Source organism: Apus apus, chromosome 3, assembly GCF_020740795.1.
Source record: "Apus apus isolate bApuApu2 chromosome 3, bApuApu2.pri.cur, whole genome shotgun sequence".
NCBI lineage: Eukaryota > Metazoa > Chordata > Aves > Apodiformes > Apodidae > Apus > Apus apus.
In genome coordinates this window covers 13,419,514-13,491,602 of record NC_067284.1, presented here as the reverse complement: position 1 = coordinate 13,491,602, position 72,089 = coordinate 13,419,514, and the positions used below count along the sequence as shown (strand labels likewise).

At 40.0% G+C, this 72,089-nt stretch overlaps 2 protein-coding genes across 4 annotated transcripts; both read left to right on the top strand.

The window, feature by feature from the left end:
• Positions 1 to 35,985: 35,985 nt before the first annotated feature.
• RIPPLY2 (ripply transcriptional repressor 2) lies at positions 35,986 to 38,416 on the top strand (the record flags this gene model as incomplete). The annotated part of the gene is given in 3 exon segments (XM_051614562.1): positions 35,986 to 36,270; positions 36,419 to 36,483; positions 38,251 to 38,416. Coding segments are annotated over 3 exon segments (516 nt in total), but the record flags the coding sequence as incomplete, so codon positions are not given.
• A 1,542-nt stretch (positions 38,417 to 39,958) lies between these two features.
• Positions 39,959 to 70,988, top strand: LOC127382784 (cytochrome b5 reductase 4). 3 transcript variants are annotated; one of them, XM_051614818.1, is made up of 16 exons: positions 39,961 to 40,117; positions 41,262 to 41,415; positions 44,175 to 44,275; positions 46,290 to 46,374; positions 49,168 to 49,209; positions 52,874 to 52,928; positions 55,061 to 55,118; positions 55,221 to 55,314; positions 55,882 to 55,914; positions 56,764 to 56,886; positions 60,758 to 60,898; positions 61,976 to 62,128; positions 62,998 to 63,148; positions 68,102 to 68,188; positions 69,478 to 69,642; positions 70,540 to 70,988. In XM_051614818.1, the coding sequence occupies exons 1-16, from the start codon at positions 39,983 to 39,985 to the stop codon at positions 70,592 to 70,594; spliced, it is 1,632 nt and encodes a 543-aa protein (XP_051470778.1). In that variant the 5' UTR covers positions 39,961 to 39,982; the 3' UTR covers positions 70,595 to 70,988. The 3 variants fall into 3 exon arrangements, with proteins under 3 accessions (XP_051470780.1, XP_051470779.1, XP_051470778.1); XM_051614820.1 differs by lacking the exon at positions 56,764 to 56,886 and having other exon boundaries at positions 39,959 to 40,117; XM_051614819.1 differs by lacking the exon at positions 49,168 to 49,209 and having other exon boundaries at positions 39,960 to 40,117.
• The last annotated feature ends 1,101 nt before the right edge of the window (positions 70,989 to 72,089 follow it).

Genomic DNA, 72,089 nt, shown 5'->3' with positions numbered 1-72,089 from the left:
CTTCAGCAATAATAAAGGCTCCAGGATGTATCAAAGGTCACAAAACCTGAAACCTGCTGAGCTGCTGAAAATACTTCAGATCATCCTTGGTTGCAGTCCTCTTTTAAAAGGAAAAGACATTTTAAAGAGGGAGAAATCTGAGCTCTCCACAAATCTGAGTAAATGGGTTTTAATATTCTTCCTTGAAACTGAGTGGGAGAGGTGGGGGAAGAGAAAGGAAAGGAAATTCCCTCCGTTTTGCAGAAACAGATTGAGGAAGAACAGGACATCTGCTCCTCCAGCAGGCTGCAGCAGTGGCTAGTTCCCTGGAAGAGACTGTCAGGAGGTTTTCTGACCTACTTGTGCCATGTCCTTTCATCTCCTGCAACTTCCATGACCCAGTAATACTAGAGCAGAGAAAGTTACTGTGATTTAGTGAGGTGTCTACATAGTTGTTTCAGGGACTCCCCTCTTGCACTGCTCAAGCACCCCACAGGCTAATCTCCTGTCCTTGGGGCTGGGTAGGACAGGGAAAAAGTTTTTACCTTAATATTGCCATTACCCTCAGCAAGTCAACTTCAATATGACAGATTTTACCAGAAATACAGCCCTGAGATCTTCACCCAGTGTGAATCAGAGTTGATTTATATTAGGAGAAGAAACTGTGACATTTAGAAAAGATGCTCTATATTGTTGTACCCCATTTGGTGACATGTAGACCTGGTGGCACCTCTAATGCCTTTTAGCTAACAGGAGTGTCAGAAGAAAATTTAGTGAGAGAGACTGTGTGTGTGCCTGTGCACAAGTGTGCAAAGAAGCACACATAACGTGATGGAGATTTTAGAGATCACAGCCTAAACCAAGCAGGCATCACCACATGTGGGAAGCGTATGGAGATGTGCCCACATAGGAGACCTCAGTGCTTTTCCTGAGCTCATATAAACTTAGAAAAAAAATATTTCCTTGAAGGACAATAAAATTTAATTTGCTTATATGTAAGCACTAGGGAGGCAAGTAGTAGGAAGGATGCAGGTCCCTGTGTGTATCTACTGAGAAGTTCCTTGTTGTGGAAGGTGACTGCTGGCTGTGGAACTCGAAAGGGAATAAGCTGTTCTTTGATGTGAATAACAATTTCAGAATCTGAACCTAAGAGAGTACCCTGAATGTGTTTTGATTTCTTTTCCCCAATTTTTGAACTTGGATAGGAGTGGCAGACATAGACCATCACAACATACTCTGTCCCAAAACTCTTGCAACAAATAACTAATGTATAATCTTTGAGAACTTAAAATAGTATTTCTTTCAATAGTTGTCTCTACTATTCAGTACTTTCAAGATGCTTTCAATTGCTGGCTAGCTTTTATGTATTTCTTGTATTTAGTTCTTTTGGTTTAAAAAAACAATGCTTTCACTTCTGGGAAGTAAATTTTGATAAATACTATTTGGCAAATACTATTTTACCTTCTGACAAATAATTTGCTTTTTTTGTTTGTTTGTTTGGGTTTTTTTGTTTGTTTGCATACTGATGGATAATTAGTAAGGTAGATATTTCACTCCAGATTACCATGTCATGTTTATGTAATAAAAGTCACAATTAGACTTTATAATAGTTCTACTTTTAAAAAACATTCTGGAACTATTCATTGCTCTAAACCCTGAATTCAGCCCAGTCTGTGCACATTTGGGAGACCTTTTATTTTTATTTTTTTTTAAATTACAAATCTGTAAGACCAAAGAACAGAATTCAACATGACATCGATTTTTTGGGCTTGCTTTCTGGCTCACTTGTGATGGCAGTGCCAATCAATGCTTGTTTAACATGATTTACATAGTTATTCCTCCTGATCGTTTTCCTATAAAATCCAACTCATCCTGTCATTTCTAGGACCAAATATTGAAAATATATGTCATTGCAGTTATTATGATAAGGGTATATGTATTTAAAGAGTTATTAAAATAAACTATAATTTAATTCAGAGGGCTAGCAGTCAGTAAAGGCCAAGTCTTATTTGCTTTACTTATGCAAGTTATTACATTGCAATCAGATTAGTCACCTAAAATAAGTAGGAGTTGGTTCTGTAACAAAGCTGCAAACACAGACAAAAAATGGTGTTAATCCTGAAATACCATTTTTAGCTTGCTCTCATTGTGTCTCTTTAATATTATAGAGGTCTCCTAGTAGTGACAGTTTTAACCCTGGCTCTCCTGCTTTTTGAGAGATGAAGTCAGCCCTTCATCTGAATGGTTTTTTCATAGTTTAATATCCTCATCAGTTTTACTTGAAAGCTAGGCTTAAAAAATGAATAATAAATGTGATGAGATCTGGTTAAAGAAAGCATTGCATTGAATTTGGATTGCTCCCAGCTATCTGAATTGAACAAAGGGAAAGTTTCCAAATACACCTTCTATATTGGCTGACTGCCTTAAAAGTCATCTGAAGCTAAAAGAAAAAGTCCTTCCTCTCCAAATTAAAGCCCATAATCTAAAAAACCCAAACAACTATTCATATCTGTTGTATGAGGTTAAACCAGAAATAATATAAACCAGATTACTTCATTAATAAGTGACATCAGAATTAAGCTATATTATATATGTGCTTTGGTGGAATACATGAGAGGGGTCTAATTTCAGTCATTGTGTAATTTTATATATGGATTAAAAACCTGATCTTTAAAGGCAGAAAGTCCTGTTCTTGTTTGGGTAGATGTAAATCAGTAAAAGCACCAGCACTGTTTCCTAGTGGAGTGGAAGTCAGTCTGCAATGTCTGGCCCCAAACTGAAACAGGGGCTGCTGATACCTGGAAGCAATTGAAGAGAGCCGGCTGGTGGCGTCAAAGGAATCGACTGGAGCTTGGATTGTTTTACTGTCTACAGAGAAGACAAATCCAAAATGTGGTGTTTCAATGAGCTGCATCATCCCTGGGAAATATTACCCTGTAGCCTGTTGTAGCCACAGGTCTGCGTAGCCTGTTTTCAAGCTGCAGCTGAGACTATGTGGTAGGTAGGTAGGTTGATGACTATCAGTAAAAAAATTTCAGTCTTTTCATATTGGTCCTTTCTGACAGCTGGATGGGGTTTCTGCATCCCAAAACTGCCAGAGAAGTTCCTCTGGTGATGAGGACATCCCATGGCAGAGAAAAAATGAAGCTTGTGGAGGTCAAGCCTTAGGAGCACTTTTCCTGGGGCAGAGGAGCAGCAGCACAGTGGCTGTTAGCAGTAGCCAGCATCCTTCCACCTTACCCATTTTGAAACACAAGATCCATATATCAGTGAGCAAAAATCCCTTTAAAATAGATGTGTTCTGGTTTTGCCTCATACTGCCAAAACCCACTGGTGGGATGTCAAGGACCTTATGGTGATTGCTCTGGAATGCTGCCCGGGCAGCACTTCTGTAACAAGGCAGCGGTTTGTGTGTCGCATGCAAGAGCCTGTGTTCCCACAGGGAGACCAAAGATTTGTCCATATGGAAAGCATATACCAGCTTCTCAGGAGCAGCAGCAACATGTGATTTTCATAATCACTGAGAAGAGAATGGCAGCACAAAAAAAGTACTTATTTAAAACAAAGGTATGCTGTTGATTGTTATCTAGACATGATGTTTCAGTCTGCTCACAACAGCAGTCTGGCCTGTCTTCTATCTACATCATTCTCTGTACTCTTCACATGAATTGCAGGTTCATGGGAACTGGTGTTTATCATTGAGTGTGTGGAAAATACAATCAAATTATTCTGAAAAAAATAATATATGTAGAATTTAGTATGCAGAGCTATTTAAGAAAAGAATGTTAATGTTTTTATTCAGCCCCTTGAAAGTTAGGCAGTGCCAAAATAAAGAGAGTAACTTGAATTTTGCTCACTTGTGAGTACAGTTAATAATACTGTACCTAGTCACACAGTCACATCTATTCCCATGGCATTCCTGCCTCATTTTGTCTGGAGGATGGACAGATCTCACTGAGAGGCAAGCTAATAAAATATTCCCCTTTCAGTAGGCTCCAGACTTACTTACACATTAACACAATTGTTCAAATCCTCTCTTGAATTATTAATCTCCTCATGAGATTTGCTACAATGATCCCTTTGCAATATTATCACTGTTTACCAACATTAATTAATGTATTCCTACAGCTCTATTTGGGGTTACTCTTCCCACAATTTTATGCCCAAGGACCTGAGACAGAAAGACCTGAAGAGCAAATGTCAAACCTAGAATTATCAAGCATTGTCTAAATTTGGGTGCCCAATTTTAGAAGCTCAGCAGCTGATTTTTTCCACGTGTTCATGTTGCAGATAGCAATTTTAAGTGCAGCTGTGAATGTTCAGCCCTTTTCTAATTTAGACCCAGATGTCTCCCGTTGGGCCACAAGAAAATGAAAAATGACAGAGGCAGGGATAGCATCAACCTCTCCAGGGCAGCATTCAATTGCCTGCAGTCCCCTGCCTCATTCACTGCACATTTTATAACTTCTGGAGCTAGTGAAGCAGGAGCCACACTGACAGCAGCTAGACCAGCAACAGGACCCTGGAGCCCTCTTTAACTACATGATTGCCTGTGATTTCTTTCCAGTTATTTCTAATTATTTGGTGCACAGGAAGAACTACCTTCAGAAAAATATCATGGTTTGGTTGCACATAAACCTTCATTCTAACATTTCCCAACTATTGAAAGCCTGACTTTGCAAACCCTTCTTTCTTTTACTGCAAGCTACCTAAGCCTTCTCCAGTACATCAATGCACTAGCATCCTGGGGGCATCTCCATGCCCAATACTGAAATGATTTCTTAATAAAAGGTATAATATTTTTCCCCACATTGTTACACTCTAGAGAGGAATGATCTTGTGGTGAAAGCCTAAGGCAAGGAAATAGGAAATTTAGTCCCAGAATTGGTTCTGTCCTAGACTTTCTTAGTGACCTTGGGCGCTCCTTATCCCTGCTGTCATTCCCTTTCATCATCTCCAGGTCGGGAGTAGCACGAGGTCTGCTTCAGGGCAGTTTTGTGGAGCTCGACTTATTATTCTTGGTAGAGGTCAGATTCTCAGGTGCAACGTGCTATGGAAGTGTGAAGTATTATGCAGTAGTGTGCTGCAACAGAAGTGTGAAACACAAAGTGGTGGTATGAAACACCAATAATGGTATAATTGTATTAGGAGACACACCTTTATCAATTGTTTACCTGCTGTAAAAGATATCTTTATTAATATCACTATTTCTCCTTATCCTGACCATGATGATGAGGTACCAAGATTCTGATGGCTGGTATAAAATGTCCAGCATCACTGCCTGGCTTCAGAGCTGTATTTACCCAGAACACCAAGTAAATACATACAGGTTGCCATTAACTGGGTTGATTTGGAGTTCAAACAGAATTTCACTGTAGTTTCATATATTTAATACCCTGCTTCAGGCAAATTCTTTACCTTTTGTGTGTACTTCTACAGCCTTAGCTTTGTCAGCTTCAGAGGAGTCTTGGTTACGGAGCCTGGCCCCACATACTCCATTTTTCTGTGAGACTCCAACTTTGGTTGATAAATGTAGCTATGTGATTGCCACCTGAGAGACTTTTGTGAGGACACTCACCTGACTTTCCAAGTATGGTTAAGCAGTAGAAAATACCAGTAAAGAGTATTAAAACAGGATTGAGAAGAAGATAAATGAAGCATTTCAGAATTGATCTTGAGGATTGCTTTGGGGATTACTATCAAATGTGGGCCTTTCTAAGGGGGCTGTACACAAGATGTATGGCTGCAGCACAGGCAATGCTCTCTGTGATCTAGAGTGGATCTATAACACTCCTGGTCTGCAGAGGACAGGCCTAGCAGGATGGTGATGAGGAGCACTGGGCTATTATACACATCAATCTGAACTATTTGATTAACTGCAGAAAAAATTATTGTAATATAGCCCAAAACAGACTTATATATCTGGAACAATGGACTCAAACTATGTCTGTACGAGGAAGATGTGTCAGAGAAAGTTTGTAAGGACCACAGCAGACAAGCAGCCTGCTGTGAGAACCCAGCACCACACAGTGTGCTTGGATGGGGTTGCAACCAGCAGAAGTGTGGGAAGATGATAATGTAGGTGGAGCTGGTGAGATGGATATTGAAACACCACACAGGGTCCTCTGTACGTATCTTTAGAAGCTATGGAGGAATGGAAAAAAATGTGCAGGCAAAAGACAGAAATGAGAGAATTTCTGGCAAAGCGCTGGAAATTGTAGTCATTATTTGGGATAATTAAATATGTTAGAGTTTTAAAAAGATATTATATTATAGTAAATCAACATCTTTCTGAGGAAAATGTGATAGGTAGGATAAGTGTCTTCAATTTGGAAAGGAAACCTATAAACTGGGCAAGATTAATAGGATAAAAACTTGGATCTTCTTTTTATAATGGGATGGTAACTAATCATGGGACCATGTCATGACCAAGGATAAAGGTAGATTTTCTGTTCCTTTGGATTCACAGCTTGGATTCCATCTGGAGGATAGGCAGTAGTCCAACAGAACATCAATATCAGTGATATACCAGATGACCTAATGATCCCTTTTGGCCTGATACTCAAGGAACTGAAGTTCATGGGAGTTCTGCCATTGACTTTAACAAAGGCAGGATTTCATCTTCTGTTCCTAAGGCTTTAATAATGGAAAAGGTATTAATTACCTCTGCTCAAATGAACGGAGGCAGAGTGAAGTGCAGTACCATGGAGGAAAGCTGCCAACATAAAGCAGTAATGATGCAAGTTGAAACCATCTTCTTTTTATTTTAAATATATTATTTTTTTTCTAAGTTTAAACTGCGTAGTGTCTTGAAGCACATCTGTGTGATCAGTTCTAATTATAGAACACTTCTGGGATGTACAGTTCTAACTATAGAATACTTCTGGAATGTAATCCCATGTACAGTACAAACCCGGACTTCATCATAGGCTTTGGAAAGCAGAAGATGAGGTGGGAGATCCTGATGATTCAGATTTTGCCAAAAGAACGGATGCAAATTTGGTAATGGAAGGCAAGTGCAGTTGTCTGAAATGGGGCAAACTGAAGGTCATCTGTGTTCTCAGTGAAGGGAGGCAGGTTTAACAGCAGTGGATAATTCTGGGCTTTGGAGATGACTGCATCTCTGTCAATGAGCCAAGATAAAAGATAGATTCTTCTGCTTCAGTGAGGTTGACTATTGCTTCAACTCCAGAAACTGGCTTATTTGTATAGCTGCATTCAGATGCCTTGCCAGAAGTGAGGCTGCTGGCTATGTACTAGTTTCTTTTAATAAAGACATGTTGAAATGTTACAAATCTGCAAATGTTTCTTTCCTTTTTATCTCTGCAGAATATCTGCACATAAAAGGCTGATGAATTATTTAACCCCTTCCCTGATAAGAAGAGCTAGAACATTTGCTATAATAAAAAATATTCTGTGTTTTGATGTCAAGTACAGCAAAAATTCTGAAAAGGCTGCAGTTACTGAAAGCATACTTTTGATTTTCCTGTTTTCACTTAGATTTGCATTTTGAGGCACTGGATCATGAAAGGCAAGAGGTCCCCCTAGGGTATGAACATGATCCAGTAAAATATGGACATATATCCAAGATGAATGTACACCTACAGGCAAAACCACAAATGTACAATTGATCAGAGAGTCTGTGAAGTATCCTCCAAAAGGATTTGAACATCAAATATTTCAAATATTTTTGTTAGTATGTGCAGTGAAGCCATCAGAGTAGTCAAACAATAGTGATTGATTTTATGCTTTGGTTCTTTGAAAATACCAGTTCCTCATGAGAGCATGGAGAGATAAAAACGCATAAATGAGTGGGGTCCAGGTTATCAGTCCTCCCTGGTATCTGCCTTTCTCATTCAGAAAACCGTTAAATTCCAAATTCAACCTCATCCTGGAAAAAAGATAATGTGAATACCCCTCTGCCCTCCAAACACAGAACTTGGTCACCTTGGTCTGTCTTGGGAGGCAGAAGCCTTTAGGAGCTGGTCAACAGTGTCTAAGTTTGCCTTCTGACAGGGGTACACTGGTGTGTACACACTCAGGATGTACGTATACCGAGGGCTGTCTGGTGCAGCTGAGCAGAGACAGAACTCAGGAAGACAAGACAGACTGCTTAAATGACTGCATGACAGCTGTGTGAGAAACCCTCCTTCCTACTCTTATGGGTCTGTTGTGTGAAAAAGGTCAAAAGAAGGGTAGGTTGTGTTAAAAGCAACATTTTGAAAGAGCCAACAGATGTTATACCATCATACCATCTACTATGCATCCCTGCTGGGGCTACAGATCCCAGACGGGGTCACCCTGATGAAAAGAGACAAATTATAAGCTCCTTATAAATGGACAGGCTAAAAAGTTCATCATCTAATGACAGGGAGGTAAATGTCAATCCATAAATCCATAAAAGAAATTCTAGGACATGTTACAGCCTGTTTATAATGCAGTGATCAGCCTAATAAAAACCAGTGAGAAAATGCTGAGATCCAAACAGGAAGAGAACACAACATTCATTTACTTGAATTTACTTTCACATGTTTGATTTGCATAAAATAGCTGTGTTTCTTCATGGTAATTACACTCAGAGAGTATGAACTCTGCATTGTTCTTTCTGCCACCATCTATGATCTAAAGGATTCACTTAGTCTTAAGGTCTCTTAATCTCCTCACCCAAAACCAACAAAGGTTTTCCATCCTGTTGAAATAAATGCCATTTTAAGTGCCAAGCATTACAATCCTGTTGTCTGAAGAAAACAGAACCCATAATTTCAGGTGCATGTTGCTGGGGCTGGCCACAGTGTTTACTACACTTAAAGTAATTGCACTTGTAAAGCTTGAAACATTATTTCCCTGACTATTTGTTGATCAGCTTGATTTTCCAAAGCCAGACACCTCTTCAAGGCCTCTATACACCACACTTAAACTGCAAACAATGCCAGTTATGCCATACCAACATGGTCACTTCAGGGAAAATATCCGTATTTCCAAAGTTCCTTGTTCCTTTGTTTCTCCTCTTCTTTTTTTCCTTTTCTGTCAGGCAAGAGGAGAATGATAGCATATCACAGGGGTCTGCCTGGCCCAACCTTCTGCCTCCAGTCCAAATTAGGAAACAAGAGGATAGTTGAGTAAAAGACATCTTAAGAAATTACTAGAATTATTAGACTATTAAGGGCTAGTTTTAGTATTGCTGACCAAATTCAGACACTGTTGACAGTGCCACATCCAGTGTTATTTCCTGTACTTTACATATTACACAATATACCAAAGTTCTTTGTAAGTACTACTTTGGTGTTGCACCTACTCACCTTGCAAAGAAAAGATCCCAGTACTACACTCTTTTTGTCATTTGAGACCTTCATCATATTAAACTCTCTCTTTCAGTGATCCTGCACCCACTTTTGGTATATTCACAGTCAACTTATTTTTCTCTTTAATATTCATTCTTTTTGTTTTTATGTAAGCAATACTCATCTGTTTTCTTCTTTTCCCCCCCTCAGATTGGTTGATTGCATTTCATTCCTACAGGTGCTGGAACACTTGGAAGCAATACCTCAAGACCTCTTTCTAAGTATTATTATTTTCTATAATTTTGTGGCTCTGTGCTGGACTCTTTCAAGCAGTTCCCTGTCCTTGAACTGAGGGGCCCAGAACTGGACACAATATTCCAGATGTGGCCTCACCAGGGCAGAGTAGAGGGGGAGGAGTCGCTCTCCCAACCTACTAACTACACACCTTGTAATACACCCCAGGATCCCACTGGCCTTCTTGGCTACCAGGGCACATTGCTGGCTCATGGTCATCCTTCTGTCCATCAGGATCCCCAGGTCCCTTTCTCCTACACTGCTCTCCAACAGATATTACATCAAAAACTTCACTGATGATGTCGGGAGATGGGCTGCATGAGTAAACATCAGATGAATGAGACTACAGATATGGATTTGTAGATAATTTTTAAGTCATTTGGCTATTTAAATGATCAGTTAAAATACCCTTCTTTTAAATTCAGAAGTTCCCTCAGCCTAAATTGACTAACCAGCACTGCAGCTGTTACTGTTGTCACTGGAAATTATTGGCTCCTGTAAAGTTTCTTAACTTCATACCCCAAATTAATATACTTTGACTACAAAGGCCAATCTGGAAAATATTTATTAACCCCAAAAGCTACTAATAGCCTTTAGGAGCTCACTGGTAGCATCCAACAGCTGGCAGAGAAGTGATGTGTTAATATCCATAGATGCATTTATAATGCATGGTATACCAGTGCAGCTGCTGATCTCATTGAAACACATCTGCATGCTTGCCTTCCTAAAATGATCCTGGGATGTGTGAAGGAGTTTCAGTGTCTGGCCGTAGATGGCACCACACAACCACGAGCGGAGCAATAATCCCTTCTTGCTGCTGGAGCAGCCGGGCTGGGGCTGCACCCCGGGACAGCCCCAGCAAACAGCCTGGCTGCCGCGAGGTGCTGGGAACTTCACAGCTTCTTCTTCCACGACACGATTCTGCATATCCTCAAAAAATGAAATAGCCTTTCTGAGCTTCACAAGCATTTTTTCCTGTTTAATTCATCCCTAGTCAATAATACTAATACTAATACTAATACTAATACTAATACTAATACTAATAGCAGCACAAAAGAATCCCTGCCACGGTTATGGACACTCTTTGAAAGGGCACAGGAGGGAACCATTGCTGTTCTGAAGACCTGTCAATCTGACTAGGCTGTTGTATAGCATTGTAAGAGGCTTTCAGAGTCATGAAGGCTACATATTTTTAGCTTTTGCAAGCAATTAGGCAAAGTAATCCTATCCATAAACTGACGAAGCTCTATCTTAAAATTGCTAGTTTTTATTCCCACAACAACTATTGGGATGGAGTTTTGCTCCTGTGCCTCTCTGAAGCTTAGATATATTGTGGACATATTATCCTTTTTCATTCCTGTACCAGCACTGTGTTTTACTTTGTATAGCTTTTCTCCCTGCCTGATATTTCCTGCTTAACAGAGCTTCCCACCAAGGCCATTAGACTGTGTGACTCCCAGCTACATGCCCACAGGCATAGGAGGAAGAGCTTTTTAGCCTTCATCTCCCTACCCTGAAGATATGCCCAGAGATTTTTTCCTCAGCTCCCAACAAAATGCCCAGCTACCGCTGGGGCTGGAGCATCACAGCCTGGGCAAAGGGCTTAGACATAATTTTGCTGAGGGCCATCCAGATGGTGTGAGCCAGGTGGGGTTAAGGTGTAAGCAGGCAAGGAAATAAGTGAGGTGAGGGGATCTCTGAAGAGACAGTGGGTTGGGCAGCAGCACAGACAGCTTGGGGCAGACCATGTCTCTCTGCCTTTGGAGACTTCTGCCATTGCTTGTTATGAACATAACAAAGAGCTACCAAGTTGTTGCAAGGTCGAATGGCTGAGGGAAGTGGGGTTGTTTTGTTCAAAGAAAAGGAGGTTGAGGGGACACCTCATTGCCTTCTACAACTACCTGAAAAGAGGCTGTAAGGAGGTGGGTGTTGGCCTCCTCTCCCACATACATAACAATAGGACCAGAGGAAATGGCCTGAAGTTACAGCAGGGGAGGTTTAGATTGGATATTAGGAAGAATTTCTTTACTGAAGGAGTGGTCAGGCACTGGAACAGCCTGCCCAGGGAGGTGGTTGAGTCATCATCCTTGGAGGTATTCAAGAAATGGGTAGATGTGGCACTTCAGGGTATGCTCTAGTGGCTGAGGCAGTGGGGTTTATTTTGTGGGTGCTCTTTGGTGGGGTACGTGTGGTGTTTGTGTTTGTTTGGGGTTTATTTTTGTGCTGATGGTTGGACTTGGTGATCTCCTTTCCAACCATGAAGATTCTGTGATTCTGTAATGCTGGCAGTCTTGTCCAATGATAAGCCTAGAAAACCAGCATTGTAGAAGCACATGAGGCCAATGTATCTCTCAATTCAGTGCAGGTTATTGTTCTGGAGTTTTGCCATTAGAACCATCAGTCTCCTCCAGTTTAGTAGCCAGGTGCTCCCCTGACCCCTTGGTGTCCTACAACTGTGTCCACCTTGGTGCACGCCCATACCCCAACTTGGCCACTGAACAGGATCCCAGTGGTGATCTTGCAGCACTTCTCACAGGGCTTGCCTTCAAGTACACTGAGCTGGTTTTTCCCCATATCTCCTTCTCCTTCTCTCCTCCTCAGCTATGGCCACTTTGAAACTCCTCTCACTGTGCCTTCCTTACACAGTTGAGCTAATATTTTTTCCTTTTGGAGAGCTTATTAAATACTTGATAGAAGTCCAGTCAGGCCTCTCTCCTCAGAAATGGTTCACTGGTTTTGAAAAGAGGAAAGTGAGACTAAACAAGATTAAGCAACAACCTAGTGTACTGACAACACTGGAGGTTCATTGCAGTACTTACCAGAGGTGGGAAATTTGTCCCCAAACATAGCTACTGTACTTAGGTACAGATCTACTACTCTTCTTGCAAACTTAAATGCACACATGGAAGGGAAGTTTTGTGTATCCTCAGTTGAGAATAGGAGCAGGGATGTTTGCACATTGCTGGATCCAAATGTTTTCATAATCCTCAACTCAGATGTGCAGTGTTCATCAGAGAGGACTCCTCTCCTTTCATTGCCTCTCCATTTCATTTTAGTCAGTGAATATTGACTGATACTGAGTGATTGCTTCTGGGACCAAGAAGAAAAAATTGATACAGAAACTGGCTTGGCAAATTTATTTTGCAAGCACAAGTTCAGATCTTTAAGACTTTGTTCAGCACAGATTTCTCATCAAGCACACGTTATAAGCTCTAGAAAACAGGATTGTCTTGTGTATTCTGTAGCACATTATAGCTATGAAATCAATAATAATTCTATTGGGAATTTTGTCTCAGTAAAGATCAAACACAAAGTACAGAATGAGATGAAAAACAAAGCTCAGTTGTATTCCATGCTCATAGGTTTTCTGTAATCTGTATTACTATATTTTATTCTTTGAAGTGCATTCCTCCATTACTGTCCAACAGAATGAAATGGTGATTAATGGCAGCTCACTATAGGAAAACAGGAAGGAGAGGTGGGATAACTAAGCTGGCCACTACCCTTATCTGAGCCTGCTGGAGTTAAACAACTATTTTCTATCCTTCCTGTTTGTTTATTAATGTAGTAGCAATTTTAATTTATAGCTCTCCCTGAACTTCATCTGTTTTTCCATTCCTTTTAGCCAGTCTTTTTTTGTTGTTGTTTTGTTTGTTTGTTTGTTTTGGGTTTTTTTGCTTGGTTGCTTTTTGTTGTTGTTGTTGGTTGTTGTTGTTTTCCCCCCTTCATTTTCTGTGTTATGAATGATCCTCTCTGAATTACTGTTTATACAAAAAAGCTGAACTTTTTCGCCTTCAGTTTGGAACTCGGTTTCTCTCATCTCCTCCACAGAAATGAAGTCCAAAGCAGAGTACCAGATAAATTCACCTGCCTTTCTGCAGGAAGTTTGATACCTGACATCAAACTTTTGCTTTTTAGATTGGCTAAACATTACTCCTTTTTCCAAAACCTGGCAGGACTGAGGGGGAGGTTGTATGATCTCAGGCAGTAAAACCATTTCCACATGTACAGGCAGGTAGAAAGTTCCCCAGGTCCCCAGTACACCTGAGCTCCTGGAAGATGAAAACACTCTCCCGTCAGGTTCAGGAAAGATTTGCAACATATACCACTGGTAGCATGGAATGTGTTATTTTTTCCTGAACCTGAAGCCTCGAAGCATGAGATTTGATTATGATCATTGTCCCGTTGCAGAGCTGCAATAGTTATGGGCATTAAGAGCACAGCAGCATGTTTCTCTTTCTGTAGAACACTGCTAGTGGGTATATGGGGTGAGCCCCAGATTTCAGATGCACACACACACGCTCAGTGCTTTCCTTACTGTATCCACAGGCAGGAGGGAGACAGTTAATTCACCTGAAAGCACATAAGCAGCATCTATTCCTTTCCTGAGAGAAGTGATCGGTCATCCTCCCCTCTTTCTGCTTAAAGGAAGCTTCATTTTACCCAAGCTCAGCTGATAATACCTGGACTATATTTTGCTACTGTTACTGAGGATGAAACCATCCCAACAGCTTCTCCACGTGAGACACAGTTATTGAATGACATCCTAGCTTCCTTTTGTGGAAAATTTTCCTCTGAATTATGTCTGCCTCTGTTCAAGGCCCCTGCAGTGCTGGAGGTCTCCCAGGACGAGCTGCACAGGGGCAGGCTTGCCTTCTTCCTCACAGGCCACCTGCCTCCCAAGGTGACCTTTCCTTCCTTACAGCTGCAGAAGAAGCAGTGCACCACAGTTTTTCTTCTTCCCCATGTTTCCCTTTCCCATTTTGTTCTCCGCAGAGCTGCTCATTTCCAGCATAATCGCTCACACTGAAGATGTGAAGAAAAAAGCTTTTCCCCATAATAACTGCATCTTTCTTTTGTAGTTGTTACAACAAACCCTACTGCTTCGGGAGCTTGTACACAGCAGATCCAGTAGCTGATTCCTAGTATGTGTTACTGATGCAGTCCTCTGAGGTTCAAAAATCTTGTCAGCAAAGACTTTGTGACTCACCCTCTGAATCATCAGCACAAGTGCTGAAGAGCTTTGGACTAGAAAAAGAATGTTGGGAGACCCAAGAAACCAGCCCAGTTTGTCAGAGGTCTCCATCCTCATTTAGTTTCAGATCTGTCTGTGAATGCCTGGATTTATCACTTGTGTTCTTACTTTCAGCAAATAAAAGGGTTTAGATCAAAAAATATAAATAAACTTTATGCAGAAACCCAAGTAGATGGGATTGACACATTGTTGCTTTTGCCCAAACTGTAACTGAGTCAAAGACAGTAAAATTTCTTTTGGTAAGATCTACTTTCCATGCAACCATGACATTCATTACTTGTATTTTTAGCCTCCACCTCTTTGCTGCTACAGTCTTATATAAACCATTTCCCTGTTTTCCTGTTAGGCTGCCTTCTGTATATTCCCCCCTCTTTTTAATATTGCAAATGAATACATTGAAATATTTCAATAAGTTGAAGTATTAGGGTTAGTGGTTGCAAGATCTCTTCATACATTTCCTTTTAAAGCCCTTGGTGTGAAATCTCTAGACCACATATTTGAAAATGTTTAAATTTAGTAGGCCTTGCTTGGCATCCTCTTGTATTATTTTCATAAAAATGAAAAAGATAATTCCTGTGCCAGCCCCAAAATTGTTGCTGTTCTTTATACTTTTCTCTTTCCCTACATGGGCTGAGCAGACAGCTCGTTCCTTCATACGCCTGAAATCTGTGGAGAAAACCTGAGCCTCATGGGAGAACTTCACCCAAAGGCTTTTAGGCAGCTGCTTTGGGGAGCCCTCCCTGCCTTGGTGGCAGTGGGTGTTCAGGGCTTCCCCCTGTACTACACATCCCTTGGTGCCTGCCACATTCTCCAACAGCCACAGCACCCTCGTGGCTATTGCATCTTCAGCTTCCTCTGGAGAAGCAGCCGTAAATCAAATTCCCTTTCAGCTACATGATTTGCAGTTTTTGGATTTGCATTCTCATCAGGTACTCTGTGATTCACCAGATGATTTTTCTAAGTATTCAGAGACCTGCAAAGAAAGCAGCATTTCTGGTTTTAGTACTCTAACTGCTGTTTAAGAATACATTGTGCCTTGACTTTACTCCCACCCTGCTCTACAGCTTTTCTCTCCCCAACACTTAATTCTGATCTTCAGGGTGTATTTAAGCCCTACAAAATACAGCAGATTGCAAAGCAGTTACTGTTTATCTTGGCAGTAATTACATTGCCAGTCCTGCCATCCTTTTGTCCTGCTAGACAAGACATGGACAGAATAGCCCAGAAACAGAGTGAAAGATACTTTCCAGCCTGAATTTCTCAATAGCCTATGGAAAGAGAAGGAGAGGACTGCTGGACACTGCCCTGTGTGGTGTTCCCAAAACCACAGAGATGGAGAAGCAGAGGGACAGACTGTCTCCAAGGTACGGTCCACTTTCCTCATTGCTTCGATTCCGTAGGAGCTGCTGGCATGGAGAAATGGAGGTTTTGGTGCAGTCGCCCTCACTTGTTGCTAAACTTGGTGGATGGAGCCAGATTGTTAGTAATTCTGAAAATCAGACTGGAATCCCAGTCAAGCCTCCAGTTCTGACAATACCATTATTTGGTCAGTAAGACAAGAGGTTTCTTCAAGTCTAATTCTGTTCCTGGTAAGTTTAGGTGTTTGGTTCTCATGTACCATGGATGTGAACCTCAGATGAGTTAACTAAAATATTAAAATAAATCCTAAATGCTTTCTGCTGTCAGTTGGTTTGGTAAAATGGTTCTGATGCTTTAACCAAACTGTCCACAACAGCTAAGCAGGTAGACAAAATCATGTCCAGCTGAGAGAAAGGGATATGCTCAGATATACTTAAATATTATGTTATACTATTTTGTACTTAGATTACCTGACAGCTTCTTTTTATGTTAACAGACCTTTGCAAGCATACATGTGTGAGTTTAACTCTTTTTTATTGTGTGAGAGCATTCACATATAATCTTTTGCTCCTGTTAAGGGGTCTCATGTTCTCAAGGAAGCTATATCATACTAATGGGAAATATTAAACATAAACATATTTTTTATAATTAATAGCTGGGTCCCTGGTACAGATGACAAATGCTAAAGTATGCTGATTAAATGCTGACCTATGTTGGGCAAGCATTTGGAGCAGCTGAAGAGGAATTTAATTATAAACATACAATTAAAGTTGGATTCTTCATCCTAAAGGAAACCAGTCAGCCTTTCAAGGAACTGTAAAATCTGGGAAGTCTCACTGACACGGGATCCATGCACAGGCTGAGAGCAGCTATTTGTCCTCCATACCTGCTGCTTTTTTCAGCTGAGCTGTGGTTTTGTTAAAGTCTCAGAAATGCACAGCATCAAAACAACTAAATAGCACAACTGTGCCTTTTCAGGTCACTGTTTTCATACATGAGAATTACAGGTTCCCTGGACAAGCAGTGATTCAATAGATACAACATTAACACAAGTCACTCATGTGTTTGCAGTGCAATAAAACTGTTAGTGAGTGTCTGGGAAAGCATTGCTTTTATGATAAAGCACATCTGCAAAGGCATTTGTTTTGGGTGAAAACTCCTCCACTTTTTCCATGAGACACAGAGGGGATGATGAAAAAAATATCAAATGAAACACCTCATAGTTTGAGAAGAGAAGGTGCATTTCCCTGGCTTCTTGTTAGAAATGCAATTAGCTTTCCAAAACATCACTTGTTTCCTTCCTTGGATAGCACAGAGGATGCAAAAACTTACAGTGCTCACATAGAGCCACAGTAGATGGCAGGTGATATGGAGGTTTTGTCCCCAGATCCTTTTAAGAGATCATGGGGTCTTCTGCAGTCTGAACAGGACCTCGGCCTGAAACAATGGTAATTCCCAAAGGCAGCTGCTTTCAGTGAGCTGACCTGAGCACAGGATAAATTATATCTTTTAGATGATGCTTCCCTGGGGGGTACTCACAGGGGAATTATAGCTATAATGTAGTACAGTTTATTTAAAGTGCAGTGCTTTACTTAAAAGATGTGAGACAGTAGCTCAGGAGTTACTCCTCGCTGGCAATTGATTATGAATTGATCATTTGTTGTAGTAAGTTTAAAAAAATAAGTTAAACTCTAACATGATTAAGCTAGCAGCAGGAAAACAGAATAAGCATTTAAGTACAGAACATGTTCAAATTCAACATTATCATTAAAAAGCTTTTTAAATCAAATGTCCAGTGTAAATAAGTCTATACTAGAACAGGCTGAATGGGCATTTCTGAGGCTTTCTGCATGGCTGAGAAATTAAAAAGATGGCTCCTGATGTGCAATATTACAGCTTACTATCTTCTTAATGCTCTTCAGCTTTTGTTGTCTTAGATGGTCCAATAACCCTGTGAGTTCTTGTCTCCACTGAAGTTAACCAGTTAACCACAGTTCTGAGACCAACATTTTTTTCTTCTACCTTAAAGTCAGATATTAGGTTTCTGGTGTGTTGATTTTTTTTGTTTCTTATTTCTCCTCCTTTGTAGCATGAAATGTAACTCATAAAGTTGCATTTGCAAAGTCATCAACCCCCAGATTTGATGCTTTAGCAGCTGTGAAAAATGTGACATAATGAAAACCTTCAGGATAAATGCCTGTCAGGGACCCTCAAACTGAATTTCTCAGGGCATTGCTTTATTTCATGCTGTTAAATCTAACTAAAAGAAAACAGGATCTTTGTTTCTTAAGACTTTATTTCCTTCCACTATTTCTTTCCTATACCAGGCTGCAGATTGTAATCCTGTTTGTCATCACAATCTGTCGTGGGAATTATGATATGATGCTGTTCTCACTCATGGCAAGACTAATTTTGACTTAGGAACACAGGCAGCCACATTGTATAATCTCTTTCCTCATTTTATATGATATAGAGTCAGCCCTAAGGTATCAAATGGGATAAAGAGTAAAACATTCAGTTCTCAAACACGGAAAAAAATTAGAAAGCAGAATGTTCTAGGTAGAAAAAAATAATTTTAGATAGGTCAGTTTCTGTGCCAAAGGCTCTTCAGGCTTGAGGCACAAAAAAATCAGAGATTGCTAAGAAAAATTTAATCCTGGGCCCTATGCTTTCCGGATGAGATTGTGCAAACTGTCCTTCAGAAGGACATGATCTGCAGTGGAGCAGGATCCCCCAGTCAGAGAGGCACCAGCACTGCTCAGGGTAGCATGGCTCACAACAATGTGGAGGGATGCTCTGAGAACTGAATGAATCCCTAGGAGCCGCCTTATGTCATTTGCTCTCTTGTCAGGATGTGACTCCGGTTTTCACATAATTTCATCATTTAAAAGTCTTGACCTTATTCACTCCAGCTGCTATTTCCCTTTACTGCCCTCTTTTTAAATCAATATTAGCACAGGCAGTGAAATTTACCTTATGAATGTCAGCATCTAATCTTGATATATTGAAAAATCGGGAAGAAAGAAATGAGAACATCAATAACTGTACAGATTTTTTCTCACAGACACAGAACATCTTTATCAGAGAGGCAAGGCCATATGAGAAAAAAATATACAGAGTATTGGATGCAACACAATGATCTGCAGGTTTCCCACTATGCTTTTAATGGACCTGGATCAAGGAACGTACCTTCAATCTATTTTTATTTTACATTATGGACATATGCACTCTAAGAAGAACTTTTTAAAAAATCTTAATGCGTTGTGAGGGAACACAAGACTTATCCTCTAAAGGACTGCTCACCTTGAGTCTCTCCATAGGTGCTGCCCATCAAAAAGACAGGCAGTTTCTATAGTTACAAGTAATTGTACCTGCCAACTCTATGCTTTCCTCCTCTAATTTTGTGCATTGTGTCAGATGAAGGCACAGCCAGATCTGCTTGGAGAATTGCCGAGGTTATCAAAATACACTCTCAAGGTCTTGAGTGAGGAAGAAAGAAAATGAAAGGTCTCATACTGGTAGCAGAGACGATGAAGGAAGAGATTCAGGCCGCACACATTCAGCTTCTTTTCTCTGCTGATCTCTGGAGAAAAGGCAGGTCATTCTCATAGCGAAGAAATGTCAATGGGCAGAGTTTAAAATGGGAACTGAAAAATTGTGCACCAAAGGTAGGGAAGGAGAGAGAGCAGGAGAATAAGGTAAAATTAGCTCTGACAGCCACCGTATCAGTGACAAGATTAGCAAAGAAAATGTCAAGGAGGGAAAAAAAAGACCTTGGAAATGCTTCTGTACAAGGAAGTCCTGAAAGTAAAGAAAAAGAATACATACTTTTGAGGTACAAATTACATTTTAACTAGCTAACCTGTGAATGGGGATCTTGAGAATAGTGTGAGTTTCTTACTCTTAGGATAATCATGAGAACATATATAAATTACATTTACTCATTCGACAGCAACTTCCTCAGGTGGACAGCAGAAGGAGGTTTTGGAAGTAAGGTACTCACATCTGATGGCTGTGTCCTCCTCCTGCCAGCCTCTGCTCCCTGTCTGGTCACTCTTCCCCCTCACCTGCCAGGTGTTTTTCCATGCATCCTCCTCCTCACACCCACCTTCCCAGCTGATGTAACTGATGGGCTGAGAGGACTTGGGCTCCCACTGTCCTGTGACCTGTTTGCCCCTGCAGATTCAGGAGATGCTGTCCTCTACCTTATGGCCAGTGAATCTGGAAATGCTTTTTCTGGACAACAGAAATAGTGTCCCCAGGAGAGTTAGAAACCTTCTCCCTCCCTCATCAGGATGGCCTGTTGCCTCCTCATTAGGCTGTTTTCTGGGGAAGGTGAAGACCCAGGTTTCAGTACTTTCAGCCTGAGATAACAGTTAAAGATCCTGGGGCAGAACTCAGCTGAGATCTCCCAGCTGGTTTATAAGAATCATCAGTCCTTCAGCTGATAAATAAGGCAAATGAAATTAATAGATCCCACAGCAATCTGTGATCCACCCTGCCTTATCCCTGAATTTAGCCCACCAAACATAGGGATTTATTTTTCTGCTAAAGTCAAGTAGCACAACTCTGTGGATATGAATAGGAAGTTCCTGTGCACATTATGTCTACAGCATTTCTAATTGTAATAGAATTTTGGCTTTCAGGAAGGCTGGTTAGACATGGAAATGTAAAGGGAACTGATCCTGATGATAACGATAAGGACTAATAACTAACAAAGGGGCGTTTGGTGTTTAGCTCATGTTCTCTAAAACAACAGTCTGATAATAAAAGGGAACAAAAGAAACTTGATGAATGAGAGTGGGATTCCTAAGAGGAAACAAAACAGAGTTGCAGACAAAGATAGTGAAATAATAGGGATCCTTTGAACGAGTCGGCACTTTCTCGTAGAACCTACAAGACACAAAATTCACATAGGCAAAAAAAGCTGATTGCTGAACATTTATGCATTTGTAAACATGATGTAGTATGGAGTCAGGAAAAGGGTAAGGACTAGATGGTGTGTTGACTGAACAGAACTTGGTTGAGTCAATTGAGCCTTCAGTGCTCATAAAATTTCAAAGCCTTGTTTAAATAATACTCCTATCCTGTGTTTCAAAATGAAAAATAATCTTGGGCACAAGCATTTCCCTATTTTCAGATTTTGCAACACTAAGTTTGTCATGTAGCAGCAGAACACGAAATGAGAAGCACAAAACCACAGGAAGAGAGTCTGGGGTTTTTTCGCATCCACTTTGGATGAAATAGAAATAATGAGTATCGAGGCAAGTAACCGGGCCGAGGCCTGATGTCTTCCAGTGCAAAAGGATGTAGGTGCTTTGGTTTTCTTTTACAGAAATACTGACAGTTACTGAGTAGAAACCCCTTCGGCTTTCTTTTTCTACATTGTAATCAAAGGTATAAGGAACAACAACAAAAATCCCATTTTACTGTATCTTCACTGCTGAGTTTAAACATGGCTTAATTCAAAGGCAAAACAAGTTCCAACTTCATTGGTCAGTCTCATTAAGTTAAAATGACTGCATTTCTGTTGCATCACTGAGCCCATGCACAGTGCACGCATCCCCACAGTGCTCCAAAGCTGCCTTGCCCAAAACCTGTAGGGAAGCACCACAGAGCCTCCAGCAGACCCACAGGACCTGAGCCATGCTGGCACTGGTAAGCCATCACTCTGCCACATCATGTCTCCCAAAAACTCTTCATGTTAAGAGTAAAGGGTAAAAGAGTTAATGGCTGCAATGCTGCTCCTTTCTGAGTATGCCCTGAGCAGAGCCCTCCTTCCCCAAAGACTCCTAGGAGCTTTCTGGGAAAGGCTGGTGTGCCAGTGTTGGCCCTTATTGATGCCATGCACAGCCAAGCACACACCTGTGCACATGTGCCTTTTACATATATATAAAGTGTAGATGGGTTGGATTCAAATTTGGACAAAACTCACCTGTGTAGGGGTGGCTGTGAAAAATCTGACCCACTCCATGTCACAGGGAAATAACTGTAGATTGAAGTTCTAGTTACTTGGATTTGACTTCAGGTTTGCTGGGTTTTTTCAGCTATAGTAGGACCACGTAGAGGCTTCTCAGCACAGAGCCCCCTCATCCTTATCCCATAGAAATCCTTTCATGTGTTCACAGAAGAGATTCCACTCATAGGATACAGAATAACAGTGTGAAATTACCTTCCTAAGGGAGAAGTGTGATCAACACTCCCTAGAAAGCCTTTCAGGACCATTTGTAAAAATAGCTGAAGTTGTGTTGTTTGCATTAGCACTCTGAACTGTTCCCAAGCTGAGACCAGATCTTTGTGTTTGCTCAGGCATAAGGGGAAGTGTTAATGTTTACTGAGTCAGAATGGTGTTGCTAAAGGAGCTTAATTAAATTTATCATTCCAGGCTCAGAGGGTCTCAAGAGAAGTCACAGAATGCGCTGAGCCACCAGAAGAAGGCAGATAAGCACAACACCCATGTTTTCTGAGTAACCTATTGTGACAAGGGAAAGCATCAGTCAGAAAATAACCCTGTAAATGTAAATATTTTTTCTTACCAAATTCTCACTATAAAATAATGTGAAAATGGAAATAATTGAATTGCACATTGAAAGCAATATATTTAATGAGTCAAAGATGTTTATCTTCATTGAAACAACCAGACATGGGGCTGCTGTGCTTCATCCAGTTAAGAAAGACTTGGTCATTGTGTTTATTTTCCATTTACAAATGATAAATTATCAGAAGTTAATATTTGATGGGTCGAAGTGAAGAAAATAATAACTTGTTTTTTCCTCCAACTTCTAAGTGACTTTGGTGAGAATGTAATAACAGCTACCCTGGCTAGGCAGGGCAGCTGTCCAATTCAGTCTCTGACTCTGGATACTGAGAAGGCTGAGATGTATCTGCCTTATCTGTGTCTGACACTTTTATAAGCTTTTCTATGCTTTTGGTGTCTATGGCACCTCTTGCAATGAGTTTCTCAATATAATTACATGGTACGTGAAAAAGCATCTTCTGTTAGTCTTAAGCCTGCAATGTGACAATTTTATATAATGCTTCTAGATCTGAGGTTATGAGAAATAGTTGTTTACTATCTCTATACCATTAATAATTTACAGATATCCAATAAAATTCTTTAGGTCACCTTTATTTTCTGAGTTGAAAGCTCCTGTAATGTTTTCTCCCCTTGTCTCGATGCTGTTTCCAGACTCTGAACCCAACTGCCGCCTTTCTGTACCTTTTTTAGTTATACTGTATCAGTGGAGCAAAAGTCTGTGCAATACTCAAGACAGTTTCACAATGGCTCACAGGGTGGTACAATCATGGGGTTTGTTTCATTTTCATATCTGCATTTAATGAGTCATTGATACCTTAAACAATGTCAAGCACATTGGTGATGTGTGCCTTGCAACTCTACAAGCCATGCGGACTCCCTCACGTATAAAACATTTACCTTGACTTTATTCTGTTATGACTCCTGTCCTTTACTCTTGACTAGCTTCATCATCTCTAAGCAGCTCCTTTTTTGAACTTGGAGTGTTGGTGCCTTTTCAATTTTTTGCAGGGATACTGAATTTGAGTATCTCAAACTCAGCACTGAAGAGTTGCTCCTCCACAGTCACGTGTAGAACTACTTCTGCAGGCTGCTCAGGATTAAATCTAGAGTAGCTTTTCCTCTTGTGGATCACCTGACTAGTTGAGCCAAGTAGAAAAACTGTCTAAAACTGTCATCTCTGAATAACGTTGTGCTATGAGCTTTTCCAAATTTCCTTATAGACAGATGAAGTCTTCCTTTGCACCTACATAACCCTTGCATCCTTTAAATTGAGGATCTTTTGCAGCTGTTGTCACCACCCTGTCATGTCACTAGCAGCACAGCTGTGACATCAGGTGGATTTATCATGCTTAACTTGACCCGCTGAACAGGTAAGCAGTTTATCAGAATTTACCAGGCACAGTCAGGCTCCTGAGCTTGTTGTCAGCAGGTCTGGTTCCACCTGTTTGGGTGGGCTGTCCTCTAGATAGGCCAGTTTGACCTCCAAGTACAGGACAACTGCTTTTTCACTATCATTCCTTCTCAACTAGAGAACCTCAACCCAAACTGATTTTATGGCACATTTTCATCGTGTTACAAATTTGAAACTTAGCTTTATTTTAACAAGGACTACTGCTCCTCTAACAGTGTAATCCTCTGTGTTATTCAGATATGCTTGTACTCTACTGTATTCAGTACCTCAATGATTATCTTCTAGCCAATGTCTACTATTACAAACATTTAACATTAAATGTTCCTGTTAATTAGTCTCCATCCTTGGACTCCCAGCACTCACACAGAGCACTTTTATGTGGAATCTTGATCTAATCCCTTGTCATATGCACAATTTTCTTTGGATTGTTTGCACTGATATTTGTTGTTTCCTATCTGGATTTTGTCATCTGCTCTTCAGGCACAGAGTGTTTTCAGTTCTACCTTTTCAATAATGAGTCACTCCAACTGGCATGCTCTCCTGCACCTGTCATCTTGTCCTCAATCCTCCATTTAAAATGCTCCTACAGTCTTTTATTAATCCTGAGTAATAGCAGACTCCTCCTGCTCCACATTAAAAGCTGGAATTTTCACATGTTCTGTGTTTGCCTTTACTCCGTTTCCTGGAATGCTGGTTTAGGGAAACAAAGACTCTTAAACACCATATTGGAGATGTTCAGGGAAAAGAAATCTTAACTGATAAATATGAATGTGTCTAAGGTTCTCATGGGAAACTTGGTCATAGCAGTCCAATTCACCAAGAGAGCAGAGAGACATGGTGAGTCTGTCCATCTCACTGACACACGTTCTCAACATGGCTCAGTTTGGTGAGGAGGAACTGCAAAACCAGTTAATGCATAATTTATTAAAAATAGAGATGTGTAATTTTAAATAAGCAAAATTAAAATATTTCTCAGCCTCTTCACAGTTACATTACAAAAATATAGGAAAATGTGCACTCACAGACACAGAGATGAACCTTTTGAAGGAAATTATTTGTTGAAAACTATACCCCCTTTTGCAGTGCTCATTGAGGTGTGCTATTGAGCTGAGGTAATTTCATGTGTCTGCCTCACAAAGCCATTGCCTCAACTGTCACTATGGTTTGCACATGCAGCACATAGGAGGACACAAACCCCATCTCCTCCTCCTCCAGGGAGAGCTCCAAGAAAGTTTACACCACCACCATTTTCTGTCCTTGAGACGCATCCAGATTTATCCTGCTGCTTGGCCTGTGCCAGGGAAACCCAGGTCTGCATAAAGCCAATTAAAATAACAAAGCCTTCTGCCACACATGCCTCTGCTCTTTCTCCACCACGAGCCTTACACACAAAGCTGCCACAGGCAGCTAAAGGATGTGCTGGGCAAACTGAGGCTGGGGCCAAATCTGAGTCTTTGCAGAGTATTCCTGATGTTTCCATTCCACTAGGCCAAGGGCATCTTGGATGCAAGTCAGTACTTCCTAGGGATACTACCTCCCCACAAAAATACATTTTAAATTCTCCAGAAGACTAAAACTATTAGTATTTCCTATTTGATGACTGTGAGCAAGGAACTAAGAACTTCATGTGGAACATCCTACGTGTGTTGTGCATGCAGAAACCCTTGGGTATTTTGCACAGAAATGTTGATTATAATTATAGTACTAGAACATCTTTATCTGCCAAAGCGTCTGCCTTGCACCTGCTCTCCTGCCATGGAGTGTGAGCAATGAGAGAGAACAGAGACTGCAGCAGGAAAGGGACGAAAAAGAGTGACTGTTCAACAAAAGCTCCATCAATGTTTCTCCAAATTTTTTCTTGGCCTCAGTGTGGAGAAAAACAAGCACAGCTCCTCCACAGTTTCATTGCTCATGGATATAAGCAATCGTGTGAAGGGCATCTCAGCTCTACAGTTCTTTGAAGAATTGAAATGAAAGACACACTTTCTTCCCCTCCCTCTGACAGGAAGGTGTTTATTGGCGCTGTGGCATCAGCTGAGAACTGACACTACTCCCTTGCAGTTCAAAGGAAAGCTCCAGGTATCAGAGGCAGCCAGGGCAGGCTTTAAAACTGCCTTTCCTTTGGAAGTCATTGAATCCCTTTTAGATTGCCAGCTTCATGCCACTCAACACAAGGTTGTGGTTTTTTTTCTGTTTAATGCAGAAAACGCACCAGAAAACGAAACCTCCACCTATTTTGCAGTTATTACACAGCCTTGGTTTTAATTTTATTCATATAGGTCCAAATTCAAAGACAAAGACTTTGTTTCAACAAGTTGCTTAAGAAAAAGTTACTTCACCAGAGCATTCAATTAACATTTGTACAAATGGTGCCTTGCACTCCCCATTCACGTCCCTTGAATCCTCTCTACATAAATCAGCAAATAAATAAAACCATCATCAAACATACATACTGAAATGCATTGAAAATATTTATTTCAGACAAAAAGCTACTCAGCAAATAAAACAGTATTTTACTTTGGAGTATGTGCTGAATGCTAATGTCCCAGGCAACGCAAGCGATCCCTTGCAGTGTGGAGATAATGAATACCCCAGGTCATAATTTCCATGATAAGCTCTGCATTTCAGCTGGAGAACACTCTGAACACTCTTTGCATTTTTTATTATTTCTTCTTAATTGTAGCACCATTTAAAAAAAAAACAACAAATACTTGTCAAAACCTACATATTTAGGAAGAGATATCTGACAAGGTTTAGATTTTTTTCTGTGTCAGTTTCCAACTAGATCAAGAAGATCTGATCAAGATCAGATCCAGATAGATTTTACATTCAGGTAAAAGTGAATTTAATATTTTTTTTTCACATATATATAAACATACTACATTTTTTTTCACAGCATATATATATTCTGGGATGATAAGAATATATATTCTATATTGTATCTATTTTGTATATAATATATTTTCAAACATAAATACAAATATAAACATAAATATAAATATACATATAAATGGTAAGAAAATCTAAATAGCTATGTTTTCCAATGAAATTATTATTTCAGACATTTTTTTATATATATACTTATGTTGCAGTAATGCCTGGAGGCCAGAGAGATACTTGGCTGACTGACAAAATGCTAATTATTTGGAGACTTCAGTTCCACATAGTAAAGCCACGTCAGTAACTTGGAAAGTGGGATCTGGGGCATTCTTAAAACATACTAATGAAAAAAATCTGTCCAAAGAGAATTTAAAGATGAGACAAGTACATTTTCAATAATGTGACATCACACTGGTTTGCTATTCTGTATTTCATATTGTGAATGCTAGAATGTACAAGAATGCAGTGTGTGATAATGTGACTCTGGCTGCAGGTCAAGAAGGAAAGATATCAATAAAATGTTGAGCAGAGAAAGCTGATAAAAAATTAAGGATGCATCTTTAAAAACATTGTGATAGTGATCATCATGTACTTTTCAAATTACAAATTTATGCCTATGAAAAAAAAAATGCTATTGTCTACTTTGAAATTTTTCCCTATAGTAATCTGAGTATATATATTCACACAAAACCCAAACATTGCATCTCATAGTTTATGACCTGATATGAAACATATATAATATTCTATGTATTTTATAGTGAATACTCTAAATATCTTTAATATCAAGTTGGGGCATATAAAGACATGGTCAGAAGCTCTTGAAGGAATTAAGAAGGGAAGGCTCTTAGGCAAAATCTTCAGATGGAATAAACCAAAGACACATCTGTCTCACACTCCCAAACAATTGTGTGTCAAAACATTATTAAGACTCTGACAATGAGCACCAGGAAGTTAGAATGCCAGGATCATGGCTGTCTATACAACTTAAATTCACTTGGTGTGTATATATGCTAATTATGGCAGTCAATAGCATCATCTTCTGCTCTTCACATCTCTTCCCTCTCTCAGTGCCCAGAATAGGTGATGACAATGTATTTAATTGCTATTCAACAAATCATTTGTTCTCTGTACAGCCTGCACACTCTGATGATTTTCTTGCATAGCAAAAAACTTACAGACAGGATTTCAAAATGCTACTTTGATCAATGTTCTGCAGTGCCAGTAACTGTGGTGGCTGCAGGAACAAATGAGCAGACTTCACAGAGCCTTTAGGGACTGGGGGTGCCTTACTACTGCTGCCATCTTATACATCAGTACCTAAAGACAAACATTGATGTTAAAAAGGCTTTTAAAATCTGGCTGGCCAGTTTGGAATAATAATTATTTTTATTTTTTCACAGCCTTGAATTGTACAGTACTGCATTTTAAGGCATGATTTCAGCTGTCGTAATGAGCCTCAGATCTGTACTGTTCAAGCTGCTTAGGACACACAAAAGCAAGAGGGAATTTGCACTTCCCAACCCAGAGAGGGCTGGACTTAAACTTTTCTACAAGTCATCCTGCAGACCCCCGTGTCAGACACATAAATATAGAAACATGCAATTGGGTTTCACATTAGCTAGCTTGAGACATCTAAAAACTATTTCAAGCTAAACTAGACATTTATAAGCTAAACTAGTCATCTCTTAGAGTCACTAAGAGACACAGGCTGTGCCAGAGAGCTTGTCTTCTTGCCTGTCCTGTCCATTTTAGACACCCTAGACATCTCACCTTAGGATGAAATTAATTGTCTGCTGAAGGCTCCTATCTAACAGCAGCCTGAATTCACCATTTTAGATGCAGATGACTAACAATTAAACACTGAAAGTAGATGAGATATAGCCCACACATGAACCTCACCTTTTCTTTTTTTTTTCCAAAAAAGTTTCAGGATTTTTGAGTGACTGACTTTGCAGTGTCAGAATTGTTTCCATCACAGTCACATCACATAACTGAATTCCTATGGCTGCAAATGGAAGAACTTAAGGGTGGAAATACATGGAGTGGGAGGTCATGGCCTGTAAAACATGGTAGAAAGAGTCAGGCAGTCACCAGGGCCATGGCAACTCCGTGAAGGTGAAAAACTGAGCTGTCTTGGCAAACAGGTCCACCACTACCAGAATAGCTACATCCCCCCCATGAGGGGACAGGTCTACTATGAAACCCACGGGTGTGAGCTGCCACAGATGGGCAGGTGTGGACACAGTCACCAAGAGCCCTGGGGCCTTTGCAGAGGCCATTGGTGCTGGCAGAGGTTTCATAGGGCAGGATGTAATAAACTGCATCGGTCCATACCCTGGGCCACCTGTCTGCCCAAATGCTCAAGTAGTGCTGTCCTCCAGCAGCCCCCATGCCTGGCTGCAGGTGCATTGACTGGGCACTGATGTCTGCTGTGGTCCCCAGGCTGTGTATGGCTGCTTGCTCCAAGGACGAAAAGACATCTTCTTGTAAGCAGAGGAGTGGAGAAAAGAGAAGCTGCGGACCCTGTTAATTCAGTCAGAATCCTGTGTTCCAGTCCCAGCTCCCCTTCATCTCTTTTTCCAGGCTTAATCTTCCACTAGGCTGATTAAACCTCCACAGTGCCTCCCCTAAACATAATTTCTAGTCCTGGTTCTCAGTATCACACAAACTCAACCCCACCTCCCAGCATGTGTCTAACACCAAAGCACTTGTCAAATTCTTCCCCTTCTCCTCCTCCTCTTCCTCCACCTTTTTCTTGATGCCTGAGTGTTTGGGCTGTGCAAAGGAAGTGGAAGAGAGCAGAAGAAAAGCAAGTGCCTCTCAGTTCTGATAACTCACTTCAAAACCTATCCCAGCCTCCAGCAACACAAAGCTTAGGTTGCAAGGAGACCCCTGGTCAGTTCTGGATGAAACAAGCTCTGGGCAGATTTAATTCTTCAAGGAATTTAGTGAGTAAATTATTCAAAGTAATTTTATTCTTCAAAAGCATTTCACAGACCTAGAAATAGGCACTTGAAGTTTTTTATATTGCAAGATGATGTTTCTATAATTTCATCCTCATTCTTGGAAATGGCTCAATGATTTCAACTGTCTTGTTATGCAGTTTTCACCCAAACTAAGCCTGAATAAACCTACCATGGGAAAATTTAGTCCAATCAAAATTTAGGAAGTTATAAGCAGCACTTAAGGATACTGACAGGCAGCCTTAACAATAAGTGACACCAGTATTTAACTTTGGTATCTCTGCCATTTATCTTCATCTACATTAAGACAGGCCAACTACCAGCCTGTACAGTGAGCTCCCTATTCCTTGTATTCAATGCTATCGTTAAGGATCTCTGGGATGTAAGCATGCAGTGAAGAAGTAGTGAAATTCTGCCACAATGGAATTTGCAGCCTCGTAATATGAGTCACCAGAAGGCAAGGAGGAACCACAGGACTAGGGGGTCTCTGTCAGGGCTTATCACTGGATAAGAGCTCTGACATGCCCCAGTGCAGCACAAGATTCCGTGTGTACTCCTCAGGGCTGGCACTGCTATCTTTAGAACTCACATTGCCTCTCTCAGGTGCTTGTTTGTCAGAGGTATGGCTCACACATCACTCTTTCTTGCAATTCATTCCCCTCTAAATGCTGCATTATGTACATCACCAGCTAAGTGGCATGCATTCTTTTTAAGAGTTGATGCTGTGCTGATGTCTTAGAGATACAAGAGAAACTGAAAAACAACCACTTTTCTTCCACGGCTATCTTTGTAGCCAGGAAAGCAATAAATCTGAGGGAACAGTTAATTGAATGGCACAGGGTGAGAGGAGAGATGACACTGCTAGGGACTGTATTACCGGTCAGAGAAGACACATCAGGACATTCCAATGATTATCTAATTTCCTCATCTCTTCTGTCATGAGCTGTTGGGTTAGAGTGATTTCATTTCATTTGGCTGCCTCTCACTTCCTTGTAGAGGAGAGAGGGCAAATCCTGCCAGTGCCACGGTGCAGCTCCAGCTGCTGCAAACGCTGTGACGTGGTGCTGCCTTGTGCTGAGCGAGCCCTGGCGTTCCTGGGCCATCAGTGCTTCACGGACTCCCATTCCCTTAAAAGAAGCCACAAGGCTGGTTGTTCAGCACCGATGCCTCTCTTTCTTACCTGCCTGGAACCTAAAGTGCCCAAAACTCAGCTGCAAATGATATACTTGTTTTTTAAAAGATCCCTGTCACCGGTGGCTGATCCCATTACACATTCTCAGTCCCTTAATCTGTTGCTTTCCCATGTGGATACATTATCCTTCACCATTTGCCAGCCAGGCCCTGGGAGCAGAGAGCAAGGGGGGAGGGAAATGAGGAAGCCCAACCTGCTGTTTGCAGTCACACCTTGCCACATGGACACGCGGGGGCCTCCAGTGGGTGTGCCTGTGCCACACACACACAAGGGTATTGCTGATTCCCCAGCAGATACCACTGACCCCCTGGACATGCTCTTGTTGAACACAAAGATTCCAATGGCATCAGGGCTGGAACAACTCTGGAAAAGTTGAAGGTTTTCGGTCTTGTTGACAAGAGTGGGCTGTGGAGCTGTGTGGGCTGTGGAGCTGTGCCCCTTTGAGTGAGGCCACTCAGGGTTGAATCCCTTAACCCCAGATGATGGTGCTCCCCAGGTCACCAGGTTCCCAATAGCACAAAGAGGGTGAAAAGACATGTACCTCCCTACCAATGCATCCCTCCTTTTAAACAAAGTTTTCTTTCCAGCATTCCTGCATCCTCTCATTTCCAGTCAAAAAGAGGAAGGGTAAGATTAATTTTCTCCATAAAATGAACGTATCACATTTAATACTATTTCAGTCAAAATTCAGAAAGATGGGGAGAAGTGGGATGGGTGATGGATGTCTCCATGAAAGAGCATTTAATGTTGGTTAGCTATAGGCCTCCAAACACAACTCTCTGTAAGAAACACTGTGCTCTTAGGCTTAAGAGAAATTAACACTTTTTGAGTATGTGTTGCATTTTTTTATTTAAATAAGATGGAAAAAATACACAACAGCAACAGGACAAGCACAGTCTTTATTCACTAAGTAATAGCTTTATAGCCACTGGTAATGTGAATAGACTGATTTGCTGATTAAATTCTGAACTTTTTTTTTCATAAAATAAAATTAAGTTGTATTTATTTTATTTCTTAGGACCTAGCTCAGATGTCATTACTTAGTGACAAATTTTCATTTCATAGGAATGAAAAGTGATACAAAAAATTCTATATCAAAACCAAATACTGGTGAGGATAGAGGTTGATAAAAACTCCAGTGTTGTTCTTTGTTCTTTACATGCTGATGCTTTACTTTCAAATTATATCAGAAAAAAATACCCTATGTATCATATCACAACTAAAATAGGCTTGATGCCTCATAAGACACTACTGCAAAGTTTCCAGTAATATAATTACAACTGCACATGGATGAACGCCTACCAAAGTTGTGCACTTACATTTCCTACACAGACTTTGCATTTACTGGCAGAAATATGACCCATTTATGAGCTACTAGACCAAATGTCTAAATAAATGAAAGATGCATGTAGAGACAGTATCTGTATGCAACAACAACAACAAAAACAAACAAGCATATACTTAATTTCCAAAACTGGGTCCTAAACTGTTGCCAAAATTGGAAGCACCAAGATGAAGCTAGGCTGAAAAACACTCAAGATCAAATTTAGCCTGTTAATCAGTTTCCTCAGCCCAGTCTCAGTAAGCAGAGGAGCAGTTCCATACGTCTGACCTTGCTAAAACTCACTAAAACAAAGACCTAGCAAGATCAGGCCAATTCTCTCCCTGTATCAAATAATGCAATAATTTTCACACAGTGTCCCTGTTTTTGTAACAAGTGAGAGCTATCACTGCCTTCAGAGAGGCTAATATGAAGCCAGCTGAGTGTCCTCTGTCCAGATATTCCCACGTACAAGTGTGATTAGCACTACCTTGTCAAAATTAGCTCTAAGCCATTTGTGAACACCTTCTTTGTTTATAGTAGCACACTCAAATCTGCACAGACCTCTGTGTTTGCTCTTCCTTGTTTCCTATTAACAGTGCATTACATTTCAAGATGTCATACTGCAGAAAGCCACAAAAGCACTTTTAATCAATTTAAACCAAACCACACGAATTATTTTCATTCTGGGTAAATACTGTTTGGTACACATCCTGAGAAAACAAAATTGGGGTTTTAGTTCTACTGCTGCAAATCCAGAGTGACTGTACAAGAATTATTTGTACAGCATTTGAAATTGCAGTTATACCAAATTCCCTATTAAAATCAAACTGTAGCTAAACAGAACTGAACCCTGTAAACTGCCAGCTATGACCACCTTGGAAATCGGTATCAGGAAATTAAAAAAAAAATCAGTGATCTTGAGAAGCTGAGAACAGATGAAATGCCTAGATTTTTTATCATTGCATGAGTGAGTAAATAAAATTATATTAATATCATATTTCAGTTTTCATTCCACTAGATTTACAGCACAGTGCACTAGATCCTGACTCCCAGCCTTGCTTTGCTGAAGGCAGTCTAGTTCCATACCACAACCAAGAACAACCTTCAGCTCGAGAGCTGAAACACAAAAAAGCAGGAACTAAGGCACAGAAAGGAGAGTATTGTTTTGACTAGATGAGCCAAGAATGCATGAGGGCACTGTCTGTATCAGACTTCTTGTTGAATTCAGAACTATGCTTCCCACTACTATATACGTATTGTATGTATGCAGCTCCTGCCTATGGAGGTTTTAGACAATTAAACCATGGCTGGGATAGTAACTTATAACTGAACCGTTACTCTTGCTCTGTGCACAAATTGAAGAAAAGCCAGACATTACAATCTTCTAGCCTTGATTTAACAATTTCAAGGTCAGTGGGAAGATAGCAAAATATTTTTTGGGTGGTTTTTTTGTTTGCTTTTTGTTTTTTTGGTTTGGGTTTGGGTTTTTTTATGGTGTCAATAAGTTGCTATTGCAAAGATAGACATTCGTATTTCTCTCAATAAACAGGACTGCATTACTAAACTGTAAAGCCAAGAAGAGTCTTACAGTGTGAAAATATGCAGGGGAATAACAGCTGTTAGTAATTATTTTCTCCTTATCCTTTCAACACCTCTGTTTCAGTTTGCTCTCTAATGGGTAAATCACACTTTCTCCCTAGGACATTTTCTCATTTTGGGCAGGTACTAAAAAGAATCCTGAGACAATTAAGAGTCATTGGCCAAAGACACCCCTTCTTTTGTTACTTTTACTGTAGACACTGAAACTCATTTTTATGCTTTATCAAACAGATGAAGCTGATGTTTTCTTAGTCCTTTGTCACCTCTAATGTGATGGAGGACATTCCTGCTTTTCTTCTTAAAGATGAACCTATCTTCTATTCTTTTTTTTTTTTTTACACACACTGTTTTATGTTTCTCAAAAGAGAAATACCAACTACAAAAATTATTGCTCTCACTTCATTTAGGCAAAAGAAGACTCTACCATCAGACAGCCTTTAAACATCTGTTTTACACTTTACCTCATCTGACAAGGTTTCACAGTAGCCATTTGGAAATAGGGAAAAATAGATATAATTTTGCTTTTGATCAAAATCAACGTATTGCACAAACTACTTTGTTCTATTCTCTATTTCTTAACCGTAAGATTAATATTTACTGGGAGTTTGATCCTTTTGTTCACTCTGATTTTAATTTATCTGACTGTAGGCCACAGTGAAAATGAGGTGGGAAAACAATACAAGCAGCTACAAATATCACAGTGTAGCAACATTACTTTGGAAATCTTATTTTTTAAAACATTTGGTTTAACTCTAATGTCCTACTAAGTTGGGCTTTTCACTGTGAAATACGTTTTCCTTTAATAACTCTTAAAGGAACAATAATCATCAGTTTTTCCAAGTGCTCAAATGGCAGAAACCTCTGAAAGGACAGGATACACCTACTGGTGAAGCTGAAATGTATCACGGCATGCAAAAGCTCAAACGTATGCACTCTTCCATCTATTTCTCTTTCAAACGGTTGCTTTTCTTCAAAAAGGCAATTCAGTCTACACTAAAGATCTGAAAAAAAACCCCAAAACCTGTTAATCTAATGTGATTAAACCGGTTACATTTCCCCCATGGCTTTTAATATATAATGTTTTTTACAGCTGCTGCTACTATTCAGGGGAAGATGCTGTGGAGAAGGCACAAGTGACCTTCTACCTGCAGCTGTTCTTGGGCAGTGCTAAGGTAGACACAGTCCTCATGGCTATGCTGAAAAAGGCACAATCTTATTGCAAAGGGTACAGTGCTTGGGTCTTGGTGGTGCTTCAGTAACGTGAGTCTTTAATGGGGGAATAAATTACCTGGGTTTGAAGCCCTCCTTCAGAATCTAGGGCAGCTCCATCCTACCAGCCCTCCCAGCCTCCCCAGCACTGACATTACTGCTGCTCACTAGCTCTTACAGTATGATCGCTCTGTTGTTTCTGTCACCCTCGCATGCATCAGTGACTGCAATTTCTGAAAGGGAAAAAAAAACCACACAAAAAAGAACGGAAAATAAATGGAAAGAAACTCCCTTGGCACCGAGTTACATGGAAATGGTGCGAGTTTGGCATAAGACCTTGTTCATGTAGGAACAACGGATGGTGCTGGGAGCAGAGTGAAGAACCAGGACCGCCAGAAAAAGAATAAAAGTCTACACGTTTCCCCGGCAAAAATGCCCTATAAATAATAATAAAAAAGAATTAAAATGAAATAAGCCGCTAGGCTAAGAAAGCAGCGCTGTCTTAGAGGGAATCAGACACGGAGCGTGGCAGGTACGTTATGAAATAAAGACCCCTGGAAGAAACGTCATTTTCTCCAGCATCCCAGGGTGAAATCCCTTTGTCTGTGCCTGCGGACCCTGCGCGGGCGCCGGGGGAAGCGCTGCCCGCCCCTCCCCGCGCCCCGCACGCCCCGCACGCCCCGCACGCCGGAGCGGGATCCACCAACGCGCTCGGAACAACAAAAGGCCGCCGACCCGGGCGCGTCCCCGGCGCTGCCTCGCCCCGTTCCGCCGGGGCTGCCCCCCCCGCAGCCGCGTGCCCGCCCCGGGGCCACGCACACCCGCCCGCCCGTCCCTGCCCCCCGCGCCCCCCTCCCGCTCGGCCCTGGCTGCTGATGGCGCGGGCGGACGAGCCGCGGGAGGAGGTGGGCTCCGCGCCGCCCGCCGCCGGCTATAAAACCCCCCGGGCCCGGGGCAGGCAGGGCCAGGCGAGCGGCCGCGGACCGGCGGAGGATGGAGGGCGGCGGGACGGGGCGCGGCTGCCCCCGCTCGCCCTCGGCCGCCCTGATCCCGCAGCGGTACCCGCCCCTCTCCTCCGCCTCTCCCCGGTGCGGGGCGCGGCCCAGCCCTGCCCCGGCCGTCCCGCCCTCGTCCCGCAGGTCCGCGCCCTTCTGGAGGCCCTGGGTGCCCGAGGCGGGCCGGCCGAGCGGCCCCGGCCCCGCGGCGGTGAGTGGAGCGGGGCGGAGCGGGGCGGAGCGGGGAGGCAGCGCCGCGCTAGAGCCCCGGCCGTCCTGGCGGGGCGGGGGCTGCTCGGGGTGGGCCCCCTGCCCAGGGTGGGTGCCGGGCTGACCGGGCTCTGCTCTCTCCTCCGCAGCCTCGCAGCCCCCGCGGGCTGGCCGAAGCCTCCCGCAAGCTGGCGCAGTACACGCACCCCGTCAGGTAAGTGGCTGCCCCGCCGGGAGCCGCGGGCACCCGGCATCTCGCTGCTGGGGCCGGCAGGGAAGGAAGAGGCTCTTGCTCGGCGCTGTGGGCTCCCCCACCCCTTCTGATCCCACCTGTCTCTTTTGTGTAGCTATTAAAGTGTCCTCGGCGGGATTTAGCCATCTAACGGTGCGTCTGAAGGGACGAGTCCTCGGGCAAACGATCCCGGGCACTTCTGGGTTTACCAGATCTTTAAGATGAGATGCTGACATGCTTCTTGGGGGGTGGAACTTGGTTATGTGTTTGGGTTTTGGTTTCTGTTTGGTTGTTGGTTTTTTTTTCTTTCGTGGCGGCAGGGTCGGCTGAAGCACCTTGCTACTCATTCCCGTGCTCAGGATCAAAAATAGGAAATGGGTGGTGGATAGTTCCTAGGCTGCCTGGCTGTGCAAACCTCCAGTGTTTCCATGGTGTAGGGAAGCAGGTGTAGGCATGAAAGAGGGTGGCAGGAGGAGAGGGTATGGACTAGCTAGGGTAGCATTGCCAAGAACAGTACTCGAGGAACTTCCTGCTTTAACGATGAAGGTAATGATAGTATCTGCACTGTCAGTTCTGAAAGGGAAATAAAGAAAATAGCTACGGTTGAATCTGCAGGAGAGTCTGTGTTCAGAAGTGCTACTAGGTGTTGCAAGGTGCCTAAGGTAACTGCACGGGTAGATCTTCCGGATGAGGTGCATCTTTCTCTCAAATCTAGGCTCTGATTTTTCAGATACTGACTGTCTAAGGGATTGCACGGTCTCTGACTTCACTGTGACTGCTCCTGTGCTTAGGTGCGAGTGAGCGCTGCAAGGCAAGTGCCAGTTGCTTTGTGCCACAAAGGAGGCAGTGTTCTGTTACACAGTGGTCTAGAGAGCATCTTTGTAATTGCTGGAAACCCATCTAGCTCTGTTTCTTAATGTATTTATGTTATAAACAGTCTGTAATCAGCATTTAATTATGCCTCAATGTAGTGGTCTCTTAGCTCTTGGGACTTCTATTGTCTGTTTCTTCCAGCTACATCCAAACTGTAAGCAAAAGAGGATGCTAGTTGAAAAGGAACAGGAACTGTGGAGTATAGTAGTTGCGATACATTATCTCACAAGCTGATAACCCTTGCTGCACCATGATATTATCAGCAATTTTAGTGTTAATTTCTGGATACAATACAGACTGCTTTAAAATCTAGACCCATGGGGCATCTTCTGTAAGGAGTCTGTTGGATGATTCTTCCTGAAGAGGCAGGAGTTTGGGTTGAAGTATCAAGGTCTGATCCCCTTAGGCCTTTAATATTCCTTTCACTTTAAGATTTGTCTCAGACCCTTGTAAACAATGACTAAGGTAGGGGACCTTTAGCCACAAAACTACTCATTTAATCCAAATACGCTGGGGATCCTGACTGACACCCTAGGAATAGTTCCAGTGAGAGCAATACGACTTGGATCAGATTCCCAAGGTAATACTCTTAATGAGGTATTGGAGTGGTAAGTTTCAGATGCAGTGGATCTTGGGCTTTAGAGTAGTTTTGCTGCAAAAGTAGCACTTAAGTGCATCTTTATCTCTTCAGATGAAAATACAGATTCCAGACTTTTTTTCTATTTCAATGTAGAAAGCAGTTTAGCAATTGAGCATGTGAGATAAAAGCTCTGTAGGATGTTTGTCTTAACAGAATTTCTCTGCTGTTTCTTGTCTGTCAGCCTCACAGTAGAATATGCAAATACAATAAGCAAACCTACTGTATACTTGTTTCAGACTATTTTGGCCCAAATCAAGGTGCTATGATTACTTGTATCAGGAAGCTGAAGCACTTCTGAAAAACTTTCCAGTTCAAGCTACAATTTCCTTTTATGAAGACTCAGATAGCGAAGAGGATGAAGATGAACTGGAACAAGACTGAAGAACAGAATCAGATTGCTGACTGCAGGAAAGGCCAATATGACTTCTAAGACATTAAGTTTAAACTTAATATAAAAATGTATTATAGTATTTTTAAAGATAATTTATTTGTATGTAAGTTATTCTTAATAAAACAAAGATGTTTTGTAATTTTATCTGAGCCTTTTTGCTTTGTTCAATTCCTGTCCTGTTTTAGGCAGGGAAGGCATTGATTAGTATATTTTTTTAATCTAAGGTCCTATGTTTTGTAGATTATAAAGTTATGAGCATCAATTTTAGGAGAAGAGAACGGAAGCCTTGCTTTAAAGGGCTCTGTGGTTATGTGACTTCATGGAAGTTGGAGGACACAAGGAAAACTTCTCCAGTGAGATATCAGAGAAGATGGTGATAGGACAAGGGGTAATGGTTTTAAACTGAGAGAGGGGAGATTGAGGTTAGATATTAGGAAGAAATTCTTCACTATCAGGGTGGTGAGGAACTGGAATGGGTTGCCCAGGGAGGTAGATGATGCCCCATCCCTGGAGGTTTTTCAGGCCAGGTTGGAGGAGGTTTTGTGCAACCTGATCTAGTGGTAGGGTTCCCTGCTCATGGCAGGGGGGTTGGAACTTGATGATCTTTAAGGTCCCTTCCAACCTTAGTGATTCTATGATTCTATGAGATTTAACAGACTCCATGTGGAAGCGTATCAGTTAATCATACTGGGTTAAGTACTCTAATGTTGAGGCTGTTGTTACAACAGTTTCAAACATGGAAAAGAGAAACAATATAGCTCTTTTCCAGATGGAGAGGAGGGTCCAAATCCAATTAGGATGATTAACTCTAGGCTTTGGTTTTAAGGCGAGGGCTTGCCTTAAATAACTCATCCTCTCTCTGATGTGCATGAGCTGTATTGTTCTACGTGAACGCAGTATGAGACTGTCAATTTTGTCATTTTGGTGTGTTGAGTGGACAACACAAAGAAATAAGATAAAGGCCTGATGCGAGTTGTTTTGAGCGTTTGTTTTTGAAACTCCAAGTCTGGTACACTATTATGCAGGCCAGAGCCCCTGAGGGGACCAAACAAATCCAAGCCGAGTCCAAGCACCAGTGTCTGTGTCCTGTGTAGTGTGTACCCACCTGCAGCTGCGTGTGTGTGGCGGGCCTGGCTGCCTCGGTGTGTCCGTGGCATCCCGGGACGTGCCCAGCCCCACCGGGCCCGGGGCCTGGCGCAGCCCGGCGGGAGGGAGCAGGCCCTGCTCTGCCTTCAGAGCCGGCCACAAGCAGCCGCTACAGCAACCCGCAGCCTCGGGCACCCTGCCTGGCGCTTGGGAGCCCCGGGCGGAAAACCAGCTGCAGTGCACGGGGAGAGAAATCCCCCGCGGCGAGGCCGGAGCGGCCTTCTCTCCTCAGCAACCCGCCCGCGCCGTCCTGGCGGGCGAGCCCGACACCGCGCCACGCCGGGACCTCCCCGGGCCCGCCCAGCAGGGACGCCTGGCTCCAGGCGCCTTCCAGCGAGGGCCCGGCCGGGCCGGGGCCGGGGCAGAGGCCGGGGCCGGTAGGAGGGCGGCGGGGCCCGGGCCCGCCCGTGCGCAGGCCCCGCCCGCGCGCCATGGCGCAGCGCTCGGCCCGCCCGCCCGGCGGGGCGCAGGCCGCGGGCCGGCCCGGCAGGATGCTGCGCGTCCCGCCGCAGGCCTTCCCGGCGCCCGGCTCCCAGCAGCGAGCGGCGGCGGGCGGCCGCGCCAAGGTGAGGGCGGCCCGGTCGCCGCTGCGGGTCCGGGGGTCGGTCAGCGTCGTGGCCTTCTCCGGTCGTGAGGCCGGCGGGGCTGCCGTTGGGGGAGGGGGGTGGAGGGGCCGGCCCGGCGGGGTCGGGTCGACGTTTTCCCCTCTCGGTTTCGGCCGGCGGCGCGGTTGCCGTGGTGCGCCCGGCCCCGGGCTGCGGCTGCTCCGGCCGCTGCCCTCCGGAGGTCTCGGGGTGCGGCAGCCGCTCGGGGGACGCGGTGGCCGTGGCAGCCCCGGGGCGAGGGGCTGGCTTCGCTGCGTCGCTGAAAAATACTTCGTACTCCCCTGTTTCGAAGGCGGGGGTGACCACGCTTGCTGCTCTGCGTTCCCAGGCTGTCGGGGGTTCCGCCTGTGCAGTGACAGGGCCTTTCGGCTTGAAGTTACTGCGTGCAGCCTACGCTTCCCCCGCTGGTCTTCGTATTTGGGGTGGTTTTGGGGGCACCTGGTGTCTGCAGTCCTCGCTTGGAAAGCAGACCTGTACTTAGACTGAAGTAGTGTCAAGTGATTGTGGGTCTATGTGCTTTTCAGTTTTCTCACTTCGGGTTTAGTAAGACCACGATTCTTTAGCTCTGTTCCCTGCTGTTAGAGTTTGGATCAAAGGGCTTCTCAGTCTGTAGTGCTGTTGGAAAGGTGCTGGACACCCTTGAAGATCTTGCTCTGCCTTTCAGGCAGGCCATGGGTAATATATCCTTGGTAAGCTAGAAGGCTTCAGTCCCAGCTTTCTCTGGGTGAGATTTCCAGTTGCTGCAGAGCTTGCAGAAAGTCTTTATGAATGTTTTGTTCTACCCGGCCATGATTTTCAGATCTCTCCTTGTTGCTCACAGGTTTCCAAGCCATGATTCGAATGATGCTGCTAAAAACTATTAACCGACTTGGCTTGCTTTAGAAAGATTTGTCTAAATGTTGATATTCAATGATTCCCTTGCCTGAGTTACTATGTAGGAAGTTTCCTTAAGCACTTCTGCTGCTGACTAGGGCTCCCAAATATCTGTGAGGAATGCAGGTTATGTTATTTCATGTTTTGCCCAAGTCCTTTTTGAGAGGTTAAAAAAGTGTATTGAATGGCTCTTTCTTCAGCTAGTAATGTTTGTACACTTGTTATTTTTCAGGTCCCTTTAAAACCAGGAAGGAGTCTTATGGATTGGATTAAATTAACTAAAAGCGGGAAGGACTTGACTGGTTTAAAGGGGAGGCTGATTGAAGTGACTGAAGATGAGCTTGCTAAACACAACAAAAAGGAGGACTGCTGGATATGTATAAGAGGTTGGTTGCTGTGATGTTGCTGTTACACTTTTTGCTTAGCTTCTCACTTCCTTACTTAAAGAAGAAGCAACAAAAACTGAACAACAACAAAAGCCACACCCCAAAACAAACTATGCACCTGTTGTGTAATCTCAACATAATTGAGCACAACTTTGTTTGAGTTAGAGGTTCTGTTTACACCTATTTTTATGTCTTTGGATGAAAATAATAAACCACAAGATTGTAGGTAATGCCTCGAATAACAAGGCCTTAGCAAGAATAAGACATCGTAAATACGTATCAGCATTTTCACTCCTCGGTCTTGAAGAGTTTATTATCCTTAGCAGTTGACTGTTTTTAGTGCATCCAGAGACATATAAATACTAAAAATGTTATTTAAACCCATAGGATGGTTTTTGGGAAATAAGTGTGCAAGCCCACATGTAACCTCATAAAACTTAGTAAGGCATATGACAGTTGGCACAGAGCAATTGTAATCTCTATCTAGTATAATAAATACCTGTGGTAACTAAACGTTTATGCTGTTGTTTTTGTGAAAACTTAGCTGAAAAATTGAAACTTAGTGTAAAAGGTGGTTTGGAGCAATAGCTGTGGCTAGAAGATTATTTTCACTGCTGAAAATTAAGTTCCTAGTTGTCTCACAGATGGTGGGAAAATATTTGCTCTCCAGTTTAACAGCTTGGAGGCTAAAATACATTAATATCACCTTACATGTGTTATAACAGCACTTCAATGAAGTTAGATTAAAAATATAAGAGTAACTAATATGACATTTCTCTAGGAAGAGTGGTTTGTTTAGTGGTGACTTTGATCTGGTGAGGAATTGATATTTGACAGAATGTCATCTCTGAGCTCCAGCAAAAGAAAGTTTAGAATTTCCCTGTGAGTGGGACTATGGCTCTATTGGGTGTTAAAAGGGAATGAGCGTGAAAGTAAGAGTAAAATTTCATTCAGTGCTGGCTTTTGAACAGAATAATAGGATTGTTAATGCTCTGTGTGCTGCTCTTGCACATGCTAGCAGAACTATAGTGGGAGGAGAGCTTGTTTATTGTGGGGTTCTGTTCTTTTTCTCTCTCGAAAAGGCACAGCTACTACTGCGGACAGAATTACTGCTTAAAAAGCTTCTGTTCTGCTTTTTAATCTCTTGTTCCTCCTAGACTGCACTTCTGAGATATTTTACAAGAACTCCATCATTCTGCTTTTGTATCTGTCTTTAAATTTTTCCGTCTCTGCCTTTTCTTTGTTCTAACACTATTAATGCAAAAACCAGCATAACTGAGAATCCTGGTAGATTATCTGTAGGCCTGAAATGTGGACAGATAGTAAAATAAAACCATTGTAGAATAGCTAGATGGGGTCTCTGCATTGGTATTTAGACTATGTCTCTATAAGAAAGGGCAGAAATTGATGAGAGGAGTGGGAAGTAGATAATGAGCTAACTTTGTTCAAATACACGGTATGATGATCATCAAAGAAAACTGTCATATTGGCCACAAATTTAGATAAAAAGTGGGAAGATAAAAAGTGGGATGTCAGGGAGGTTAAAAGTATAAATGAGATTTCTTTTGCTCTTGCAAGGTTTATGGTATATTAGACATTTGGCTAGTACTTGGGAGGTCCTAACATTTTATTACATATTTCCTGATTTCCACACATTTAATTGCGTGCAGTAATCAGTGCTGCACACAAGATGGCACAGAGAATGCATTATTCAGAAGATCAGGTCAGTAAAATATGCAAAGATCCTTCCTTTGTTGTCTGGGATGATTGTTTTTCTCAGCTAGGACTGTCCCAAGTATGTCTTCTTCCTGTCCAGTGCTGAACGCCTAACTCTGTTTCTGACATCATTCATCTGTGCTTCTTAATGGGTTAAAAGTTTTTTATGAGTGCACTGGTAGCTTCATATTTTGATAATATCATGTATCTTGAGATACTGCAGTAGGTAGACCTTCAGTAGTCCCATTAGCAGCAATGTGTCTGTAGCTAAATCTGTTTATAGCTGTATTCTTCAGGCTCTAATTACTCTTGATTTTGTAGCAATGATTACTAGGCTTCATCATTTCAGACCTGTGAAGAAGCGGTTTTGTATCTCTCTGGAAATATGAACAGTACTCCTGTAGAAGAAATGCTGAGCCCTGTTACTGGGACAAATTTGATACGAGTTGCAAGCCTTTCATGAGCCTAGGTTATGTTTACGTTTTTTATATTACTGAATCTGAAGAATGGAAGTTTTGTTGCCTGATGGTAGCAGTTTTTTCTTATAGGAGAGTACATTCCACTAGGCATTTTATTCCATAGGGGATGGGTCATAGAGAAACAACTATGACAGCACTACTAGTAGTGCTGCCTTTATGACTAGGAGTAACTTACTTGGAAAGAAGAGTGAAGGCAATTTGGTGTGCTAACTGGCTCAGTTTTATGTCTCTGTTTAAACCACATTCTGGCTCTTTTACCCCCTAGCTAGGATACAATATGTTCAAGGGTTTATTTTGTTAAAGTCTCAAACCTGAGGGTTTCTCCAGATGTTCACTGGGACAAGTGGTCTGGCATTGTGGGATTGACCCCTCTACCGTAATATGTCTTTTGCTCTATACGATTGTGTAACTTAGATTTCTGTTTTTGGAAGGTCATACTGTTTGTTCCAGTCATGTCTGTTGTACTGTGTAACATACACTAACCTTTCAGTTGTTTTTTGACATAGGAGCAGTTTTAGTGGTTGTAGAAATGGCTGTGAATGTTTATTCCCTTTTTTTCTGCAGGATTTGTATATAATGTCACACCATACATGGAATATCATCCTGGTGGTGAGGATGAACTAATGAAAGCAGCAGGAACTGATGGTACAGATCTCTTTGATCAGGTGAGAACAATTGGTAGTGAATGTTGTGGAAAATGCATTTTTTCCGATTGTGTTAGGGCATTAGGGAAATGGTGACTTGAACTTTTTCAGGTGTAAAGAGAGGCACTAGCTCCAAATGACACTTATGTGTGATGAAAGAGGCATGTATTTTAAAATTTATACCAGGAGACAATTATGAAAATATCAATTTTTGTGGTTGGAATTATGCTTCAATTTGGTCATTTTATGAGATTAATTTATTAGTGGAAATAACAGTAAAGCTATCAGCAACATGAGATACCACCTTCTTAATTACTACAATGACTAATTGCTGTCTTTTGAGAGGTGTTTTCTTCTCAGAAAGCTTTCAAAAGCTTTCACTTTTTGAAAAATGTTTGTAGTATTCTTCTGGCTGTTGGCTGCTGCAGTATCAGGAAAGTGCTAAGAGAGAATGCTGGGGCTACTGTTAACTGTGAACAACTAATAAATTTTGGTTTCTTCCCTTTTTGCTGTTTCTGCAAAGGTTTTGAGAAGACTCAAAAAATGAAAGGTTTGCAGAATCTGTGTACTTCCTGTATAGAATTTCTTGCCAATGTGGTGCTGTAAGAGATGGTTCACTGAGTTAGTGCTTTGTAGAAATGGACATTCTTTGAGCCTTCCTGGCTTACAAGGTTTGTCTTAGAAACTGGGAAAGTGCAGAAAGGATATCTCAGTTTCTGAAAAGAAACCTGGATCTCTTTACAATTTGTGCATCACAATGTTATGCTTTTATTTGCATAATGTGTTTAACAGTAATTATTTTTTAACTTTGATAAGTTTAGTTAATCCTTTCACAAATGAAGCGTTGGATTTGGGCATAATTCTTTGGTTTCAAGAAACATGGAGTTTCTCTCCTAAAAATTAATCCAGTATGAAGTTGTGGCCTGGAATTCTGTGGCTGGATCACTTTCAAGTATTGTATGATTTACCTGGTAATGGGAGTCTTGACATCAGGAATATTTGGGAAAGCCCCTCAAGTTGCTTTGAAGTTCAGATACATACTTGCTACATGTTTTTAGTTTGTTTTGTCATGAGATGGGAAGCAGTGCTCAGATTCTTAAAATACGCTGTTCACATTTCTGTTTCTGGCTGATGTCTTTCCTGTTCTGAAGGCATTTCTGGTTTTATCTGCTCTAATTTAGCATTCTGTGTCTGTCAGACAGATACTGATCTCTTAGAGAGTTTGGCAGGTTGCTAGTGTTTCAAATTTCTGGAAAAAATTACTGTAATTCGAAATCTTTTGTTTCATTCTTTTATCTCTGTATAGGAGACTACAGCTTGTAGATGGGAATATTTATGTCATCTCCTTAGCTTGTCCAGTTTAAAGGTTTTGTTTTTAAATCTCTGCATATCATTAAAATTTTTCAAGCAGCACTTTGTTTCCTTTTCTCTTCTTGTGATGTTGTCGTGGATGCCCTATCGAAATTAACTTTTCTGCCATCCATTTCCTTTGCAAGTTCTCCAGTTCTGGTCTGCAAAGCTACTGCTTTTTCTTCACTTTATTTGGCTTTCTAAAATAGGTAATTTCCAGATAATTCAATGATGGTAAGACAGAAACAAACAGAAATACTCCAGCTTGGTGGGAGGTGTTTGTGTGCCCAAACTACTGTTCTTTGTTTCCTTCATCCCTTTTCCCTTCACTTGCATCTAAACAAGACTAATTACCCTTGGGGAAAGACGAGGTCTTAATTCTGTTAATCTCATAAGGTCCAATGCTCTTCTGTATATCAAGGTTGTGGTGTTCAGATACTGGAAAACATAAAATGAATGAATTAAAATATTGTGACTTTTTCATGGTACTTTTTTTTTCCCCATCTATCTCCATGCCATCCATAATAGAAGTAAAAATAAGTACTGATGGAGCATCTGGTTTTTAAAAAAAAGTCTGCTAAATTAATTATGTTAGCCACTGTGTAAAATGAACTTTTCTATTTTAGTGCATAGAACAACATAATAAGAATTGCAAATTTTGTGAAAACCAATTTTGTTAATATAGGTTCATCGTTGGGTCAATTATGAGTCGATGCTGAAGGAATGTCTTGTTGGGAGAATGGCTGTCAAGCCTCTTGCTGCTCCAAAAGGTGAGGGCTTTAAGAATGAAATAATTTCTGTTATGCTTTATTCCAAAGTTGTCTGGAAATTAAGGGAAATTCTAACTCATCATACATAGGAAGAGAGTCTCTGTTCTTGCACAGAGATATACTGGCTGTTGCATATATTCAGTCTTTCTACAGCAGCTAACTGAAGATGAAACTATTTTATGCATTAAGACTTCTAGAAGTAACTTACTGCTACGTTTCTTCTTTTGTTTTAAGTCATCAGAAAAGGAACACACGTGTGTGTGTGTGTTATGTGCATATGTATATATAGAAATGAATATATTTTTTTTCCCTCCCAAGATCCTCCTTTCTTCTTCTGATCTCAGTGGACAGACTATCATAGACAGATCTCATCTTGAAATAAAAGTCATTATTTTCAGTCTGGTGATTTCAGCACCACACATAGGTCTGTCAAGTTGCATATGCACCAAGATACTTGAATACACTTTATGGATACTTATCCTTTACAGAACACTTTATTGGGTCCTTTAATTTACTTGGAGAAAATTTTGCTGGAACAACAGACTCTGCAGAGCCAGGACAGCAAGAGAAGTAGTGTAGTGTCTTCACATGCTGGTGATGGTTTCCTGAGACTTTAATCTTCAGTATTTTTTTTGGTTTGTAGGCCACAGCAGTAATTTCCTATACTTAGGAAGCAGGCACTATTACTGAAGATAAATCCACAGCAAAATTGCAATGAAAAGATAAAAGAATTCATGTTTGTAACTATTTTTCTCCAGTTCTTTGGCATCCTTTAGATCACAGACTCAGCCATCTCTTGTAGCTCTTCAGTTTCTGACAGGTGCACCACCTACTTTAGCACTTAGGTCACATCACCTTACAATTCAGTTTAGTGTGGTCTGTATATGAAGGGGAGTAGTATTTTACATCTGCACTTTGCTAGGTAGCTGATTCCAGTGTGGAGCTTTTCAGGTAAATGCTGCAAAGTACGAAGAAATGTTGACAGCATAACTGCTTCATGGACTTGAGGTGTTGCAGAAAAGTTGCTGCTACTTTGTCAGCTGAGTTAGGACTTCAGAAATAAACCTGCTGTTTTCATTAGTCTAACTTCTCTGCAACTGGAAGGATTTCTTGTGACAACTATTCAGTAAAAAAACCCCACATCTCTTTAGCCCTGCCAGCTATGATAGTCCATTTTCTACTGTTCACTTTTTCTGCTTTCCTCTGTAATATGACTGTTCTATCTGTTTTGCTGTAGTGAGATTTGCAGGATAAAGGTTGTCAACTGTATAAAACCAGTTCTTTTGCCTTCCATTCAGGGTACTCAGTTGTAAACATTAGCTTGGAGGATAGTTTGTGTGGAAAACCATTCTTTTCTTCCCCACATATCTGGTTTCTTCTATTACTTCTAACATTTCTGATAGACATGTTAGTATATATTCCTGTGTTACTCTAGGGGGTAACATAACTTGGGAGTTGGAATACATGTTGTATTGTGGTTAATTTAGTGAGAGTAGGTTGAAAGCCATGATGTCATGCAAAGAGGACTGCATCTTGGAAGTGCCCCAAACTGTCCTTAAAATTGCAATGCCAATTCTGGTGTGCTGTGTTAATATGTAGTGAGATGACAGTAGACTTTTGAACACAAAAAATTACCTTCAACCAGAAATAGGTTTTTGTGAATGATGTGCTTATTGTGGCAGAAAGCTTTAAGTAGTGTATAGCAGAATACACAAACAAATACAGTATCAACCAAAAATTTTGGGTGAACTGTCCCATTAATCTTGTGAAGCTTTTTTTTTTTTTTTTTTTTTTACCTTACAGTGGCACAACATAAAAGCCTCTGATGAAGGCAATTGTTGGTCAGCTCTGAAGTCATTCTGCAATCCTGTGTGCTTGGTGCTTTGTTCCAGGAGCCTTTCCTTCACTTGTCTCATCATGGCATTTTTCTTCTAATGCTGGCTGCTGTGATGCAGAGTACTGGGAGGGATTCACAAGAACAGGGGAGAAACATTCACCTTATCATAAAAGGGAGCAGTAAGAATACATTGGTTTCTCTCTCTGCCACATACCTGGCTCCTGTAAAAGAGATTATAAAATGGGCCTTCATATTGGGACATTCTGAAATAGGCACAGTAGAGAAGGCAGAAGGGTGCCTGGGTATGTCTACAGAACTAGTTTACCCACAGGTCTGCTGTGAGCAGAAGGATATGTGGCTGAGAAGTGCAGTGCCTTTCCCTTCAAGTTGAGCACCTTGCATATGAATTGACACTATGCAATTTGTCTGCTTGGTCTTACTCCTTTCTTTTTTTTTCTTGCTAGTATTTGTTTGGAGTAGTTGCAGCATACTGCTGATTTAATGAAAAAATGAAAAAATAAGATAATAACTTGTCAAACCATTTGACAAAAGAACCTTATAGGAAAATATATTTTTTTCCTGGGTTTCTGCCAAGGTTCGGGTTTAGCCTTCCAAGGATTTGGTCTGTCAGATTCAGTGTCTGCTCTGTGTTGTGGTGAGACAAGTGTCATCGAAGTCTGACAGACTTAACGAGCTTCTTATCTATGAAGTTTATAATTGCACAAGATAATCTGTGATGTTTGTTTTGAAGTGCCAGAGTTCTTGTGTTTTAATTATTCATGATATTTTGGAACAGGAATCAGTGCTACATTTATTTGTGATGTCTTGATGACATCCTGGTCAATCTAGTAATGTTTTAGAAGGTTTGTTTGGCTTATTTCTTTAACATGATGTGTGCAAGTACTGTGCTGTAACTTCTTTCTGTCATGCTCGTTGTTTTGTCTTAATGCTTGTAGAGATTTCTTCTGCTCTCTCTGAAGAGAAGAAACCACTTAATGGTAAGTATTAATCTGGAGCAAGGTGGGGAGTGTATCTTAAACTTATTTGAGTGTTACAGTATGAGCAGTGTTTATCTAGACTTGTGCCTGTCTCTATATTTGAATTGGATGTTGAGGCTGTAGTGAACTGTGGAAATTACAGAAGGCAAAATCCTAATCGGATGCTCTGAATTCAGCGTTTACAAGTATTATGCGACTGCAGTAGTGTAGATAAGGGTGTTAGGAGATGGACAGGCTCTCTGCTCCAGTCAGACAAGATAGGTCACAAATTACTGTGTGCGATGAAATCTGCCAATAGAAAATTGCCAGGGTTTTTGATCCTTCTCTGTGTCAGAGAAGCTAGATGACCATGGGACTGGAGTAGCAGAGACAAGACAAAATCTTGAGGAATGCTTAGAATTAAGAAGTTTCTACTAAAAGCTGGAAGGTCATCACTGGGAAATGAGTTGAAATGGAGGTGAATTAGCTCATCACATCATGACTGAACTACTTGAAATGTAGCAGTGAGAATTACTGGGCTACAAGTGGTTGTTAGTTTTTGTGCTTGTCTAACTGTTCAGAGCTTTCCTATGCATCTTTCTTATACACTGTGGATCCAGGTCAAGAGAAATAAGTGACTGTTTTTTTCCATCTTGCTTCCCCTCCTGCTCCTACCAATAATGTTTCTTGTCCAGATTATGTGATTTGTCAGGATACATAGTAAATTATTCTGATGGTAGTTTCCAAAGAAATTGCCAAAACACTGATGCTTTCTTGTTGTATGCAGTTTGCCTGTTTGGCAAGACATTTTCCAAAATACGAGAGGTCAGTTTCTGAGGTTACTTTCCATGTGGTTTTTCATATTCAGTTGTTGCATGTCAGTGCTTAGGTCTTGTAAATTTAAGTCAAAATTAGTCTAGAAATAAACATCACTGTCAGAAAGTGGGAAAGAGAAGCCTATGGCATAGGCTTTGATTTTTTTTGAAGTTGAGGAGTTTGAAGTTTTTGAAGTAGTGAAGGCATTTTTTCTTATCAATCTAGAATGTAAAAATAATTGCATTTGGAGTGTGTTCAGATCAATCAACTTAAATATGTTCTTGTGTTTTTGTGAACATCAATTGTATGTAATGTTAGGGGCAATTAAAGCTGAAGTTTTCAGAATATATTGCTAGTGATAATATTAGATGTGGGTGTAGCCTAATGTGCTTTTCAACATCTCTTCATATTTGAGTTCCAAACAAAAAAATTAAAAATGCTTCCGTTACCAAAGCATGCCTGAAAACTTGCTGTTTGTTTCAGAACAAATATGTATCAAAGACATACTTTTAAAATGATCTTTTCAGCTGTGCACTCTTAAGATAAACTGAATTTCTCTTTCACCCAAACAATTATGGTGATGATTTTTGTAATATTAATAGTAAATATATATATATGATTAGGCAGTTCTATAATCTGATAACAAGCTAGTATTTGAGTATATGCACATGAGACCCTGAAAAAACTTGCTGTAGAAAAGGGTGATCGAGGAGGTTTGAAGCTAAAGTTTCAAGTACAGAAAACTAAACCTTTAGCAAAAGTAATATGTGTTCCCATTTTTCTTAGTAATATTTGGAGTTTACAAATATGGGTCAAGCCTCTTCTGAGAACAAAGAAGTCAGTAGGTACAGAAAGCTTTTAGAGGATCCTAATATAGTTAAGATTGGAAGGAACATCTGGAGCTTGTTCAGCGCAGTCTTCTGCTTCCCTTTATTTGTTATTTCTCACATACTTCTGACAGTGGGACAGTGTGTGCCTGTCAGGTTGCTAATGATGATATTGAACAGTGTTGGCATTCCCAGTTCCCTAGGAAATAGCAGCTGCAGCTACCTTTGTACTGATTACACCTTTTGTGATTGGCAGTCCTACTAATTTTCTACCCAGATTGTAATCTACCTGTCAAACCCAGCATTCTCCAATGTGGCTATGAAGATAATGTGAGAAACTCTTATCCACTAGCCTTGCTATCCCATAGGATTCTGCAAAGCAGCTCCCAGAACAAGATGAAGTTTGTTCTTGTCAGATGCAGAACAGTAATTCTGCTGTTCATCCTGGCAACCTTAAACTACTTCGTTTCACACATACCATCAGCCTTTGGCTTCATCACCACCTTTTCTTTATTTATGACCATCATGACCAATAGAGCACTTTCCTTAACTGGTTCACTGATCACCTGAATTGTTGTATTTTAATTGCAGTGTGACGTGGTTTTCACATAGCATCTTACAGTGTTTCAGAATAATTAATAAATAATTTGGTTTGCCAGAATGTTCTTGTGGCTGTTCATGTATTTCTGTTGACCTGCAAAAACAAACAGGAGTGTGTATGGCCATGAATTCCTCTTATCCACTGAGGCCAACCTAAGCATATGTCCTCAAGATAGGCTTAGCCTTTGAGAAGGATTTTGTCATTACGTGATTGGTTTTCTTTTGCAGTGATCTGACTGCTCTGCTATTTAGCTTCCTTGGCAGCTGCAGATGGTATATACTTAGGGGTAATTAAGGATCAAAGAATAAGTAATTCTAGCGAGTTTTAATTGCTTTGGGTTAATTCACCATCTGGATGATGAAATAGTTTTGACAGATTGGATTAGACCACAGTGGTGCTGTTTTGGTGGCACTGTTTTTCTAGACTTCCCACATGGTGGAGCCACTCAATTACTTTGTTTAAGCTTGTAGGCAAACTGCAGAATTTACTGGTGTTTAGAAGGTAGGTAACTGAGAATTCATACATTGATTATTATATGCAGAGCCATTTCACATTTGCAGGGTTTGTCTTTGAATGGGCTTGAAACCTGCATTTACCAGCTGTTATCTCAGACCTCTGCCTAACCATTGTCCAGTAAAACTCCGCCTGTTCATGTATTACAAATCATATAGTTCAGTCTGTGCAGCTTCCTTCATCATGGTTCTATAAAATTTCTTGGTGTTAAAAATTATGAAGAATTGCAGTTGCTTTTATCTGTTATCTGTGCTCAAGTTTTTGCCAAATGTGTTTTGTTTCTGTTGGGCCAGAGATCAGTACGGTTGATGTTTTCAAAGTCTGACCAAGTGTTGCCTCCCAGCAAAGTCTTTTTCAAACTGCTTCTTTTTGTTTAATAATTAAAGTGAGTAGCTGTATTCTTTGAAAATTCCTAGCAAAGTGTGAATTAGAGAGATGAGGGCTGATATTTTTGTTTAACTCACTGACACACAATTTTACTTGTGAATTAGGTTAGACTAGACGTCCTAAATTTAGTACGTCCATCTGAGTTGTATAAATAAGTAGTTCTGTTAAAGGAGGTTCATGCAGGTAATTTTTTCCCCTGCTTCACTATCACAAAGTGTGAAAGCACAAGCTAATAACAGATGAAACCGAGAACAAGCTACATGTGCCAGAATGGCTGCATGCACGGGTTCTGTGGTGTATGGAGCTCTAAATTTCTGAAGTAGAACTTCATGTTTTAGCAGCCTGCTCTCCAAGAGAAAGTGCTGAATATAAACGAACTTAAATAGGTACATGGATACTTCTAACTGCCTGGGTAAATAAAGCCACTATATGTTGTAAAGGGGTATTTAAAACATTCAATTTAAAAACCCCAAAGCATCTCTGATTATCACTATTAAGCGAGCATCACAGCAAATATTTAATGACTCTCTGTTCTTTGTAGGTATGCTTCCTGAAAAGAAACTACTAGGGGCTGCTGCTAAAGGTATAACTCCAAGGTAAATCTTTGTCTTTCATTCTCTATTGAACATTCTGTTTAATAATTCTGTGCAGTTCCTAGTAAATGCAGGCAACTTCTCCTGTAGTTAGTTCTTGATGTTTCAGCTAAATAAGTATATATCATTTTCATGCTCTTGTAAGTAGGAAAGTTGAGTTTCAGGTTTAAACAACTTGCCAAAGGTCATATTGATGGGGCAGATGATGATGCAAGATTCTTGCGTTGCTCTGTTGGTTTCTAACACTTGTGCTGCCTTGTATTGTATTTAAATGTATGACATATATTTGCAGTCTCCTCAGCCTTGCTTCTTGAGAAAAGTGAAAAAGTGATTCCTACTGAGCTGACTACTTTTTTGACTTTAGTAATTTGTCCATAAATATATGATTTGGCATGCCTTGGAAAAGTACTTCATTTCAAGCTGGAATATATTAAGATGTGATTAGCTGTATTCAGATTTCTACAATGTGCAAAGCGAAGCCAGCCCTAAAACCCCACTGTGATATTCCTCATTGACAGCAGCAGGCATCATTTTATTCCATGATACTTTGAGTTGCCAAGGTTCGGTTTTGCATTTTGCATGAAGATCTTCTGTGAATGTGTAATCTCTGGGCTACTTACATGCTGTCATATAAAATTCTGTGGCTTGTGAACAACTGAAATGTGGTTTATCTTAAGTGATTCTGGCCAGCAGGAGTAGGGATGTAATTCTCCCCCTGTACACAGCACTGATGGGGCTTCACCTCAAGTACTGTGTGCAGTTCTGGGCCCCTCACTTCAAGAAGGATATTGAGGTGCTGGAGTAGGTCCAGAGTAGAGCAACAAGGTAGGGATAGGCTGAGGGAGCTGAGGTTGTTTAGCCTGGAGAAGAGGAGACTCAGGGGGGACCTTATCACTCTCTTCAACTACCTGAAAGGAGGTTGTAGTCAGGTGGGGCCTGGGCTGTTTTTTTAGACAACTAGCAACAAGATAAGAGGGCCTGGCCTCAAGCTGCTCCAGGGGAGGCTTAGGTTGGATATTAGGAAGCACTTCCTCATGAAGAGGATGATCAGACATTGGAATGGACTTCCCAGGGAAATGGTGGAGGCACCGTCCCTGGATTTGTTCAAGGAAAGGCTGGATGTGGCACTTAGTCCATGGTCTACCCGATGTGGTGGTGTTGGTCATAGGCTGGACTTGATGATTTTAAAGGTCTTTTCCAGCCTTGGTAATTCTGTGATTCTGTGAAACTTTGCTGCCTTTCTTCCTGTGTGTGTGTTTGGCACATTCTGATATGTGACTGGAAGGTGAGCAGCCTAGAACAAATTGGCTATCAGGAGTGTCTGCTGGAGGGGTGTTGTTCCTCTCTGCCTTCTTTTCTGGTCCAGGAGTACAAACAGTAGACAGAAATGGTTAGGACATTGGCAAAGGGAGGAGACAGAAGTAGTGGAGATGTGAGGAGTTAACTTTGTGTGGGGACAGAGTTGACTTTCACTGGCTGGGATTGCAACCCAGCTGGAAGTCAAATGAGAACTGTAGATGTCTATTGTGGAGAGCCAGGCACGAGAATGTCATATGTATGGTCCCTGTGAAAATGGGTAGGGAAAGAAATAGCTTTTCTGGGGTTGGGTGGGTAAATTACTTCTTGACAACTGTAAGGCCATACAAAAAATTAGCATTTGAAGGCTTTCTTATCTTACCCTACATTTATTTATTATAAGGTTTGATCAGCTTGGAAACAGGAATGTAAAATCTTGATTTGGAGGATGAAGGGAACTGTAGTTTTGAGGTATGTGCATGTAATCTGTAACTCTTGAAAGTTATCCTGGCTGCTGACACTTGTCTGGAGTCAAGACTTTAATCGTCTTGTCAAGGAAGGTTCATATACTGCAAAGAGGATGCACATGCTCTTTAAGTAAAACCAACACCTTATAATTTTAGCTACAGTGTGCTGCCTATCAGGATGCGTAATGAGACTGTTGTTATTGTAATAATCTTTTTGAAATTATTGGTTCTGGATTTATCTCTTAAAAATAGTAAAAAATGTATTTGGCTTGTAAATTCATAAAAGAAGCACTGCTTGAAAACTGCTAGTTAAGTATATTTTGGTATGCCCCCAAAATACTTTTTTTCTTTACTGTATTTTTTGTTTTACAGTTATGACTGGTTCCAAACAGATAGTTTGATTACCATTGTCATATATGCTAAGCAGAAGGTAAGTGTATTTTGTGAAAGGGATAATTAGAAGATCCAGTTGTAATCCAGATTGAATTCTGGGAAAACTTTATTACATTTTTTTTTTCCTTGGCTGTGATAGGATATGAATGCAGAGTTGGTGATAGTTGACTGTCAAGACAATCGAGTAAGGGGAGAGATCATAATGGATGACCACTCATATCTTGTAGAAGTTGGTAGGTACTCTAATTTTGCAGTCAAAAGTACTGAATTTTCATTTTACTTTATTAAAACCCCTCATCAGACCATATGTATTTTATATATACCAAGTAGTATTTTATTCCTCTTTCATTAGTGATTATTGAAGTACCTTGATGTAAAGGTAGTACATTGTTTATCGACTCAAATCTTAATTTGTGTAGTATGTACTTAATTTTTTTTTACAGGTGCAATAAAGTGTAGTAAGAAATTGATGTAAAAGTAGTGTAAAACTTTCAAGTCAGTTTTTGATGGCTGTTAAAATGCCCTTATTAAAAACCAGCAAGTGGAATGGTTGAGATAAATGCAGGCTGGTAGCTTAACACGAGTCATTATTATAAGTAGTAAAAAAATTATGCCTTTCTTAGCATTATGTATTAGTCCTATGGAAATCAGGAGTGAAATTTCAAGGCCTGATAAAGATGCATAGGGTTCTAGGCTCATCCGTTCACTCAGTGTTCCTAGCCTTAAACTGTCTGTATGTGTGATGACTAGAGGGTAATTTTGTTTTTGCTTAACGTGGCATTTGTTTCTCTTTATTTCAGACTTGGATCATGAGGTTCAAGAAGACATAATTGGTAAGTTCAGTCTCTTGCAGCATTTCTGTATCTCTTCCAATATCAGAATGTGGAGCCTCAATTTATTTTTCAGACTCAGAATCACTTAAATTGGAAAAGACCTTTAAGATCATTGAGTCCAAGCATTAACCCTACTTTACTAAGTTCAGCACTAAGCCATATTCCCAAGCACCATGTCTAGACAAGGTTTTGTTTTGTTTTTTCAGGTTCTTTATACTGAGTCAGACTCCTCAAATATTTTACAGTTTTGCTTACCACCAGGTTCTGACACAATCATGCAAATAAAACCATAACATTGAGTAATTATTTTTTTTTTTTTAAATTGTGGCATTTAGGCCTGTGAAAGTAATAAGTTGATGGTGCTCTGATGTCTCTTGAGTATAACTAAATGTTAAAATAATTAGAAGTTAATTCTGTTGTGTATTTGTAAATTGTTCTTTGCTTAGACTGGGGTTTTCCTGGCTTCCATTATTCATTCAAATGGCCTTGAAAACAGAGGAAATAGTATATAATAATTGTTACCAATTTCCAGTAAATGAGGACTCTGTATTAATGAACATTCTTTTTGACCAGATGGACTGTGAAGCTTTTCATGATGTATTTAATAAATAAGATACGTTAATTATGCATTAAGGCAGTGCTTATTGTTTTATATGCACTGTAAAACACTTTAGAGAGATAGCTGGAAGTACATTTAATTTGATAATTTCATTTAACAGATGAATTCTGTACATCTTGAGAAATAATTTATTCTGTTAAGATTTCATTATAATGGAGGAGTAAAATTATTAAATTTTCTTTTTACAAAATGTAACCAAAAGTAACTGTATGAAGCCTTTTCTCTTTTAGTAAAGGTTGCTGAAAAAGTTGGGAAAGTAGAGATTATTTTAAAGAAAAAGGATAACATTCATTGGGAAATACTGGGACAGCCCTTGGAGAGCTGTAATACGTTTATCAAACGTACAGACAGAGGTAAGCAATTCCATTGCCATGTTACCAGCTGTTTTAAGACTTTTTGGAACTTGTTCTCCTAAGATTTTATTTTTCTGTAGTCATACTGTCATTTCTTTCAGGAACATTGTCTGACCTTGTTGAAAGCTGCTCAGGATTTCTTCTTGAAAGGGTTCAGCTTAGAGGTGTTTGGTTTGTTGATTTGTCTTGTCCTGAAGTGGCATTGGATATCTTTCAGGCTTGCAGAAAATCTTGGAAAATCTAACAGGGAAAGGAAACACTCAGGAAAACTGCCTGAGTGTTATTCCACCTCATGGCTACCTGTGTGCTTAGTATCCTTTCTGTCCATATGAAAACCTCACTGATGTGATGTTGTTCCACCACACTACACTTTTAGAACTTGAGCTATGATTGGACTTGATGATCTTAGAGGTCTTTAATGATTCTATGATTAAATGAGGGGCTTCAGGTCATGTGTAGGTGTCACAGCCAGCTCTGCATAAGCTGATGTGTCTTCAAGAAGCAGTAGGTTAGTATAAGAGTACATTTTGTGATCATAGAATAGTATGAACTTGATGTAGTACCAAAATGCATTTCCCTGGTGAATGTGCTTCCTATTTTTAACAGCTTAATTAAAAATACCTGCACAGTTGTGTTAATAATACCAGCATGCTCCTTGATGTTATTGCAGCTGTCCAGTTTCTCAAAAGCCCTCTTGGCCTTCCGTGTAATAATGCTCAGAAGTTGACTGATGTTAGTCTGCCTTGTGTGAAAGCAAGACTGTACATTTTAAAGAGCTAATTAAATGTTGCTTGCCATGTTGTGTACCTCCTAAGTGGCCTTTAAAGTTTAGATTACTGTGGTACAAAAAGAAAGACCTACTGCATACAAACACATCTCTTTAGCTACCTTTAGCTTATGTAGAGTGTAATTTTCCTTACCAGTTTCAGAAGCTCTTTAGTTATCCACTTTTAATACTAGATTTTTTTTTTAATATAATCCTCTGTATTTAAGGGGATACAGCCCAGACTAATGTTGTCCACTGTCCATTGCTCATTTTCACCCTCCTTATCATTTTTCATGATTATGAGAAACAAAATGGGAATATAACCTGAGAGAACAAGAGGTGTAGAATGTAGTGGCTTTATGCATCCTTTGCAAAGAGGATGGGGAAGATTATTTGATGCCATTGGCAAAAATCTGAATGGAGCATTAGTAACCAGTGCTTCCTACATGATTTTTCTGCAGTTTTTTCTAAGAAGTCAATCTCCAACATAGGATTTGTCCTGTTAGGCAGAGAAGTGTTACAGATATTGAATAACTTTATTATGTGTCATTGATTGAGTTCAGATCCATTTAAAATTAATCTCCAGAAAACTGAAGTTAAAGGGCTTGTTGAGTCTGAGTTTGTTCGGTTCTCTGATTGCAAAGGTGACAAATCTAGCCAATATATTGTTATCTATGGCTTTTTAATCCCAACTGCAGAAACTTTATTCTGCATTTTTTTTAATCTTAAAATTCCAAAATGTAAAATTGAAAATGTCAGGTTTATAAAGAAGAATGTTCAGGCCTAAATGTCTTTCCTTCATTCTAACCCTGTGCTTTTACCTTGGCCTAAGATCTAGGTGTTGGAGACTTTGGAGCACTCAGTTGTCCTAGTAGCCACTCTTCCTTTCTTCCCTTACTCTCAATTACGGAGTTTGCAATTTTGTTTCCACTTTTGTGGAAGCAAAATAATGTTACAGGTGAAGAAACTCATGCCTTGCACAGTGTGAGCACAGAAATAGTAATTAACAACTGAAGATAATTTCCTCATGTTTACTGGGTGGGCATTTGGTTTTGAGTGCAAAACTGTTTCTGAAAATAACTTCTGGCAATAAAATAATCAAGACTTCCAACCTGGTTAGTCATTCTGACCTCATAAATGAATTGATACATTGTCACAATTTGACTGGGGACTGGCAATTAAACCAGTGACAATAATGCTCTCAATCCACTCCCACCCAGGTAGGGAAGGAGAGAGATAATGAAGGAGAGAGACTTCTTGGATTGAAAACAAAACTAGACAGCTTTAATTAAATACTAATGTAAAAGAAAATATGTACAAATATGTGTAGCAATACACAAAAAACTCCTATCACCTCTCTCCCCACCCTCAGCAATTCCCCTAGCATTTCCTGAGCTCTGAGCAGCCCTGAAATCCTGAAATGTCCTGGAGCGCTGCTGGAGAGAGCGGCAGAGCAGACAGAAGCTGAAGGCAGAGTTATGAGGGTCAGGAATGTAGGAGTCTGGGGATCAACGGTGATGGATGGACAGAGTCCTCCCTGGACACTGGCCATGGATGGAAGAGAAGGGAAGAAAAAACAGGAAGGGGCTTGACTTCCGTGATCCCTGAATTATATATGGGACGGAATAATTTTGTTGGCCAGTTTTGCCATCTGTCTGGTCCTCTCCTTCCTATGGGAGGGTTGTAGATATGACTTTTCTGTTCCTTCTGTGTCCAAAGCAGCAAATTCGAGAAGCAGAACAAAGCATCCTTGGTCTCTTGAGTATCTCTAAACACTGAGCATTATCAGTCCACTAGCTGGAAAACTTGTGGTGCTGCTTAAAAGAGAGTTCACTGAAGGGGAAAAAAAACAACAAATCAGTAAAAAGAAAATTGGCTTCATCTTGGCTAAACCAGGACATACATTTTATATATGAAGCTAAATAGATCTTTAAAGAGAAGATTAGATTGTTCTGTGATAACCTGCAGGAAAGGTTAGTATTAAGTGTGTTGCAGATAAAGAAGTTCTCCTTGATGTCACTTGCACTTTAGTTTATTTTGCATGCTGGGATAAATAGGTTGTACACAAGTTGTTTGCTTATTTACCTGTGCCCACACTAGGAGCACTTTTAAAACAGGCAGAACATAATGTCAGGTACTAAGAAAGTACAAGTAAATTCTGCAGTACAATGGGGTAAATAGCTGCTGACCAGAATCTGATTCAATATAGTTACTTAGCTACTTACACTGTGTCAGTGTGTAGCTGTGATGATCGACAAGGACTGTAATCAGGGTGGGGGAATGACATGCTAGCTTTGTAAATAGCTGTACTTAACAATGTATCAGTTGCTGTGAAAACCCCCGCAGCAATGTGTGTTGTAAATGAAGTAACTCACCCCGATTTCATTGAGAAGTAGAGTTCGTCAAATGTTATCATGGCTGAAAAGAGCAGGTGGAGCAGCTGGCACAAGATATATTGGTATTTGAGTGTGAGCAACAGCAGAAGTACCAGTGTTGAAGTAATCCCTTGTGAGAGCTGTTCTGTGTGTAGTATTGTGGACCTGAAAAATGGTGCAAAGCTGTATCAGAAATACTTATTGTGCTGACAGCAGTGAAACTGCAACAATGTAGGATGGTCAGCCCAACAAATGTGCAGGATGCTGGGTGGATTTAGATAGTCTGTTACTGAAGTCTGTGATGCTGTGCCTAGCCTATGGTTCAGTTGTATTATCCAAGCTGGTTTTAGTCTGCATGTATGTTGTGTTCATGCTGGAGTCGTATGGTAAATGTAGTGCAGGTGCAACATAGTTTAGGGTGTTCTGCTTTCTGCTAGTATTGGTAATTTTCTATTTCTTCCTAGTCAATGCTGATAAGTTACAGTCAGTCTGTTATAAGCTTATATGTTATATGTTATAAGGCTATAAATGAGCCCTTAGTCCAAAATTAGAAAAGAAATTGTAAGTAATAATGCAAGAAGTATCTGTTCTTTATATATATATTCTTTTATCTAGTCTTTTTATAATTGTGTATGATTTAATGCATGCCTTTCTCTGTCTCTTAGTAAAAGATGTGTAAGAATAGAAAGACTGATTGAGAATTAATTAACAAGTAAACCCATGTTTTTAGGACTGTTCTACAGAAAATGCAAGTTGGTTTCTAAGACAGAAGTTACCCACGACACCAAGCTCTTCTGCTTAATGTTGCCTAAGAGCACACATCTCCATGTTCCTGCTGGACAACATGTTTGCCTCAAACAAATCATTGCAGGTAAGAAATGAGAATGTAGTCATAAGTATATTAACATAAATCTCTTTTGTATAGTCTTGGGAGAACGCCAAGTCCATGACACAAATTCCCTGGTTGTAGTTAGAAAGTCTCTGCTTCCAGGATCACAGTCAGTGCTTGATAATTAACTGACCAGATTAGTTAGCTTTCCAGCAATATTATCAAGGCTGACTTTTACTGTAGACCTTACCAACTCTTCTTTCAACTCTGTCTTTAAAACGTTCTCTGTACTGAAATAGTGCTGTTCATCTTTGAAGTGGGGGAAACTGATCGTCCTGTGTTATATATGATTAGTTGATTTCTTTCAGTTTTTTTGGCATATGGAGGGTAATGTAACCCTACTGTATGATATTAATGGTAACAGGAAATTGAGAGAGCAACGCATCTTGAAAAGCATTGTTTAGGTGCTATTCTTTAAAAATTAAATGGGAGATCAAAGAAATACCCATTTTAATTTTGTGAGGGTACTTTTAAAAATGTGCTTAATAATGGTTATGCCAGTCACTGTACTTGCATTGCATTATGCATGGTGGAGATTTCTCAGAAGTTTTTTAAATAGCCTTTAATTGCAAACTGTTTTGTCCTCCTCCTTCCTACCTAATTCTTTGCTAGTGTCCAAATCTTGCAGTCTTTCTTTCTAGCATACAATAGCTTTTTGAAATTATAGTGGAAGAGAATACAGTCATGCAGGGCCGAAAATCTGCTATTTCAATTTAGAAAAAATCAAGCTTGAAATTAAATGCAAATGTTCAGATGTTCATGTTCTTTGGGGATGACTCTAGATCTTTTGTTCCAATGTTTTGAATTGCTAAGGAGTGTAGAAATATCATGCTATGGAGTGTCCTGAGGATTTTAATTGGAAATAGAAGGCTACAGTAATAAGAACAGTGCAGTGGAAAGTTAGCATACTTGTGTAAAAGCATGTGATGGTGGTGTTTTTTATGGGATACACAGATTATTTGTGAACTGTTTGTTTATTTTGGTATTTGTTTGCTGTAAATTTGCTGGATATAGAGTACTTTTCATATAATTTTGGCTACCTTTTTGTCTCCTGTCTAGGGACAGAGGTAGTAAGACCATACACTCCTGTATTGCCTTCTTTGCCACTGAATTTCAAAGAACCATCTCACCATGATGGAGCACATATATATTTAATGATTAAAATTTATCCCTGTGGATTGTTCACACAGGCACTTGACTGCCTACAAATTGGTAAGTATATGTTGAGGTTTTTTGTGTTTGCTTTCGCAGCCATTGCTTTGTCTTTTCAGATCACTGTCTGAGTATTTTGACGTTGTTATTGTTTACCTAGTTATACATCAGGGCATACTTACAACTGTTTTTTTTTTTCTTTAAACCTTATTCTCCATGCCCCAAATGGACAGGGTTATCCTTGCTGTAACTAGGAGTTACAAGATAAAGCTCTCTTGACTGATCTTCCATATGTGTTCATGTTTAACAGTTCAGATGTGTCAAGTGTATCACACGTTAGAGTTGATCGCTTTGATTGTATATACTCTTAGAACAACTAAGAACAACTTAGAACAACTTTTGGTATTTTTGAATAAGGCTATTTTATTAGACTTTAGATGCACTTCCTTTTCTGTATTCGATATGGAGGTAGATTTTTAACACTGACTTTGCAAATGTTTCTGTACTCATGATGTAAAATCCATCAAGATGACATTTTATTTGAAGATCTTTTTAATGAGATCTTTTTAACCTTTCTGAAAGGAACCCTGTCATGGTTTTTGGCTAGGATGGAGTTAATTTTCTTATTAGCTAGAATACCATTGTGTTTTAGATTTACTATGGGATTTGGCATTAGAAGAATGTTGATAATATACTGATTTTTTTAGTTGTTGCTAAGAAATCAAGGGCTTTTCAACTTCCCATGCTTGCTAGCGTGCAGGTGCACAGGAAGCTGGCAAGGAGCATAGCCAGGACAGCTGGAATGCTAATACTACAAAGATGAAGGCAATATGAAAAGGCATTTTAAAAAAATCAGAATGCTAATTAACTATTGTCATCTCATTAATGTTTACCTTTCTTTCTTTCTTTTTTTTTTTTCTTTAATAAAGGAGACTATATTTCTGTCAGCAATCCTGAAGGAAATTTCAAGAAGACACAGGTTCAAACAACAGAAGATCTCTTTCTGTTGGCAGCAGGCACAGGCTTCACACCAATGGTTAAACTGCTGAATTTTGCTCTGACTGAAGTTAGCTGCCTCAGGTATGTACCTGTCTGAGGATTTAACCTAAGTAATTCCTAGAAAGGATGAAATGTAATGGACAAGCTTCTGTTTTAATGAAACACTTAACAAAATAAAATGGTACAAAAGCATTTTCCTTCAATCTGCATCAAAAACTACCTTGCTTTTCAAGGAAGAGTCTTTCAGAGTCTTAGGGAACTTGCACATACTTAATTATTGGCTACCATCAACAAAATGGGCTGATTTGCATTTTGGATTTTAGTTGTGATACAAATGAGCTCCCCAAGGAGAAAATCTGAGCAGTTTTTTCGTTGGTTGGTTTTTTTTAAACTAGCTTGGCATTTGAGTGCCTTTTTCTATTATTGAAATATGTCAACGTAGATCTTGTTTTTTGGACTGAGGAAGTTTAGAACTGTTTAGCTATGGCTTCTCTTTAATCTATTTGAATAACTAGCTTACTTTTATATTGTTTTCATCTGCTAAGACGGTAACACGTTTTTACTAGATCAGTTCCAGTTTTCACAAAAGTGAGACTTACCTAAGTGTAGCTCTAAGTGTATTGAGGTGCATTAAAAGGTGTGTATTGAATATCCATTCTGTACTTTGCCTGTAAAATCTATTACTTGTTACTTGTTCAAATGAACCTTATGTCCTTCAGAACCCCAGAACCAGTACTTCTGCTTGACGTGATTTTCCATTTACGAATGTAAGAGAGTATAAAGTAGCTCAACTTTAAATGGAAATGCAAAAGGCTACTGTAGGGGCATACTTTGATAGAGGCGAGGTGTGCTTGGATTGCTTTTAGCAAAAATCTTCCTCTAGAACCATGTCCTGCAGAATTTCTTAGCAGATTACATTTTTTTTCGTTAATTGTTGTAATTTGGGAGAGTATAGAAATTAAAAACATGCCTGAGCTGTATGTTTTTAAAGCTGTTGCAGAGAACAGCTCAACACACTTGCTATTGTTTTCCTGTACCTTTGAATTTGGGCTCCTGTAATGGAAATTAATTTCTAATACTGAATTTTATTCAATATAAGCACAGGATGGTTTTTGTTCATTATGTCTTTATGAAGCACATTTGAAACAACATAGAGAGATTAATTGGACATTAGTCTTCATAGTAAAGCTAAAAAGGATAACATGTACTGTAGAAGTCTGCTGCTAGAAAAAAAAATAAACCTTGACATTTTTCTTGTATGGTTTATTGTTCAGCTGTTACATATAATCTTATTTTGTGAGCAGAGAGACTGTTTGGCTGTGTCAGTAGCAAATACCACGTGGCTGGCTGACTTTGTGAATCCAAAAGATAAATCTGTTATCTGGCAAAATGCTTGGGAAACACTACTAAATTAATGTGGAATAAATTTATTTCTTCTTGAGGGGAGAGCTAATACGCCAGTTAAATGTATCTGTGATAATATGATAGCAAAACTAAGGAGAGCGTAAAAAAAAAAAAGAAAATCTGTATTTTGTCCATAACCAAAATAACAGATGTGTGAAAGACTGCTACTGCACAGGTAGTGTTTGTATCTATTTTGTCATTGAAGAATGACCAGAGTGGCTTATTTTAATTCTCTTCAGCACAATTTCTTATGGGAACTCAGTGTTCACAGTTAGCTTCAGATGCAGCAACATCTGTCTTCTTACTAGTCAGAGTAAATTAATTTTTTCTTTTTGCTGTGGAGGCTTATTAGGCACTGGAATTATTTGTTCTGGTACAGGTTGTTTATATGCAGACACTTAGAGCTTGGTGTTTCTGACTGCTCTAGTTTCTTGGCCTTATATTTGCTGTTTAACCCTCCCTTTCTTTTGGAAAAATACTGCGAGAGTGTCTTTAATATGTGTGTGTATATGTATTTATATATACACTGTTGCTATACATTATTATATGCGTATATAAACAATATAAATGTAATTTGCAGAAAATTATCTTAGTGTGAAAAGTAATGTTTGCTCTAAACTTGGATTGCATACATTAGAATGTGAATTGCAGGAAGTTGAAGAGGGATCTGAATAATGACACCCTTGTCACCTGAGGGTGCAAAAGCACTCTCTGCAGTGCTGGGCAAGTCCTCCTGAACCTCCGCGGCTGCACTAAGGATGCTGAAGGATCTGTGGCTTCCCTAGGCAGTATTTGCTGTGTTGCAACAGGCTTGGATTATTGGATTTGCATTCTTACTGTCTAGACAAAGTCTCCCTATTATCTTTTAAGTCTGTTACTTCTTGCCCACGGTAAATGTGGAAAACAATTAGTTCTCTTCTGTCTGCAGTATCCTTTTGTGAATTAAGTCATAATGCTCTTCCTTCAGTCTTATTTCTTCTCTCACAGGCCGAATTGTATTTGGCTAACAGATTAATTTAAAAATAATATTGTCCCTCTAAGCTGTTTTGTTTACTTTTTAAGATGATAAGTTTGCTCTTTTTTACTGCTGGTGTCTAAATGCAATCAGGTGGATATGTTTCTTAAAGAAGACTGGTACAGTGCACTAAACACTAGGTAGAGAGGCTAACGCTCAGGGAAGTCTAGGATGCTTGTAGTCAGTTCTTGATTCTCTTTGATAGTTGTATGTTGCTTTGTCTCCAGCTTTTCATTCCTAAATTACTGCTCTGTTCTCATACATTTTTTTATATAGTGTTCCACTTTCATCATTACTTTTCTAGTTTTTAAGGTGATTCTGCTATACCTCCTCTTCTTCTTCCTGTGTTAAAATTACTTAAGGATCTCTAACTCCTCTCCCCATACAGCTTTTCATAAGACCTCATGTACCACTTTATTAAAACCTGCATCCTTTGTAGTAGTTACCACTATGTCACATTCTCCCTATTTCCTTAAAAAAGAGCTGATTAAGTTTCTAATTTGTTGTCTGAACTCCTGTCGTTATTCTCTCAACCAGCTCTTTGATACTGATGGGGATCATACCTGAATTTCTACCTCTTCCTTTTAGCTGTTTACTTCATTTTTAGCCAAGCTTTTACCATTTCATTCAAAGTTTTAGGGTTTTCTGTTCTTACTGTGCTGAGTATTAAACAGTACTGCAACAAGATGTATTTATCTACACTGGCGAGTATCGGTAAGGGTGTCTCAAAGCAGCATTCTCTATATAAACTATTTCTACCTTTATGCACAATAAACAAAATGTGTGGTATTCCTATGCCCTTTATATTGACTTTTTCCCCTTAATAACAATTGATGCTGTGGTGTATCATGCTAGCTTTGCCAGCACTACATTCTTGAAATAATTTTTATTTTCCATGTTTTCAGAGAAGTGAGCCCCGGAAAGCCTGGAAGGAACTTAGATTTTTGGCACATGCTAGCTTCTGAATAGGTTGATTTTAGTATTTCAAGATACTGCCTAGCTGATTTGGGGCTGTTTTGTTCTATACCAGGCATGTTTTCCAAAGCTTGTACGTTGTAACCTATTTTGAGTTGCAATGCACGTGGAACATCTTTCTCTCACAATGATGTGTATTATATGCAACGGTCATACCTCAGTTTTGTGTTCTGGCAGCACAAAATGGCTGTGCTCATAAGTAGAGAATGATTTCTTATCTTTGGCATCTGATGTAACTTGTAAGAGATTGCCTGTAATCTTGAAGTGCTGCAAAAGGGGAAAAGGTTAGAAGTCAAAAAAATGGGGTGTATTCAGACAGGGAGAAGACAGGCTTTTAAATTGCAACTGAAGAACAGCTGGGGCTCATGGACTCTCCCCAGAAGTGTGTGATGTGCACAGGTGACAGAGCTCCCTGCCAGGCACAGAGGATGAGGGGATGGGAGTTAATGGTTTCAGCACAGCATCATCTCAATTTATTGTGCCTAGTGCTAGTCTCTTAGAAGCAAGGTTGGCCACATGTCAAAGAGACACTGGGTAGTGGAGTGCCTGGTTATGGAACTGGAATTGCAGGACTATGGTGTGCAGGATCAGTGGGCTTAGATCTGCCTCTGTGGTGGCCCTGACAGGTACCCATGTGTTTCTGCATGCATTTCTGTGCCAGATATCCCAGTGCTCCAGCTTTCTGAAGTAGAGTACTGAACTTTGTGCTTCTGGCACCACACCAACATGCTTTCTCTGCTCAGAGCTGGGCCTGAGTGGAAGAAGCAACAGTAACTTAAGGCCCTGGGAGGTGCAGTTCAGGAACCGCTTGCATATAATAACAGATCAGCTGTCTTGTATCAGTTGTCCCTAGGGTATTAGTTTGCCATTAGCGATAAAGAAGTTAGGTTTATATGGCTTCATCAAATCATAAATTCTGTTTTTTAAAGTGAATATTTGTGTTGTACCTCCACTGTAGCATAAAAATCTGAAGACATAATAGCACTGACCTCAATGACAGACCATTTTTTATGTGAACTGTCTGGCAAATATAACACTTGTTTACAAGTTTTCCAGGTAAATAGATTTTATAAATCAGCAAATAAAGTATGAATAAGATAACCTGGAACAGAACTATGGTTTGCTTTTCAAGTTTTGCTTACTCCTATGTGTTCAGACTCCATCTTTATGAAATTAATATTGACATAACCTTCTTCATGCCAGTTTCACCTCTACAAGCTGGTATATGTAATATTAAAAAGATGTACAGAGTTCATATACCAGCTATTAATTGAAGTAGTAGTGCTCAAACAATATTGAGAAACCACTAGATAAAAAAACTTGACAAGCTATAATGTATTCCTAGTCAGGTTTAAGTAACTTTAAGAGACTTTATCTTTCTTTTAAGAGCAGTTCCTGAAATGGAGGTTGCAACCACAGACAGGGTTATGACCTTTTAGAAGAGAGGTCACAACACTTTCAGCTACAGCAAGAGAGATACTATACTGGGTTTGTGGCAAAAAAGACTTGAGGATTGCAGACTTTTAGCACAAACAGACAATATTTAAATACAAGACTTCTGTATAATGCAGTAAGTTTTGATTCTTTAACATGTGCTTCAAGTACAAAAACAATCTGCAGTTATTTTTATTTTTTTTTAGGACAATTAAGCTGATCTTCTTCAATAAAACAGAAGATGACATACTTTGGAGAAACCAACTAGAGCAATTAGCTCTTAAAGATGAAAGGTATTTGCAAATCTTGTGGAGAACAACTTGTACAATCCCAGTGTATAGAAGAACAAGTCTTGGGGCTTAGACTAACTGTACAGCTTTAGCACAAAGGGAAATCCCAATTCTGGAAAATCTTATTTAAAAGTTTAATGAGACCTAGAGAGTGCAAAGAGATGTCATAGGTGTGTAACAGCAGGCTAAGTCATTATGTTCTGTAAGTCCCATAGGAAGACAGGGATTTGATATGGCAGTGTTTAATAGATGTTTATTGGAGACAATAAATGAGATAACTGTTACAACTGAGAAGCTTTTTCAAGGAGAAAATTAGCCTTAACAATAGAAAATACAAATATGGAAAAAAAAATCACAGCAGAGATAGACAAGGATAGTGTACCCTTGGAGCAACATTCTGAATGTACAGAATAGTCTTGAAAAGTTTCTTTGGTCTTTACTTAGTTGAGAAAATTTTTCTCTAGAAATTCAATGTTTATCTCGAAATGTAAAGTTTAAATTAGACCTGTTACATTTATTCCTCAATTACAGTGTAATTATGGATTAAAATGCACTGGTGCATATGTAACGCTAACTTAGTTTAGCAGGCAGTCGTTCAGTCAGGAGACACAGGAATATCAGGCTGCCTTTATTTTCAGTGCCCTTGGTTTCATTACTAGGTAAGTTGTCACTGCCTAGATTTTATGTGATAGAAGTATGTTTTGTTTATGCTTGCTTAAGTTTTAGTTGAAATTGTATGAACAAATGAATTTCACTTGTTCCTTCACAACACTGAAGTAAACAATCAATATTATTTAATAACCTGGCAATGTCTGGCACATTCAAGCTTCATAGTCTGGACATTGTGCAAGTTTGCAGCAAAAGCCCTTTTTCTAGGAGCCTCAGATAAACAGGTGCTTGATTTTTACTCAATAACTAGAAGGTTATTGTTTGTTTTTTTTTTAACAGTTATAGTGTTTTCTCATTCATGAAGTGGAACTGACATTTTCAGAAATTTGGTTAAGCATTCTTATTTCACTGCTTGTGTATTGAGCTGCACCAGCATTTCTGTCAGTGAATAACAGCACAATAAAATCTGGGCTTTAGTGTATGAATTGGTACCAGCTGTTTTTCTTTGTAAGGCGAAATATACAGCTACTTTTTTTTGTAACTGAAAGATTGGGTTAAATAATAAAATGCACAGTACTGGAGGTGGTGAGCAGAACAAGGAAGTAATCATAGGAAGCTGTCTGTTTTCTGTGGCAGGTTTCTAATCGGAGGCAATGTTTCTGAAATATTCTTTTACTTACCAGGTTTGAGGTTCAATTCATTCTTTCACAACCAACAAAGGACTGGATGGGTAAACAGGGGAAGATTTCTTCATCTCTTCTCTCTGAGTTTGTGAAAAGAAGTAGAGAAGACTCCAAAGTGCTTATCTGCATCTGTGGTCCAACACCTTTTACAGAACAAGGAGTACAGTGAGTATTTTCATTGATGAAATAGAGAATGAGGAATTCTCATTCTAACTAGTTCTAGTGTTTCTGACTTGGTAGTCTTTCAGAAATGGTCTTCTGTTTTCTGCTTTGTAAGACAAGTTTGTGGATTAATTTTTTTTAAATCTGATTGAAAGAAACACACCTGGCATCATACTTTAGTGATATACTTGGTGTGTAGATAAGTAAGTATCTTGAGCAATGTGTGAATTTCATGAGCTCTAGTAAGTTGTGCAGAACTTTCTAAGGACATCTTTTTAACAATGATCTTTTTTCCCTAAGGTTTTAAATGCTGGTTTCAATTTGATGTTCATAGAATTGTTATAGTAAGAAATGAGCTTTCTGTGTTGGTGTTATCTTGATAAATAAAGTTATTAAATGTAAAATTCAAAGCAGCTGTTCTATAACAAGCACTTCTTCCAGTTTTTTTAGTTATGCCTGTATTTATATCAGTACCTAAGACCTTCCTTACTTTATATGCCATAAGTTTAAAGATAAAGGCCCCCTAACTTTCTCTTGCCAGATTTGAAATGTTGAACCAGTATAGACATCACTTGCATTTCTGCAGCCCTACTGAAGTCAGGTGCATGGAGGATGGAATTGGCTAATAATGATACTACTTCTTGAGAAATATGAGATATTTGAAATAGATATCTGTACTTATTTTTAGAAATTCTTTCAGTATCCTGTAAGATAATGTAGTACAGCTGAGCTTCTGGGTATGAAACATTTTCTAAATGTATTTGCAAAGGTAAACTTCTTTGTGCATGTCTGAATAAAAGCAAGATAGTGGTGCTGAAGTTGTGCTTCAGCTGTGTCTGTGGTGGATTTTGGGTTCCAAATATTAATATTCCAAATTTAATTTTTTTTTTTTTGTTTCAGACATCTGAGGGATCTTGGATACTCCCAGGAAGAGATACACGCTTTTACTGCATAAACCCATACAAGGATATCAGTCTTTGTAGAACTCAATCTTATTTATTTACCTTCATGAATTTCGCTAAGTGAGAAGCAATTTTGTAAGACTTGAAATATCACTCTTACTACCAAACTGTTTCTTGGAAGAAATATATCTTTGAAAAAAATTTTATATTGTGTTTCATCCTGTTTTTTGTAAATATTTTTGCTAAACCAGTGTATTAATTTATTGTAGAGGCAAGCAAAGATGTATAGTATGCATTATGTAAGATATTTTATGATGTTCGTTAATGAGAATTCTGAAATTTATGACAAACACTGATTTCAGTTTTGACTTGAAAAGCTTATTATTTCTTACTGTAAAAAGTCCTAAGAGCAATACTGTCTGAAATGAAATCTTGCACTGTAACTCAGGTAACTGGTCATTGGAAAATGTTCTTTTTCATCTGAAATCTCTATTTGACTTGCAAATGATCACATACATTTTTTACTTTGTAAACAAAGGATTGGAAGTACCTTTGGTAAAACAAAAATTTGCATAAAATAATAATAATTAAAAAAATTACATTACTTAATGCATTTTTGTAAATTTTGCATATTCAGTTGCTAGTGTCATACAGAAAGGTTTGCACAAGCTTAGGACACCAGCTCCCTCAGCCTCTTCTAAGAACTGTTCTCCAGACCTCTAATCATTCCACTTACCCTTCTCTGCACCTTCCCCAGCACCTTCCTGTACTGCAGTGCCCAAAACTGCACACAGTGCTCAAGGTGTGACTACTTAAGCATTAATGAAAAATGTTTTAATAATACCCTTTAAAAAGGTTAAATTACTGTCTGACAGTGACTGGTCATGCTAAACTGAGCCCTCATCTCTTCAGTGTCCTCTCATTTATTAGACTTGAAGTTAGAAAAGGATCTGGTTGTCAATCATTGCCCATAAGTCACAAGTTATTTCAGAAGGGACAGTGGTAGTGTCATAATTTTGTCATCTAGAAGGATCTAAATGTTTTCAGTTACAATTTTGCAATACATTATTTGTGGGGGTTTCTGCTACAAAGCTCTGAATTGGTTTCTTTCCCACTGACCAGAAACATCAGTGCTACACTAGAAAAACAAAGCAATCACTGAATTTTTTTTTTTTTCTGTCCTAAGTACAAGATTTCTGAGGTGACTTAAAAAATTACATTTTGGGGTTAATGACTAAACCTTACATCTTCCATAGGATACTGAGGAATTTCTCATGTTCCTGTCACCCAGGATCTGGTGGGATGGTCTAATGTGTTAAAGAACTCCATTCATTGTCTCTCTCTCAGGCTTTTTGGTTTTAACAGGTTACTTTGCCAACATCCTGCCCTATGTGCATTGATTGTCAGTATCTGCTTTTGTCCAGAAGGACAAAAGAAAGTGTTTTGGGTAAGTAGCTGTTGTGACACAGTACTTCAGTGACTTTATCCTTTGCCTTAGGACACAGGCCATATTTGTCAGACTTCTCTAAGGCTTCCTGAAGTCTAGGT

What these genes read in the sequence shown, in the direction of transcription:
- LOC127382784 (XM_051614818.1), top strand. Translation starts at nt 39,983, where the DNA reads ATGGCGCAGCGCTCGGCCCGCCCGCCCGGCGGGGCGCAGGCCGCGGGC. An exon ending in CTCATATCTTGTAGAAGTTG is followed by an intron (nt 55,315 to 55,881) that starts GTAGGTACTCTA and finishes TCTTTATTTCAG; the next exon opens with ACTTGGATCATGAGGTTCAA. An exon ending in GGTTCAAGAAGACATAATTG is followed by an intron (nt 55,915 to 56,763) that starts GTAAGTTCAGTC and finishes TTTCTCTTTTAG; the next exon opens with TAAAGGTTGCTGAAAAAGTT.